The sequence below is a fragment of the Accipiter gentilis genome, chromosome 23 (assembly GCF_929443795.1).
Source record: "Accipiter gentilis chromosome 23, bAccGen1.1, whole genome shotgun sequence".
In the NCBI taxonomy this organism is placed as follows: Eukaryota; Metazoa; Chordata; class Aves; order Accipitriformes; family Accipitridae; genus Astur; species Astur gentilis.
Genome location: NC_064902.1, coordinates 7696759 through 7768386, shown reverse-complemented (window position 1 = coordinate 7768386; position 71628 = coordinate 7696759).

The following is a 71628-nucleotide window of genomic DNA, read 5'->3' as shown; positions in this document are numbered from 1 at the left end:
GCAAGTTTGGCTGTGCTTTTCATTAGCTTCTGGGATGGGGTTTAGTTAAAGGTAGTGCCTCCGGGGTGGGGTTAGGGTTTCCTCTGCTGTTTTCAAGGCTTTCCTTGTAGCTTCCTCTCTGTCTGTGTGTGCACACTCTGTGGGTTTTGTTTCTTAAAGGGAGAGTCATATGACAGCCCCAGCATCTCTGATCTTTCTGGCAGACTGATCCCTCTTCCTTCCTGAGCTTGATAAACAGTCCAAGAAGCTGCGCCTGTGTGTGAGTGCATGTAAGCCTTGGAGACCCGCAGCTAGCTTCTTTGGTTCTTGGTGTGGTTTATCTATCGTTCTGTCATAGTTTCTGGTACTTCTCTGCTTTGCCTTCCCATCTCCCCTCCTGCTGTGGTTTACCTGCTGCTGCTTGACATGAAGATGTAGGTGATACTGTGATCAACCCATTTCTGAGAACTTTGACCTGTGCTCTCTGGCCTCAAAGCCTGATGGCACAGGACTTCCGAGGTGGTTAGGGTTTCAGGTGCCCCTGACAAGACTTTGCAGTGGTCTCTGAAATCAGTCTGCTCTTTGAGTGTTGGCAGTTTCTCTCTGCAACGTGGATGCTGTCGCTTGCAGGTTACCCAGATGCCCAGTGCAGGCAGATGCTGTTAGAAGAGGAAAGCCTTCTCTGTGTGTCTGTGCAAAGCACTGTAGCACAGCAGAGGTCTGGTTCGGAGCAGGACTCTGACGTGGTAGTACAATGTGAATCGTTCCCAGACTCTAGCTGTCTTTGGCCTAATGTGGCTAAAATACATAGAGGCACTAAACCAGCCTCTTTTGCTTCCAACCCCAGCAGCCTGTGATTTTGTGGCCAAAGATCTGACTCCGGCTATGTTACTGCTGTTGGAAAGTGGAAATGCCCCATATGGAGAGACCCATCAAGGCCCAGGGCAGGTCCTGGAGGCTTGATCTTTGCACCTCTGCTCTGAGAGGGTCTTGTGGGCTGGAACTTCCCGAAGCCTCTTGGAGCTGTGTAATCTCTTGGGCTGAAAGAGGTGCATTTTCCTCAGTTCCTGAAATAGTGCACATGTTTGAGTCTCATTCTCCTCTCTAGATTATTGCCAGATCTGAGTTCCCAGAACCAGGCTGGACTAGCCTTCTACTGTGTCTTCAGCTCTTCCAGCTGAGTCTGCCCCTTTCCTTGAGTGCAGCTGATGCTTGAGAAGTGGCATGTGTCTGTCCCCATCCTCCAGAGTAGGAGGAAGGTTCCCATTTCTGTATTCTCTTCCTCTGTCTCTCTGCCTTGGAGAGATCCAGCAGCTCAGCATTCATCAGCAGCATTTAAACAGGTCACTTCAGTACCAAGGCACCTTCTCTCCCCCTCTCCCTTCCTTTTTGCCACTTTGGCAGATTGCCTTGCCTGATTGACTGCATTTTGATTCATGTCTGATATTTAATCTCCTCCCTGAAGAAAGATGGGCAGGAGAGATGCTGTTGCTGCCCGGAGGTAAGAATCAAGAGCTGTAGAGTGTTATTTCATTCAGTCCGAAAAAGCCCTCTAATAACACAGAGGACGTGTTGTGCTGTAGTGAAAGGCGGCTTTGAGAGATCATGTAATCTGCCCTCGCCTGGCCTTGTGCTGTCTCTTGCTGTAGGACTGGAATCAAAATACCGTCTCAGATACTGCAGCCTAATTGATTGGACCTGCTTCAACCAATTCCATCTCCGTGTTCTGGAGGAAGACCTTTCTCTCTTCCTTCCCAGTCCTGGTCAGATGACATCCAGGAAACTTGGTGTCCAGATGAGAGGTTCTTTCTTTTGCAAGGAGGTGACCCTGTGAAGGAAGCATTCAGCTTTATAGCAAGTGGGGGTGGGTGGACTAAGGATGTTGGAACAGGAGAGTGATAGGAGGGAGCAGATGAAATGATGGCCCCCATCTCTGTCAGCCAGAAGGGTTGTCAGGGACAAAGGGTTGGAATACAGATGAGCAGCTGTGAGGCAGAGGCTGGAAAGACCTTTTTTTGTTCATGCTGAATAACGCTTGGTCCATTGGCTGCCTGTGCCTAGCTGTATGCTGTCCTACAGGGATGAGCTGTGCCCTCTTGTCCTTCTTCTTCCTCTATCCCTGGGACCTTCCACTGAGTTGATGCCTCTTAAGGCTGAGCTGCCTCTGGGGTCCCTCTCTTAAGGGACTGAGGACTCTGATGATGTGCTCTGAGCTTTAAGGCAGTGGGTTTTGGCCTCTTCTCTCACCTTGAGAGAGGTGTTTCTCTTTCTGGTTTGCTGCCACAAGAGAGGGGTGGCGGTACCAAGACTTGCTTAGGCCAGCCTTGAGTAAAACAGGAAGGATCAGAGCCCTGATACAGGTTGAGTTCTGCCAGATTAGACTTTCTGTGCTCCTCCATGTTGCCTGTGTCCCTTGGCAGAGAGGGAATAGGATGAGAGCTCCCACTGGATGTCTTAATTTCTCCTGGGCCATATCTCTTCAAGGTCATTTGTTTGCAATTGCATCCATATGGGTGGTGCCTCTGCCTAGCTGAGCTCTTGGAAGCCCACCAGGAGACAGACCTCGTGATTATGAAATACAGAGATTTTATATGGCCATCTAAAATGCTACTCTTTACCAGGACAGAGCCTCCTGGGGCAGATCTGTGAATGGAGCCAAGTCCTACATCCTACTTAATTTCTTCTGACCACTGCTGTCCTAGTCCAGCTCACATATCAAAGGCTTTTTGAGAGCAGGGTCCTGTGATCCTTTTTCACTCAAAGTGCTTGTTCCCGATTGTTATGAGTGCCCCGACTCTTCAGGGAGTGGTGGAAGGAGGTAGTGCCCTCGCCTTGGCTGTGGCTGTGCTCCCTCCTGAAGCTTAGTCCAATCTTCACTGCTGCAGTGCTTCGAAGGAAGCTAACTACAGCTTTATTTACATGACATGGGTGGAGATATAATAAAAGGAAATGAAGAAGCCCACACTAACAGCAATGGTTTTGTTTGTCACCAACAGTACTGCGAGACTGGCCTCACTAAACAGCAAATGCTGAATGGCCAGCTGCCATCCCATCTTGGTCTTTAGCTGTATGCTCTTGTCTGGAGAATGGAGCAGTTTCAGGCCCATTTGCTCATTGCAGGTCCTGCTGCATAAGACTGTGGGAATGATGTGATGCTCTTCCCTGGGAATTAACATTGGATGAGGCACGTGTTTAACTGCGGTAGGTTGGGCTTTCCAAGCGTTCTCAGAGTAAGACCCCCTCCTCTTTCCAGATGGTGAAATGTCTCTTCAGAGTTCTCACTCTGGATAGACTTTTTTATTTAACTGCTTGGCCTCTGCCCAAGGGAGTCTGTGTGGCTTTATGGGAAAGGACTTTGAGTTGTGCAGTAATGGTGTTGTGCACATTTGAACATGTGTACTCAGTGGATTGTTCAGCTAGGGATGAAATTGCACTGTTGACCACAATTGTTTGTGCATATGCATTGATTGCACTTATCTGTAAAGTTATAATCTTACTCAGTTAAAGCTTCTGGTATTATATGTCTGCTTATTATTCTCTGTCCATGCTCTGTAAGGCTCTGTTAAGCCCGTTACCACCTCCTTCCCTGCTGCTTACTTGTCTTCATCATCTTGTGCCTTGCACCCAGTTGGAAAGCAGCTGCATCACTGGGTCTTGCTGCCCAGCTGTGCTTGTGGGAAATCAGTGATTTCCTAAGGTTCTGGTGGCTGATGGTGGTGGAACAGCAGGGCCGAGGACCCAGACCCTCCCCTTGGAGTCCAGAAAGGATCACAATTTTTCTATGGCTCCCTGAAAGGATGTATATGCTCTGTATCTGCAGAGAGATAGACTAGATCTGGCTTCTAGGAGAATAACCTTTTTTACTCCTTTTTCTTCTAAAGGGATGGGAGGAAGATCAGATGAGGAGAAAGGAAGAGCTCTGAGAATTAAAAGGTGTGTGTGGTATAAGACTGGTGAGGACCAGATATTAATCTAGGTTTGAAATGAAAGGTGTTTTCCATTTACTGCAGTGCTAAGACATGGAACATCTTCCTGCAGGAGCAGAATGAGATCAAGTTGCTAGCTGGAGAGAGTTTTATCAGTTTTTGAAGAGGGTTGGTTTTGAAATTATGCTGTCTGTGCTCACAGGGCTTTGACCTAGTGTCCTGGAAAGTCCTCCCTGGTGTGTGCATCTGCCTGTACACTGTGATTTTCAAGGTCTGTTTGGTGTCTTGAAAGCCTTTTGGCTCTGCAGGTAGAGGAAATGCTGTGTCAATACAAAAGTATTGCCTCACATGCCATGGGACTGATGGGTGGAAAGGTGTCCTCTTATCTGGGGAACAACTTTTTGGAGGTGCCTGTGTCTTTTAAAGGGACGTGTCACAGGTAGCTGATGTGACAAGTTGTTAATCAGCTGCAGAGTAATTATGTTGGGGGACAGCATTAGAATTAGCATTAGTACTTGTGTCCTGCAGATGAATTTGGCTAATGCTGAAGCATGACTTACCAAAAGTTAGTATCTCTGACAGCTGCATCTCTAACTAGCTGAAAGAAGACAGGGGTACAGGGTTTGCATGCTTCAGGGGTGAAGAGGGGAGGGGAGAACAGCAGGCTTGGAAATGCCAGAGTGGGGACAAGCTTTCCTTTCTTTTGGTGAGGAGGACAGAGGAAATCAGACCTTTTGGTACATGTATAAGAGGTGGTAAAGGGACCACTGGTGTATCTCTCTCTCTCCACCCGCCCCCCCCCACTTACTGGGATGGGTTCAGTTGTAACTGAACACACTACCTAAAGCCATGAAGCCTGCCAGAGGCTCCTGTCTGGAGACAGTTTGAGAGACACTGTGTCTGCCTTTTCTTTGCATAGCCTAGGCTTAGAAGTGCTTCCCATAACACCAAATAGGCTTTTTCCTGAGTACCCGTGGGTATTGAGGTTGGCAAGTCAAAAGGAAGGTTATCTAAAGACTGTGTGCGTTCACAAGAGTTACCATAGTTGCCGCTCCTGCACTAGCTGTAACAAATCCATGTGGTGTTACTTGTCACGTGGTGGGTACTCATAGCATCATGGAAGGGCCCGTGCAAACCATGCCTTCAAAGCTCTGGTGTGCAAGTATCTTCCTCCCCCAGGCATCTGTCATGAAAGCTTATGCTTTGGCACTGTGGTAGGGCTGTTTCAGTCACACAGGGGAAGAGGCATGTAGGAACAGCATGGATCTGGTTGATGGGTTGTGCATGGCCCCTGCTCTGAGAAAGGTGGCATAGGTTCAATATTTGATATGCTGGAAAAGCATCCTTGTGGTGTGGGATTATCAGAGTTTCAGGTCATTTTCCAGTCCTACCCTAAAACCTGCTGTGTGACCTTCAGGAAACTCACTGTTACCTGTGTGTGCCTTGGGTCTTTCCCCACCTCTCCTTCGCTGGATCAGTTCTCTCCATGGCAGCATCCTCTCTTGCTCAGTGTCAGTGCTGTGGCCCTCAGCCTGAGGCTGAGCACAACCCTGTTTTTGAGGTGATAATAATTCAAAGCCTTTGTGGAAGTTAAAGCTTCCAAAGGGTATGAGCTTCACCTCATCTGCTCCAGGGAGGCATACCTGGGAGGGAAGGGGAGGATGTAAGGGAAAGTTTTGGCTGCAAGATGGAGCAGCATGATTTTTTTTATTCAGCACTTTGCTGGCCAAGCAAGGTCCTGAGTGCTGCTGTTGCTTCTCTGTCAGCTTCTTCCACTGGAAACTCCATCCCCCTTCTCTCCTCTACCTTGGATGAATAACTGCTGTCTCAAGACCTGCAGGAATGCCGGATGGAAAGTGTTCCCTTCCTTTCAGACTCGCTGTGCATATGGGGCTCATTTACAGCTTACTGGCATGTGCTAGTTGTTCAGACAGCTGATCGGGCACTGCCTCGGCATGAGCAGAGGGAAGCCAGGTTCCAGGACACAAAGGTAAAGGAGAAGGAATTTGTGTGGCAGATGAATGCAGCCGGCATGCCTGTGCTGGCAATGCAAAGGTGTTCAGTGGATCCCAAACTGCAGGAAGACAATCTGCTCAGCCTCGTAACTATGCTGCTTTTGTCCAGGCCTCTTCAAACACTCATCAGACACCCCTACCTCAGAGCAACCCTCGGAAGCAAATAGCTCAGGGAGGAAAATTTAACCTGCCACAAGTATGAAGCCACAAAGCAATTTAGTGGCATAGTTTGTGATACCACCAGAAGATATAATTTCTCCATCCATGCTTGGGCACTGCTAGGTACCACTAATTTTCCAGGGACAGACATACTTTAAAGGGGAAAAAAAAATATTCTTACATCCCATTCAGCATCAGCCTTCTCTCCTTGATAGAACCACTTACAGTAGGAGAGCTTTCAGAAGTAATGAAGGGCTGGCAGTGGTGGGAATGCCTACAGGAGAAAAGGCAAGGTGTGGTGACATGTTGGTACACAGGGAGAGCAATATGGATGACAGCAAGGTGCCCAGGAGTGCATCTGTGTGCTCAAACCTCTCGCTGGGACACCAGCAGCCATTGGCAGAACTTTGGTTGAACTGGAGAAACAAAGTGCAGAGCGGTCCTAATCTACAACCCTTGTGGAAGCTGCACCATTGAACTATTTTCAAGCGGCACAGCTCTTACATAAGTGTTTCTGGAAACTTGATAGGTTTTTCTCTTGCTCTGCAGGATTCCCTTGCCTTGATGAGGTAAATGAGTTAAGTGCTAAATGGCATTGTGGTTGGTGCCACTGTCAGCTTGGCTTCCTGCAGGGCAAGAGCCCCCTCAGTCTTCCAAGTGATAGAGAGATGCCTTGGGACACGGTGGGGAGGGCTTTGCAAGAAGACCTGAGCTTTTTCTCAGCACTCCCTGACTCGCTGCATTTGAGAGGTGTGTGCACATCCTATGGCGGTGATCGAGGCCACATGGATGCTCAGACCTGGCTCTCTTTCACCTGTCCTGCCCTCAGGTGGTGTTGGGTTGTGGGCTTTGGGCAAGTCTCTGTGGGTTGGTGAGTTTAGCTCAGGTTTAAACATGGGGGAAAACAGGCTCACCCGTTTCTGCCTCTTTGCAAGGCCTTGCTCTGACAGGCAGTGCTGTGCTGCCCAAATCCTGGTGCTGCTCCAAGGGCTCCAGCCTTGCAGAGGAGAAGATGGTTTTGTTTAGTTTGCTTATACGAAGAAAAAAGTCTGTCAAAATAGGGATTTGGAAAGAGGAGAGGGGAGCAGGAAGTCTTCCTGTTGGCATTTATGAGAAGGGAAATGAGTGTTTTATGTTCAGGGGCCCTGCTGGATGTGCAGTGCTCAGGGACAGTGGTGTGGTGAAAGCCTCCTGACTTCTTGAGTGCGGGGTACAAATGTGATCTGGAATAAGCACGAAGGGGCTAAATATAGAAGCCGCTGGCTCCCATCCTGCAATGGCAGCTCTGCCCTCGCTGCAGTCCTGGAGGCAGCAAGTTTTGCCTATTGTTCCGGTCACATTCTTGAGTCCCACGATGGGGCCTCTGTGATGGAATAAAATGAAGAGAAACAGATGGGAAAACAATAACCCAAGGAACAGGCCCTGAGCTTTGCTGGAAGCTTCCAAAACCCCATAAATCCCCAAACACATTTGTGCTGGATTAGGGAACTGAAGCAAAGCAAGGGCCAAGTACTTGCCTTCCTGTATCGCATGTGCTCTTGTTGCACAGAGACAGCTCTCTACGGGGCTGGACCTTGCAACCAGCGATTGTAGTGGCAACTCTGTTTCCGTTATCTTTTAATTCTGGCAACTTCCCCAGCTGTCCTTTCTTTGCACTCCCTGACCTTTTTGTCTTGCAGGCCCCCAGATAAAATAACTGTACAACAAGCCAGGCCACCTTTCCATCCTTCTAATGTACAACAGAACTGGCTGCAAGCAAAACATGGTGGGACCCTTGCAAGGCAGTGGTGCAGTCTCTCCAAGTTGCTGGTAAGTGCTCTATAGAAAGGAATAACCATTAGTGACTGTGAGCCTCTTGGAAGGAGAGAGGGGCTGACCTGAGCACTGAGCAGGGAATATGACCTGCCTGAAATACCATGTTTGGTGACCATGAAGGTGTTAAAGTAATTGGAATTCCTGACCCAGCCACAATTCACTTTTTTTGTTCATGTTTGAAGTCAGTGCATGATGTTTTCCTCAGCAGATTGTTGTTATCTATAGTTCCCCTTCCTTGCTTGTATGTGTGTGCAAACCCCTTGGTGAACAGCAAGGAGGATGGATGACTCTGGAGGTGAATGAAGTTTAGTGGTTTCTGTAGAATTTTACCTTGCAAAAAGCAAACAACTTTCTCACCTATCTGTGTGTGAATTGGCTTTGCTCACAGTCAAAAGCTACTACTATTTATTTCCGTAATAGCTTATCTGCTGCTGACTTTTTGAGATGCAGCACTTCCCCAGGGGATCAGACCAATGTTGCAGCTGGCCCAGGGGAAGAGTGAGGCTGTGCTGTGGGGACCAGGGGACAGGATGGGCGGTGAAATGAAATGAGGTCTTAGTTTGAACCAACCATCTTGTGAAACCTCATCTTTAGGATCTGAGGCAGGAAGAGCTGCACACACTGAAGCTGTGCTGCTGCAGCTGTGCTGTTACAGCATGGGAGCTAAGTTGTTTAAAGCCAGATAGGGATCTGTACACCAGCGATCTTCATCCTTGTTAAAATTCCCCTTTTCTTCCCCTGTTCCTTTCCGCAAGCATATATACTTTCAGTCACTGTCCTCCCCAATATGTTCGCTCTTTCCAACCACTGCTCCATGTTAAATAGCTGTCACTGCTCTGAATTGACAGATATATCCCTATGCAAGGAAAGAAATGGTGAAACTTCATGCGCTGAAGTGGCTTGGTCCAAAGCTACTGAAACTAACAGCCAGGCTCACATTCTGTTTAATGGCCTTTGAATTAGGCTTGATGTTACTCAGGCAGTTGCATTTGCAGGATACAGGTTTTCTGTGTGGCTGGTCACTCTACTAGGGGGCATTTTGTACAGACAGATGTGTACTCTGGGACTGTAATTACATAGTTTATTAACTTTATTGTTCCTTGCATTTGAGTGGGAGACTTTTTTTTCTTTGAAATTATAGAGCATTTATGCCCTTCTGTTCTTTGTGTACATGAAACCGCATAGGAACCACCAAGTTACTGGTAAAAAGTGAACTTGAAATTGACACAAAACACTGTGTTGTGCGCAGGAAAGTGCATTGCTTCCTTTGAGTGTTATGCTGCCAAACTCATCTCATATCCTGCATCCCCTGCTGTGCTGCAGCACTGTGATGCAGCGGATGTGCTGTTGTCTCACTGCTTCTAGAGCTGGGTATAAGGAGCGAGCACACCTAACAAGGTGTATTTCAAAGGCAAGGCCAGTCAAGCGTAAGTGGCCCCTGTTCCAGTTCATGTGTTTGCTTGTGCCACCTTGGAGGACTGTCCTCGGAAAGCACACCGAGGACAGGGAACTGCTCCTGCCAGCCCTGTGGTGCTACAGGAAATGAATCTTCCTGTTTTGTTACCCACCTCGGTTCTATTTAGGGCGAGCCCTGCTTCCTGCTGAGAGCTGAACAAGGGACCGATGGAGGTAGATTTCATAAGGGACATGAAATATGTCCTTCTTTCTTTGGACTTGGAGCCACTGAGAGCCTTTTTATGCCATCTGAATGGGCTGTGGGAGGAAGCAGGGGAGGAGGAAAAAGACTCCAGGCTGATTTTCTCTTTTAGGATCTGACTCCCATTCCTGTTGTCTTGGGGGAGAGAGGTTTACACCACCAGTCAATGACCTTTTTCTCAAATGCAAAGTAAATATTTTCTCAGCAGACTAGCCATTGTGAAAGAAGCAGTAGAAGGCAGGGAGATGGCAGGTAACTTTAGATATCTTAGATCCAGTACTGTAGAGCTAGGGTGGATAACACCAGTGAAACCAGCAGGAAGAGACCTCTACCTTTTAGGGGCAACTGTGCAGTCTGCACAGAGGTGGGGAGAGCAGAGTATGGCTCACAAAATGAAGAACAAGGAAGGAAAAGTCAGGGTCTTGAGTAGGTGTGAGCTTGTCTAGCTCAGAGGTGAAGGAAGGAGAAAATCCTCCTGTCTGCCTTGTCTCACTTCTGAGGTACCAGCTAAAGCCTTTTTCATGTGTGTAGGCAAGGGTCACTTTGGTCAAATGCACTTACTGTTAAGAGGGAAAAGAAACCCAACCCCAAACTGGCACATAGTAGGGCATAAACAGTTGAATCCTCACTTTATCAGTTGAACACATGGAAGAAAAATGTTTGGGCTTGAATGAAGTATTGAATTCCATTTGGGTGGGATGGCATTCAGTAATGCCACACTGCAGTGTTTTGTTTTGGAAACAAACCAGAATCATTTAATCCTTTCTTAACATTGAAGCTATTCTGTAATTTGCAATTTGAAAGTGCAGCTTGGGGGAGCTGATTGCATTTCTCAGTGCCTGTTCCTTGTGCTCCACACAACCCTGTTTGGTTTTTTTTTGTGTTCATGCTGTGAGAGCTGGTGGGAAGGTCTGCCTTTTGGAGGCAAGTGAACTGATTGATTTCACAAGCAAAACTGAATGTGAGCAGAACTGTCTTCATGTTCAGAGCCCTACAGACCCCTTAGCCCTCAGGAATATAGCGGCTGGAGGGAGCTGTTAGGTTTCATTGCTGTTACAGACATGGGCTCTTGGCTAAGAGATACTAGGAGTGGTTGTGTGAAAGCAGGAGCCCACCTAAATATGCTTGTGTTGAATTGTGTATGTGGTCTGACTGGCAGGAAGAAGGAAAATTTCCTTCTTTCATGATTTTTAGATAGTAGTAATGTAGATAGTATTATTTTAGAAGTATTAAAACTTGATATAGCTCAGCCCCTGGATGTCCACCCCATTTTTGAAATCACAGTGGTATCCTCTTCCATGCAGTTTTGAAGTAGATTCTCTAACAGCGCTTTTGCCCTTGATGTGGGTAGTTTGGTTTGCTTTAGCGCTCCACACCATCTCAGAACTAGCTGAACTTCAAGCAAGAAGGACTCTTGCTGCAGTCCTTCAAGGCGTCATTGTGTTTGTCCCCGTACAATTACGGTGCTTAGCTGGAGGCATTCACTTTTTGGAAGGAATAGTCAAAGGAGTGACTTGCCCAAGGGTGCAGAGGTGTTTGGGGAGGCAGAGTGAGAGCAGACTGTAGCTCTCCTGTTGCTGGAGCCAAAGGCTCCACTATTGGCCAGCTTCCTCCCTGCTTCCTCAGGAAGCCTAAGCCTGACCGAGCACTTGTGGTGTTGATGCCACTGTGATTTCTACTTACAGCCTGGGAATGGCCAAGTTTGTTGTTCCTTTAGCAGCATTTTAGCTTCTGCAGTGGAGAACAGATAGAAACAAGTTGAGGCTTGACTTGTTCTATAAGTCTAAGCACCTAAAGTGCATGTGGCTGTAATGCTGTAGCAGGTACAGCATTGTTTCAACTTTGAGAGATAGGGACTTCACCTTCCCATTATCAAACCACACCATAAATCAGTGCAGTGCTGCAAGCAGATTCTCAACTGGAGAATCCTTTTTTTTTTTTTTTTTTTTTTTTCCCCCCCCAAGTGTGTGATGCTTAATGTTACCTTCGGTATCATATTGATGCATGTATAGTTTTTAAAAAAATAGTAGCTACTGTCCAGTCCATTCTGCCCCTTCTCATGTAGCAAACTAATCTCTTGTATGCGTGGCCAGAAAAGCACCATGAATGACTTCACCAGATACAGAGCAATGGCAAATCCAGCTCATGATGCATGTTAGCAATATGGATAGCTAGCCCCTTTCTCCTGCTCCTTGTCTCTCCTGACAAGAGTAATGGAAAGTTAAAAGAATTATTTAATATATAATAGATATTTAAAGAAATACTTCTTCCTGTAAAGTGTATGCATGGTTATCAACATTGTAAGGAAGAGCATTTTATCTTTAGTTCCTGAATGATGGGGAACACGTAACGCAATAAATTACACCAATATAAAAGTTAATGTACTCGGCTTTAACACGGATATTTTACTGTTATTATCCCTATCGAAAGTGACATCCATCACAGTGACATGCACCCAAAAAGGAAAAAAAATGCCTAATGTAGTTGTGTCTAATAACCCCAATTACAGAGCTCTTCTAATGCCTTTTTTATAACAGTTTTGCAGCTCTGTATTATCTCCTATTAATGCAATTTCTCTCCTATCTATAAATTTCTCAGGATTGCCTCTTCCCCTCCACTTTCCATAATCACCATTTATTATCCACACGCTTGCCATAAAACAAGGCTATAGGTGACATAGAGAGATTGATGCTGACCTAGATAGAGGCCCACCTCCAGCTTTTTTCTTTCTTTCTTTCCCCTCAGCAATAATGTGCTCGTTACAGTGTTGAGGAGGCTTTGTTAAAAGGTTCAGCTTCTCCTAGCAATTGGTACCAAAAATAGTCTTGTTAGCTGAAACTTTGCTTGATGAGCAAAGGAGCTCTTGTGGAAGATGTACTGGGATGGACTCAAGATGGAAATAAACAGGAGGAACTTCCATCCTGCTGCCCTGTCATCTCTGGGGCTAACTTGGACCTGCAAGGCAACACACCAGCAATGCTTTCTGTCTGCAACTCTCTGCAAAAGGAGGCTTCTCCATCCTTGCTGGCTAGAGTAACTGTGTACCCGATGATGATTTTGCTCACATAGTTTTGGGGGGTTATTTTAATGTTCCCACGCTGAGCGTTTTCTATGGGCAGCTGAATACTCTGCAGGCTTTGCAAGGCTGCAGCACTTTTAAGTGCTCCTGGGGGCTTGAGTACTGAAAAGCAGCCCTCTCTTGGAGGGGACAGGTATGGAGCAGTCCCTGCCTTACTGAAGCCAAGTGATTTAGGACAATCTGCGCTGGGCTGCAGGCTGCTTTGCTGTGTCTCTTTCCAAACAGCTTTGTACAATTCTGTGCATTTCCCTGGAGTCTGCTGGGGCTTCCCAGCATGAGCAGCTTGTTTCTGCCTGTCCAGGCTTCAAGAAGTGCAGCAGAATGCACTTGTCCCCTCTGCATCACTCCCTGGGCCAAGCAGGACACATCTGTGCAAACCTGGGGCAGCTGCACAGGTCAGGGATCCTGAGGAGTGGCCAGATAGTGCCCAAGGAGAAGGGAAAACGACTTTCTTTCCTGGGAGTCTGTTGGTTTTGTTTTCTGTCCTATTGCTAGGAAAGCCTGGCCCTGTTGGCCAACACTGGTAAGGGGGCCGTGGCTTTCTGCAGCTCCAGCTTGCTCTCCCTTTGCCAGCCTTTGCCTTTGCTCTGCTAGAAGACTTTTTCTGCATAGCAAAGAATATCTCATTATCTCCTGTCCAAAAGGGAAGTGCGGCTCATAGAGTAATTATCTCTGCCATCCTCGCTGCCTTATTTCTTACCATGTTAGCATACTCATAATTAACCACAAAGCCTTTTTTTTCTCCTTCCACCCAGTTCTTGCACTGCACTGAGTAACTAAGGCATGTTTGAAAGAAAGCTCTGCCTGTTTCTACCTACCTTGAGCTAAGTTTAGCTCCGTCCTTTGGTGAAAACTGAAGGGAAAGGTCCAACTCCCCAAAACAGGAGGAGACATCGGAGGGAGTGGGTTGCAGGCCCTTTGCCTCTCCTCTCCAAGTCAGACTGTGACATGAGCCCTGTACAAAGACCTGTTTTTGGGGAATACCTTTGCAAGCCATACATGATGAGGCTGTCCAGGCAGCTGGCATGGACTACGCTCGTGGTGCTGATGGAGGAAGTGTGTGGCCCCTGAATTATAGCTCTACTTATCCTACCAGATTTTGGTGGAGTATGATTTGTGGTTCCTTTAGGGAATTTTTTTAGTTTACATGTGTTGGTTTCTTAGTAATGTCACTTTGTTTTTGTTGTCATTAATGATGAAAAAAAGATCAATAAAGAATAACTCTGAGCCTGCTTTGGTAATAGGATGGGCTTTGGTTAGTGAGGGAAAAGCTTACACTGAACGCCATGTTATTAATGAACCATTGGTTTGATTGTCTCATTACTGCCCTGAAATGTTCTTTGGATGACCAATACATAAAGCTTTGTATGTGTGGGTATATCCAGCAACACAAGGGATGCAGTAGCATCTCTGAAGGCCTATCAGTGGCCACCCTTCTGAACACCCTCCAAAACTTGTTGCTGATCCAATTTAGGTGGGGCATTCCCAGGAAGGGCTTGTTTCTTCCACTGTTTTTCCTGCCTCTGCCCATAGCAGTGGTGGCAGAGCAAGGAGCAGCTGGAGTGATTACTGGTAATTATCTGTCATTCTTGTGAACCTGATCCTAGGGCTGCAACTTGGTTTGGGAATTGTATGTGACTTTGGCTGTGCAGGGGCAGAGCCAAGGACTTGTGATGGCCTTCCCAGGGCTGTGAAGGCTGCAGATGCTTCTGTCAAATTGTGGCTCTGCAAAGCAGGAAAATCCCTCTTCCTCTTCCCCAAGAGGCCAGGAAACCAGCAGAGGAAAAGTCAGTGTTCACAGACCAAGGATCAGCATGAGTAGGCAGGCTGGGAGGTAGCTGGGCTGCCCCTGTTCACCTTGGTGCTGTGAGCCCTGCTCTTTTTGACCAGAGCTGCATAAGCTTGCTGGCCCTCAGGCTGCTGCCAGAGGGGTGTGCTGGAAAGACCCTTCTTTGGCCTCCTTGCCAGAAAACCCCCAGTCTGGCTTAGACTACCATGGCTGTGAGGCCCTTTGCTGCCAGCTGCATGTTTGGCTGAGGGAGGATCTCTCCATGCAGCAGGACACTGAGCAAAGGAAGGAAATGTCTGCAGGCTGGGGGGGTGCCTGGGCTTCCCAAGCAGTTTCTTGGGCTGTACGACAGCAGCAAAGAGTATGTCGTTACCATACTTGCTCATTTGATATGGCCTCTCCACGATCTGCCATGTGGGCTTCTGAGCTCAGGCAGGAAGAGTAGTTACTGTGCAGCCAGATGGTTTTGTTTTTTTTACAGGGAGATTAATTAGCTATCATTGACTGGCCCAGCCCCGGCATCTGAGAAACAAGTACTTATGGCAACAAATGAGCTGTCAGTTGTCCCCTCCAGAGCCCGCTGAAGGAGTTCAATGGACTTTTCTTCAGGCCCTTGGCACATAGATGTTGTGTGCTGCCATATATTACCTGTCTCAGTTCTTGAGGTGTCTGCTGAAGCTTGTGTGATGGGCATGTAGGTGTGTTAAGGGAAGACTGACCAGAGTTTGGGTATATTTTCAGGATCCCCTGCATCTGTGAGGAACAGCTGTGCTGCCAACTTCACAATACCCCCTCTTCCTCTGCAGAGGAAAGACTTGTGAGCCTGCAGAGAGTCACATAGTTGTGTGGGATGGTGGCAGGGATGTGTCTACAGAGAAGTGCATATGCTTGTCTCCTGGGAGCCCCCGCAGCTCTGCAGAAGTGCTCTCAATAGCTACCAGTAAGTAAGTATGAATTTCTTGGATCAGATGCCATACAGCTCATGCTTTGTTGGGCCTTAATGAATGGGAAATGGTATCTGGAAAGGCTGTAGACTTGGCTGTACTAAGCAGATGACTCTGAGAGTAAAAAATGGATTTAAAGACTATGGCTTGATTTGGAGATGTTGAAGCTTTTATGGTGGGCATGTAAGTGTGTTAAGGGAGGATTGACCAGAGTTTGGGTACAATTTTAGGATCCCCTGTCTCCATAAGGAACAGCTCTGCTGCCAACTTCATGATGCCCCCTCTTCCTGCCATGGAGGAAAGACTTTTGTCAGGAGCACTAAATTAGGTGCTTCTGCCAAGCTGAAGATTTTACGGCAATTGCTGTATTGGGAAGAAAGACTAAATAATGCCCTTGGAGCTTCAGAAATAAAAGGTTCAGTGATGCCACAGCTTCCCATGTGTTTGTTCTGAAATCTGTGCCCAGTGCAGGAACACATGGACCTGTCTGTTCAGTTCCTCACTCATGGGCAGTGAGGTTTAGCTCCTTCCCTTTGTGCAAGTCTCCTCTTGTTTCCTGTACCCATTTGTGACCTTCTTGGGAGGGCTGGAAGCCCTAGAGTTTTCCCTTGAGGGACGATTGCTCATCCTTGAATAAGATGTTTACTCTTGCCTTTAATTGCATGGGGTTTGAGCAGCGCCAAACCCTAACTGTGCTTCCTTCCCATCTTGTTGCTTTCATGTAGAGACATGGGTGTGTGAATTGCTTGGGGAGGTTCAAGTTGTGGCATGATAAGCTCCATCTCCAGGCACTTTCCCAATCTAGTTTGTCAGGAGCAGGTTCTGCTTCTTGTTGTCCATTCATTGCAATCCCCAGTGTACATCAGGGTCTCCTGGCCTTCCTCTGCTGCCCTACCCCACCTCTGGCTCACGGTACATTCAGGAACCAGTTACTGGTTTTAAAATTGGAGGACAGGCATCCTTTATTCAACTTTGAAAAATGGAGAGGTTTGGAGCAATGGAAGGGAAAGGACCATGGGTCCGTTCCAGTATTTATTTTGCTTTTTGGAAAACAAAAATATTTACCAGGCTGCTTTCAGAAAACAGCAATCCCTAAGCTTGGTTTTCATTAAAAGGGCACTCATTGTTTTTCCCCTGAGGATTTAGTGACATTTTTTCAAAATTTTCTGTGCATAATAATCACATTTTTTTAATTCAGATTTTGTTCTGACTTTGTGACCGAAATAAAGTTTAGGAAACTATTATTTATTATGGGTTAAAAACTATTCTGTGAATCTGACTGCTTTCCTTGATTACTGGATCATACTCTGATTCTTCTCCCAGTTGCAAAACAGCATTGTAAATGCTGCTTTCACACTCTGTGGGATATTCCCAAAATGGTTTAGAGAGCTACTGTCTCTATCATCTATTGCTCAGCTCTGCTGCTGGGACCCTGATACAAGAACTTATGGATAGATGCCACAGGGAGAGAGAAAAGGTTGTATCCGAGCCCTCTCCTCCTTCAGGGTCTGTCTCTTTCCTCTCTCTTCCCCAGACTCTAGAAATGGAAGTGTTTCTTTCTGGTGTTCTAGCTTTACCTTCCTTGGAGCTCAGTGTTGATCAGAAGTTAGGGACTAAACTTCTCTCTAGCCCTTCTTTTTTTTTTTTTTTTTTTTTTTTTTAAGACCATCTATTCTTGTAGCACTTCAGAACTGAAAAATAAGGTGTCCTGGTGGCAATGTTAAAAGTCCTCCTGCAAAGCAAGCCCTGATACATCCATATTAGCAGACTCCAGAGGCTGTTTAGCATTGCTTCAGGGATGGGGGTAGGGGCGAGAGAAGAAGGTTTCTACTTGAAAGAGGATTCTCAGAAAATCTGTGCTTGCTTTGGAGATGGGGAGTTGACCTTTGGGGCCACCAGAGAAGATGTGGAGATGGGGAGGTGACCTACAGAAACACTAGACATCTGGTGTTTGCTGTAGCCTCATCTCCAACTCCCTAAATGCATGTGAGCAGAAGGTCAGGGGAATACCTAGAGGTCAGGCATCCTAAGGGTCCCATATCCCCTGAGTACAGACCCAGCAAAGCTACCCACATATTGTGTCAATGTAGATCATATAGGTTCATATTGAGGGGAAGTACCTCTTGGATGGAGGGGGCTGCTTAGCTTCCAGGCTTGATTTGCTGCTGAGATGGGGAAAGTATGGCTGACTTCTAGGAGCTGAACCATGGCTGTCAGGTCACTGATCAGCCTTCAGGTAATGGTGGCTGTAGGCCACTATTTACCTCAACTAAATCTGAGCTCTGGACTGTGAGTGGACAGTACCCATCTTGTTACGAGTCAGCTGAGCCCTACAGCATGGCCCTGTCTTTTGCTAGAGACACCCTCAGGTATTCTCTAAGGCAATTGAGAGATGGTCAGGTTAGGTTACCAAAATAACCTCTGCATGGATTTTTTTCTTCATCCTTTTCCAGAGGGACTGTTGCCTTTCCCTTCTCCTAGGACACACAGTGGCATTTCGCTCCTCTGAGGTCAACTGATTGTGGCCTTAACCTACCAGACAACATAGATTCCTCACCACTTTACAGTGAGACTGGAGGGGTTTTAAAGAACATGCCATAGTTCCTCCGTGGTTATGGATCATAAGGCAGAAATTACCAAGTAAAATCTATGATGCATCATACAGGAGGGAACTGTGAGCTGCTGTTAATGCTAGCAGAGGAGCAAATGACCGTGTGAGATGGAAGGCCATAGAGAAAAGAGCCTACATGTATTTATCTGTTTCCCATTTGTCCCTGAAACGAACATCTTAAGGCATGAAATTATTTTAAAAATTCAGCTTCCTTTTCAGTTTATGGCCTGAACTTTCATAACTAGGTATGTAAATAACGCACAAAGTATCTTGACTATTCTCCTGCGTGTTAAACTGCCAGAGCCAATGTAATTGCTTGCAAGTACTGTGTGCAACAGCAAGGGAAAAATCAGGTTTGCTCTGTATTTATTGCATTTCACTCAGCTTAGCCACTGGAAGCAGCCTGAGTCAGCTTTGCTTCATCTCTCTCACACCCTTAACCCAAAGCTGCGTTATTTAGGTTCCTAGTAGAACTGGTTGGGAATCTTTTGAGATTATTAGTTGATAGTAAATGCTGCGTTATGTAGATGATGACTTTTAATACAGAAATGTAAATTTTGGTTAAAATTCTTGTGGCTACGTTTTGTATGCAGAGACACCTGCTCACTCTAATACAGCCAAGGATCAGACACTCAAGCTAAGATATGAAAGCTCCTACCTCCAGATCCAGCCCACAGATTTTCAGCCTCTTTCCCTCTCAGCTTTGGACTGTTGGCTCTTCTCAGATAGACATGTGGTGTTGGGTATGGTCTAAGCTGTGGGATCCTCTTTCTTTTTCCTTCTTTTTTTTTTTTAAAGGGTTTGAATTTATGCCATGCCATATACTAATAATCAGTCCCTGAAATACACTGCAAAAGGGCAAATATTTTTCTCTGGATGACTTTTAATTCACAACTGAGAGACAGGGAATCCTTCCAAGAGATTAAGCAGGAAAAATGGTATCTGCACTTGGATTGTGAAAGTTTCTGCCTCTGAGGGGGCTCTTTGAGACTCTTCTCAAGACCTGCCCACTGTTGCAACTTGCAGTGAGCCAAAATGCTTCTCACCATGATTGTGTGGCTGCTCAAGGGAGCCAGGCCTGGACAACCACATAAGGTTTTAGATCTGATTTAGCATTTGGTAATCAGTGTCCAAAATCATGGTGCAACTTGAAGCACCTAAGAAATCTGGGATTGGGACTAATAGAGCATGGTTCTGCTTGAAAGTTCGCTAACATATGAGCAACTGGAAGCAGCAGTTTGCCTCAATTCCTCTATCTACATTTGGGCAAGGCTTCTGGTTGACAGAAATGAACCCAGCTGGTCTCAAGACTGACATCTTGCCTGTTTTATCTGTAGGAGGTAAGAGCTGTACTATTTTTACTTTTTTTTGTTGTTGAGAAATAAGTCTTTCACCTCCAAAATAGAAAAGCTCTCTTGTGTTTGTGTGTGAACACTCACAAACTGAAAGGCCAAATCTCTCGCTTTTTCTATCCCCAGTGCAATTTGTAGGGAGGTGCCTTTGCTTGCCCACGTCCCCAGCTTCACTGAAGGGCTGTGTTTGCAAAGCTCTTCGTGTCTGACCAGCCGAGCTCTGATTTGGATTTATGCACAGATTGTTTGAAGTTCAGGCATAAAACCTAGGAGGGTTGATTTTATTTTGGCTCTCCTTCTTAAGGGGGGCTGGGAGTCCAGGCTGCCAGAATTGATTGGACTGACTTGTATATCTTCTCTCCTGAAGCCAGCTGACAGTTTTAAACCATCTTTAAATCAAACCTTTGTGGTTAAGATTTACTGGGAGCTTTTTACAAATGAAATGCAAATCTGGTGCTCTCCACGTGGAAGACAAATTCTTGAATCTGGCTTCCTGTGCATTGACAGAAATGTGGGGCTTTCAGGTATATATTTATGTGTACATGCTGCTGAGCCCTGCAGTGGTGATAGACACTTCCAAATGGCCCTGCTCAGAAAGGAGGTATCTTAGTGTTTGAAGGCAGATCCTGCAAGCTTCGTAGATTTATGGGAACGAGGGCTCTAAAGTGGGTGAATGGGACAGGTACCTATAAATATAATGAGCCAGTCTTGCACGCAGAATAGCTACGTCTAGCTTTATAAATAACAGCAGCCTTTTAGGTTTCCTAGGAGGTCTGGCAGTCTTACAAATGAATGTGCTGCTAGTTGTCTGAGACCAGACATCAGAAAGCTGTCCATGAGTGCTGTTGGCCCACTGTCTCTTTTTCCCTGCCCCCATTCTCTCTCTCTTGGTGGGGTGTGGGGTTTTTTGCTGCTTTTGGTTACTGAAACACAGACCCTGCCTGGCCTGCAATCTCTCACTGTTGCTTGCTGAAGATGAATGATTCATCAGGCCCAACCTGATAAAATTGTGCAAGCCACTCACCAAAGTTAATCAGACCAAAAGGAAAGAGAGGAGGGAAGGGAAAAACAAAACCAAAAGGCCCCAGAGCTAGTTCTAATTTTTGAACCTCCCCTGGGAATTTAAAAATGCATATATAATGTTCTCAGCCTGGGTTCTCCATCCTCCTCCAGCCTTCATTGGGAAATCTGAACGCAACCCAGGCGATCGGTTTTAAAGTGCAACTTCCGATGTTGCAATGCAGAAGAGCATGATTCAACAGGCCTCTGACTACTGTCCGAAGGCTCATTCATGGCGCCTTATTTGTTAATAGCGCTGGGGAGCAGGCGGCTGCGGTTGCAACCTGCTAATCACTTCCACTCGGATTTGTTGTGTCACACCAGCAAAGATTGAGGTGAGGGGGCCAAGGAGCTGCTGACATGAATCATGCGGTGCTCTGCTGTGTAATTAGGAAGGAGCCCTGTGGTTCTCGGTGCACTGGTGAGATTTCACAGGTCTGAAACATAATCAGGACTGCCACCCACTTTAGCAGTGAATTAGCATCGTCCTTGCTGATCCTGAAGGAGGCTGAGCACTTGCTCGAGGCCTGGTTGCTTGGGATCGAGAGGAATTGGGGTTTGGCCAGACAGGGCAAGGCTGATAGCTAGGTCACTGCCATAGCGGTGGAGGATGGATCTAGGAGGAGGGAGAGTGACAACTGGGAGGAGAGTGCCTGGGGGTGCTCTGTGTGAAGGCCATTGCTCCCTACTTGGTGTGTGGCTGCAATAGTCCTGCTCACATCCAACATGTGACTAAATGAGACAGAGTTGCACAAGCAGTTGCAGTGGGGTGTGCCTCTCCCCTGCCTGTTTGCCATGATGCTCAAGGGGTTCCCAGGGTGCTGCTTCCATGTCTGCAGCTGAAGAATATCCTTTAGTTTCTCTCAGCTGGTTGCAGCAGTTAGTTGGCAGTGGTGTGCTGTGCAGGACTTGCTGGCTTCAAGCCCAGCATGGCCACAGGCCCCTCTTGGCCACCTGTGCTGTTGGGGGCTCGCGAGAGAGAAGCACTGTTACAGTCACCTTTCATGCCAGTTCGTCTAGCTGTTCTTTGCATCCTTGGTGCTTTTGGCTTCAGGAATTACCCCGAGCTCTTAGTGAGCATGAGGAAATGTGTTAAACTCTGAAACCTTCACACCACCAATGGCCTCATTCCAGGATGAAGACACTAATTAGGCAGTGGGAATGCTTCAAAGGATTTTATTAAATTGTCCTGTGATTCTTTCTAGCCTCTGAGTCCACAGAGAGGCATTCCTTTTACTCTCTCTCATTTTAGGATAATTTTAGTTTAGTTCAGTTTTGGTATATTTGGTATTTAACAATACTGTGTCAAAAGAACATCTCCACGATTTTAATTTAGAATTACATTACTGTGATACTGTCAGGAGAAAACCACGTGCCAGATCCTCAGCTGCTATGAATCAGCAGCAATCCATTGATTTCAGCAGGGCAGCACTGATTTATTCCAGCCAAGGATCTGGCCCACCCTTGCTTAAAAGGAAAACCCATTTCCTCACTCTGGTTACTGAAACACTGCATATCAAGATGGGATGTGTCTAAACCACCTCCTTTTACTTTTCACCACTTGTGTCATTTTGTTTGTGTTTTCCACTACTCATTTTTTGCTGGGGCAATGAAATTTTCTGTCGGAGATAATTTCACTCTAAGCTCACAGGCCTTGGCACAGCTGAGTTTTGGGAGGATGGGTTTATTGTTATACTGAATATGAAAAACGAGATTATCTTCTGCAGAATAAGGCTCTGGCTGTAATATTTTAGTTCTTGTACGTAATCTTTATGCTATACAAGATGGGGCGGGAGGGAGGAGGGGGATGTTTCCTACTGTTTTCTATTCTTTATATGATGCTTGAAGAAGCCAAGGGTTGGTGTGTGATTGCACTCTTCAAGTCACAGAGCACCTGAAGAGCCGGGTACCTCTTGAGACAAATTAGAGGGTTTCAGACTGACTCTTGTGTAGCTTCTCTGCAAGAAATACCTTTCACAGGCTAAATGAGAATCACTTCATTTTTGTGAAAAAGCATCTGCTTTCCACAGCGCAGTTGTATTTTTCTGTTAGTGATGTCAAACTGCTTTGTTTGAACGCTACAGATGGCAGCTGTATTATCCACTGCATCCTTTCCTTATGGGGGGAGACACGATGGCATGTGAGAGAGGGAGCCCAGCTCTGATTTCTGATCCAAACAGTCCCAGGAGCTCTTATGCCTGGCTCAAGGCAGGGCGACCCTGTCTGTGCATCTATATGGTCCACATGTTGACAGAAATCCTGTTAAAGTTAGTGGCTTCTGCCTAGGTGACATTGCAACCTCAGCCACCTTCCCACGGCAAAAGGAAAAAAACCCCTTTTTTGACAGGTAACAGGAAAAACAATGATGTATAATGTTATAGGTTGGGTGTAACTGCCACCCTTCATTTACTGCAGTTGTAAGAAATTATTAACGCTCCTTTGTGGAATCAGGGAGCTGAAACAATGGTGGCCTCCACCCCAAGCATACGTCACTGCCCCAAACAAAGGCACAGCCTCAGCCTGCATAGGTGTGGACAGGTTTCCTTGGCTATCCGCTTGGGAGGAAAGGCAGGGGAGGCAGCTGGGGAGAGCCCCAGGCAGAGAAGCAGTCAGTGCTTTGTGGGCTGACTGATGGTAAAAAGGGAGCGGAAACAGGAGCAAATAAACTGGGTCCGGCATGGTGAGGAGAGATTTTGTACCTGCTTCCCACATGAGCAGGATTTCTGCAAAGAAATAACTGGCACTCCTGCGAGGCAGAATCCACATGGAGTCAACCCAAGGCTCTGGTTATCCACTTGTCTAAAAGAAAGTCACTAAAGAAAATGAAATGAGTTGGAAAACAGAAGGCATTGGCAGGAGAACAGCCTGTTACTGGAATATATTTGTTGTATAGCAGTAAATGGAGGAGCCTGATTTGCCTGGCCCTGTGCAAATCCCTCTAAGCGTTTACAAACCAAGAAGTGATGACTGACGGAGAGCAGAGGGGCAGCAGGGGGAGAGTGGAGTGCTTTAAATCTCTCATTTTCACTTGACTCAGTTCCAGGATGATATGGTCCACCCTAGATTAAAAATAACTACACAAAAGAGTTGAGTGGTTTTTTTGTGTTTTTTTTTTTTTTTTTTTTTTTTTTTTTAATCGAGCCTCAGGATATCTTTTGGGAGCATCACAGGTTTGATTCAGCCTCCATATTTAGCTTTTATGCTAGCCTGTCATTGGAATTGTACCATCATAACTGAAGTAATACTGTGGTGACTTGCAGCTGTGACAAGGACCTTGGGCTGCCTTCCTCATTTTAACATAAAAGTGTAAGGAAGACTTAGCAGTATCATTGTTTTTACCCGGAAATGCTTTTCATCCAGAAGTCAGGGGCAGTAGGACCTAATGGATCAATACTGATTTGGGAGCCAAGAGGTGTGACTTCTATCTCTCAGTGTAAGTCTTTGGGAGGACTGTTGGACTAGTGCCTGCCATGGCTTTCCATCACTTCTTTCAGTTACCTTCGCAGGCGCGTCAGTAGAAACACCTACCCACTGGCATTTTGAGTCTGGTTTGTGAAAAAATACATCCTGTATCATTGCTTCCCATGTGCAGATTTCAGCCAGGTTTGGCAAAGTGGAAGAGAACTCAAAGATACTAACTGTCAGATTTTTTTATTTTATTTTTTTTTAATTGTGGAAATAAGCAGCAGCTAGGAAATGAGTTCTAATTACTTCTTCACACCAAGTTGCAGCAGAAGTGCAGATCTTGTTAGAAAATCCCCCCCTGCAAGCTCCTCCCCCCAGAGGAGACAAAGTTCTGAGTGACTGCGGTGGGGTCATTACTGTCAGGGTGCAGAGCTGCTTGACCTTGGGGAGCAGTGATAGAGAAATCCCTGGGACACCTGGTTACTGCAGAGGACATCTGGATAGGTTTTCTGACTCCCTTATCTCCTGTCTGCTTGGAATGGGACTGTAACAAACTGCCTTGCTCTGCACTGGTAAATGTGATCTCCTACTGAGTCGTCAGCTATGGGTGGTGTGAACTGGTGTAACCACAGGATGAACAAACCTTTGCCTGTTACTGCCCAGTTCAGCAGGGGGAAAGTTGGCTTTGACACCTCCCCAGTAAGGTTAGAAGGCAGCTAATAACTCCTTTCCCCAGTGGTGCAGAGCTGATAAAAACTAGAACTGGCCCAGCCCCTGTGAAAGCTGTGCCCTGATCTTCCTGGGCTCCTCAGCCTCCTGGCTGAGACAGGGAGGACAGATGTGCAGTTTGGTGGACAAACTGAAAAATAAGGCAGAAAGGGCAGGACCCCCTCCCCCACTTTAAGGGATGGCAAATGAGGAAGAAGAAATTTAGCACCAAATTTTGCCTTTATTCAACAGGCAATATATTATCTGTCAGTAATCTCATCAACTAAAAACATCGTTAAGTTTAAAATGGCTGTTTTGAAAGAGTTGGGGGTTTGTAACCCTCAGACTTTTTATTGCCAGTATTAGCTGGGGATCTGAATATCTTCAAACATGTTTCTGTGAATTTACTGTTTTCTGTAAAACCAAATTAATTACCCAGCTCTCTTATGGTCAGATGGGACCGGCGGTGCAGCAGCTGCAGGGTGAGAGGTGCCTCACAGAAGCGAGTGGCTGGAAGCAGACAGGAACTCACTCTGACAATTCTCTTCAAGTACCATGAATGGCGCCATAGGGTATTAGAAATGCTGCGGTCATCTGAAGGATGTTTCATGATGCTGCAGACCAGAAAAAAAATCTTTTCTAGGAACACAAGCCTGAATAACATAATGAATTCACGTATTTCTTAGTTTTCTCCGTTACCTCCTTGTGCTGCCTCACAGTACTGTCTCTCCCCCACTCTTTAGGGTGCTGTGGTTGTTTGTAGTCCGTGAGCAAGGGAGGGTTTAGACACTTCCTTGTAAGGAGCGTACACTAGCCTTACCTGCTGCTGCTTTGCCTTGCAGGAAGCGTGACTCTCGCAGATCCTGCTGCTTATCTCATGTGGGAGGAAGAAAATGTCTTCATCCAGCAGTGAGGTAGAAGCGACCACTTTTACGTAGAGATGGGGCTTTTTGGTGGAGAGTAGGGCTTTTGCTGCTGCTGTTTGTCATAATGTGCAAAGCCCTCCCATCAGAGATAGGATCCTCTTGTGGTAGGCATGCACAGATAGAAAGAGATTGTTCTAAATCACAAAAAATGTTAAAATAGATAAGGGGAAAGCTGGGAAAAGCTGCAGAGAATCATTGACTGTCCCACGTCCTTTTGGTGGGCTAGTAGCACACAGGCCCAGCAAAGTCAGTTCAGTGTGCACAAAATTAGTTTCTCAAGAGACGAAGTGTCTAGTGCTCCTTCAGGTCAAAATATCTGGTTTTGGCACATCATTGCAGTAGTCTCACATGCACTCAGCAGATGCAGCCAGAGAAGGTGGCTGAACTCCTCATTGCCACAGTGGTTTTTTATTCTGTTAGTTTTTCTGCCAGTTCAGTGAACTGAATTGGTTCATGGAAGCATCTCTAGTGCCAGGAACATCAGTTTACAGAGTAACAGTGGAATCAAGACTGGCCCTTCTGACAGCTGTTAGACTAAGGCAGCCACTCTGGTTTACTCACTCCTGGTGCCTCCTCTTCCCTTCACAAGTGGGTCCCTGGGATCCCTGAATTTCTGCAATTTGCAACAGTCCTTCCTGGTGAGCGAAGGGGTGGGGACCATGCTTTCCAGTGGAATCCATGTGGCAGCGTTTGCCACTGCTGAAATTGTCTTCATGAAAGCACACAAGCAGGTGGGTAGCTCAGAGCTGGAGGGGGACTCCTGAAGTGAAAGAGAAGAAAACAAGGAGTGTCTAGAGTGTGTTTATGATGATTGTTCACAGAAGCTGGCCCTACAGTGAGAATCGATTAAGACTTAAGTTACAGTCCTTCATGGGTTTATTTTCAATCATGGACAAAGAATGGGCTTCAGCCTGGATTTTTTAATCCAGTTTGTGCTCTCTCCATTCTGGAGTTGAGATTGTAGCACCTCCTCAGCAGGGTACCTGAGGAAGCTCTTAAATTGGTTGCCAGACTCCTGCAGTTCTCCCTACAGCTAGGGTTTCACCTTCTGTTCTTCAGGCTAACTGCATGAGGTGGATTGAAATTGCAGGATTTCCTTGCACGCTTTTTTTTCTTTCTGACATTTCATCACATGTCCTTGCTTTCAGGCAGGTGGTTACAGCTGACACAGCATGAACCTTTGGAGGGGGAAGGCTTTGTAAAGTAGTTAAGGATTAGGAAGTGATAGGTAGATTGCCTGGGGAGCTTGTGGTGTCTGTCCCTGGAAGCTTTTAGGAAGAGGCTGGCTATATGCTTCAGCCATGCTACACAACAGTGTGGCCTGTTTTAAGATGGGATGTGAACTGCTTGTCTTTGCACCATTCCTTCACATCTGCTTTGCAAACAGTGCTTGCTAAGATAATCAGCAATGACAAATGCTCATGGAATATTGCAAGTGTGTGAATAACCACCTAAGTAGTATTTGGAAATAGCTGTTCTTGGTATTCTGGGTTCGAGCTTCCCAACAAGAGCTCCAAATAAGTAAGCAAGAAGACGACACACTAAGAAGTTCTCTTAGCTGTGGGTACCCTTTGCTGAATGGGCGTGCACAGCAAACCCGTGCAGAAGCTGTTAATAATCCTCATGGGCTCTGATGTGGTCACACTGAACCAGAGGCTTTGTGTTACATGTGAATGCAATGACTTTACTTTCTAATATTTGGCTGGCTTTAGAAACCATCTTCCTTTTTTCCTCTCTTGTTTTCTTTCATGAAGCCAACACTTCTTGTTGGTTTGGGGTGTTTTAGTGACTAGAGAGGAATGCAGGCTTCTCAGAAGCACACAAGCTGTTTTGCTCTTCAGTAGTATCCCTCCTCTGCATATGGACAGAGGAGACCTGGGTGGAGAGTATCAGAGTCATGAGGCTGAGGAGAGCCACAAGCATGAATGAAAGCCTCTGAAACAGGATGGAGTGGCAGAAAGGCCGCATTTTCTGAAGGGATCTGTGCATTGCATGAAATGAGATGATCCTGCTGCCTTTTCTGCAGCAGGTAATTGCATGTTTTGTGTGTGCTTTGCTTGTTCTTTGTGACCCAGAATGTTTCTCTTCCCAGCACTTAGCTCTTTCTTTGCTCTGAGTCTTTTGATTTGTTCTTTCTTGTTCTTTTCTACTCTTTGTGCATGAAGTGCAGGCCAGAGCTGCCTGCTGCCCCTTTGATGACATCTCAGCACAACTGATGCTAGCCAGGCTTTGAAACAGAAGCAGCTGCAACATGGGGCCTCCCCAGCAGGTCTCCCATCCTGCTTCCGTTCCGTCTCCGTGCACACATCCGGAGGAGCCAGTCTGCTTGCAATGCCATGACTGCAACTCCAGCCAGCCCGAAGTCATCTGCAACTTACCTCCTGTGACACTGAGTCACAGGAGAGAGGAAGGTCTTGATTCACTGTCTTATGGGAAATACTCTGGCTCCAGGCTTCCCTTAGCATTTCCCCACTTAGACACCAGTTCAGCAAAGCATTTCAATAGAGTTCGTTGAGCTGCTGTCTACAGCCCACTGCCCCCCACCCCAACATGACAGAAAACATCCTTGTGGCACTGACGGTTTTTTCCTGAAGAAGTGTCAACTGTATGAAGTGGAGTTGGTTGCTTTGATATTACCTATTTGTGGCAAATACTAAAAATACTGGTTAAAAATCATGATTCGTTTTTTGCAAACTCTGTCACTTCAGTGGTGAGGAAATACGCACGTATGATGGAGAGAGGGTTCTTTTTTCCCACCCTGCCAAATGAAATGCAACATTTTAGGGAGAGAGGAAACCTCCCCATTGCTTTCATCAGTAATTAAGACTTCAGAAAAAGTGTCTATCTTTTATTTTTTCTACCATTTAGGAGAAGATTTTCCACTTAGCCACCTTTTTGGAAGTGCTGGCCAGCTCTGCCTTGGCTTTGGTCCAAAAGTGTGTCTGATCTGCAAAACTATCCTGGAAACATCACTAGAATAGCCTTTCCTGTGAGATGTATGCTTCCTGCTGGGCTGACAATGCAGCTGGATTCAGTGGGATTTCCCCTATAGTGAGGGGGACATGGTATGGCTGCACACTAACTGAAGTCTCAGGCTTCTCGGGAAACAGAGGAGGAATGTCTGAAGACCATGTTCTACTTACTTGAAGTTTTCATACTTGAGGGTTTTACTAGCAGGTATTATTTTAAATCCTTCACACATAGAAAGCAACATTCCGATTTGTCAATCTTATGAAAGAAGTTTAGTGTTTGGAGTATTGCGCTGGGACCCCAGAGAACTATTTTGGGAAAATTAAGAATGTAACATTGGCTTTCTGGCCATGGCTAGGCAATATTGCTTCACTCCTTTATTTCTTCTGGGTCACGTGTGGCAGTTAGCTGGAGGTACACTGATAGTGTCACTCAGACATTGGGTGCTCTGATGGTGTTAGGGGCCTGTCTCAGATACAGAGGGAGAGGATGGTTCAGAAGGGTTTTTTTCATTTTCTCCCTTCCCAACCAAAAAGCTGCAGCCCTGTAGCTTGTGCAAAACTGGGTTGGGACTGAGAGAACCCATTCATTTTACATTGATACACCAACCGCCATTTGAAGGTAGTGGTTCTGTGTCGTTCAAGGTGAGGTGATGTGGAATCCCTAAAGCCTCTTCCTAAATCCCTGATGCGTCCTGTCTCTCTTCCTGAGATCTGCTGTGTTGCAGACCTTGCTTTTAAGAAATCTGCCAGGCTGGGAGGTGCAGCCTGCTGTTCGGATCACATTTACAGAGGGCTCATGCTAGACTTAAGCCCATATTAAGTTTGCTCCTCTGTGATGCTTATATTTGTCTTGTACTTTGTCTGGGAATTCAGATTGTGTGTCTTGGCCAGGCTCTGTCATATATGTTTAATCCCAGCTTCTTTGCTCTCCTGCAGGGACTTGCTAGGGAACAGGAAGTAAATGGAGTGTCTTGCAGAGACAACTTGTAGGGAGAGCTGACTGCCAGCCAAAACACCCATCCAGCTACAAAAGCAGCTGTTTCAGCCCAAAGAATTTGTAAGCAGAATTATTTTCTTTGCACCTCATCATGCTTCCTGCAGGAGCTTGGGCTGTCAGACAGGTTTTCCGTCCTGATAGGCTAGGAAACACGGGGTGCTTATTTAGATAAATTGGTGAGTACTGCTTGGTGATCCCATGGCTGAGGGGCTGCATGCAGGTGAGGGGGGAGAAGTCTCGAGGCATGAAAAGGGGAACACTTGGGCCAAATCAATACTGGAACTTTGGAGTCAGGTTTCAGCCTTTTTCCTGTGCCTACTAATTCCAAGCCCCAAATAGAGCAGATTTGCTAACTTTTGCAGCTGGACCTGGAAGATATGTGTGTGTGCATATGCCTCAGGCACAGTAGAAAGCAGGAATTTTCCTAGGCTGTGACGCACAGTCTACCTGGAGGACTGGCTTTGTCCTGGCTCTGGGGCCAGGGTAGGGGGAGTCCCAGATGTCAAAGCATTGGTCCTGTCTGGAACCTCTTCTACGCTGAGAAATACCTGGCTTTAAAAAGAGAGAGGGTCATTTGGGAGAGACTAATTGGCACAGGAAAGGAAAGAGAACTGCTCCCTATATTTGACATACAAGTCCCACTGTCAGTTCTCTTATGAAAAAAAATCCTCCAGATCTTGACAACAGACATAAGAAAACCAGATTTGTTTGATCTAACAACACAGTTAAATGTAGTGGGCTGGTTCCCCTTTGCTCTTCGTTTCCCCACTGGCCCGGAGTGGGGAAATTCCTAATCTCAACACTCAGACATGCCCTCTTTGCCAAGCCTCATCTTGCCAACATGGCTTGTGTTGAGGCTGTGACCGGGAGAGCAAAGCCTGGCAGCTATTTTTCTAAGACTGTAGCAATCCTTTGCTGGTGTCCAAGGGTCTACTGCAGAGCTACTACTTCAGGGTGCTGGTATGGAGCTACAGGGGCCTTCTGGGCAGGTCCTGGCCAGGGCTGTCTGCCCTCCCCTGCCCCAGGCACTCATGCCCTCATGGAAGGAATGACTGAACCATGCAGAAAGCAGCTCTGACACAGTTTACAGCCCAGCGTGTTAAGATAGCTCCAACTGGTGCTGCTTGGCTGTACCAGCTGCTTCCTTCATTGTGTTGTTACTGTGTGGGATGACAGCCTGTTCATGATGCTGCTGTTACAAATATGGTGTCCCACTGTGATTGTGAACGGCCTTGCTGTCCTGGAGACAGACCGTTGTACTGCAGTTCACAGAGATCTGGGTTCTCCTTTTCTGCCTCTTTCTCCCTTGCAAGGCCCATGGGACTCTAACTTACATTTTCAAAATTCTCAATTTATAGTTTGATCCCAGATGGCTCTGTCGTGCCCTGCCTCAGCCCCCAGAAAGCCTGTATCATCGGACAAGAGACCTTTCAGCTGGAGAAGTCAGTAACCATTCAAGCTTGGCACCAGATCCTTAGGCAAGGGGTAAATCCGCCTTTGTTTCTCAAACAGCAGAAAGCAGCAAGTTCAGGGTCACGGATGGCAGCACAACCATGTAGTTGGCTACTGGGGGTAGGTGTCCTCACCCCTGCCCAGGTATTGTCTCCCCTTAGGGAATGGTTACAAAATTGTTTCTCTGCAACTTTGATGGCACTTGCAGTCTTTTATAGCACTCCCTTATATTCATAACTTTGGTTGATGATGGCAGTAATTCAAGAGCAATTTTAAAAGCAGTCAACTGCTACCAGCCTTGCTGGCTGGCTGCTTCAGGCCACCATTTTAGAAAGCTCCAGAAACAGATTGCTGGAGGGATGTTGCTTGTCCTGAGCTGAGGCTTTATTACTAAAAGCCAGCCTTAATTACAAAGCAAATGTTACTTCTAGACTTGATTGTCTGAATTCTGTAGCACACTTACACATGCAGTAGGATGCAGTATACTTTTCTTCCTGGCTGAAAGTGTTGACTATCATTTGCTGTGTCAGCCTAAATGCAGGGGTGAATTTCATTGGGTAAAGTGATGCCTCTGTATGGATGAAAAAAACAGAAGAAAGCATAATGCAAGCCAGCAGATAGAAATTAGATAAATGTACACTAGAAATAAGGTATATGGTTTTAACAGTGACTATTTAACTGTTGGCACCAGTTACCAAGGGATACAGTGGTGGTTCTGTCACTTGAAGCCTCTGAAGGACCCAAATCTTGGTATCTCAGCCAGAAGAAATTTGGGACATCAGATGAAATTCAAGAACATTTTTATGCAGGAGACCAATATGAACATTCCTGTTGCCCTCTTAAAATCTAGAAATCTAAAAATAGTAATTTTAAAGGTACTCAGTACTCTTTAGAATAAATATTGCTATTCTGCAACAATACCTCTTTCCCTCTTCGTAATGCTGTTTTCCTAACACGTTACTCTGAACTGATGGATGGCAAGCAAAACTGGTTGTAAGCTGTGTTCCTTAAATGCCTTGGTATGTCTGTATAACGTGGAGTGGTAGTTTATACCCAGATGTGAAACAAAATTTGGTCGATGAAGAGGCTTCATGCTGAGGTCATGGTTTGCTGAGTGTTTCTTTGGTGGCACTATGGCCAGAAGCTTCTCCTTCTACTCCTGCTCCTTTTCTGCTTTCTTGTGCATTTTTTTATTTTATCTTTTTTTTTTTTAAATAAAGCTCTCAACACAATCATATCTCAGAATGTGATTTTCTTCCTAGCTGCAAAGGCTTTCATGTTGAGAGCTTTCTCACTGACTTTCACCCTTGGCTGTCGTCTTAGGGCTATGTGAATTTGTGTCTCCAGACCAGTCTGGGAACGTAAAAGCTGGGGGATAAGCTGGCTGTTGCTGAAAGAGGCACCCATTGGGAGCTGCTTTATCAGGTGGGAGAGAATGGTCATGGCCAGAGATTAACTAGGACCACAGCCAAGGCCCTGGGCAGTGGTAACTTCACTGCACTTACTGCCTAGGCCAGGGATAACTGTGCAAGGGGCGCTGATGTTTCTGAAGGAGGTAGGACAGAGAGTGATCTAGTGACTGGAAGGTCCAAACTCTTTCTTGATTTGACCTGAGATTTGGGAAATTAGTGGTTTTGAATCCTTGTGATCCTTGAATGCCTTTAGGCTATGAAAGGAAGTCTGGGCCTCCTGAAACACCCCCTGCCACAAATACAGACTTACTGTGAAGGACTGTATTAAAACTGGTTTCCTAATTGAGTTTTTGTTTGCTGGTGTGAGAAACCTTCAAGGTTACTCTGAATGAGCATTTGTAGTTCTTTAAAATTTGATTTTAGGTGTCTCTAATCTTATTACCTGTTTTGGGTTTAGTAAATAAAACGACCTCCAACTACTTCCTTTTACTTGTTGAACTTAAGGGTGATGTTCAGTGTTGTAATCTAATATCAAAGCATCACAGCACTATGGATGGGTTGATCCTCTCAACAACCAGTGAACTGCTCCAGGCTAACCAGGGGGTGATAAAATAGGTCTCCACTTAACTGCATGCATCTGTGTAGGAGAAGTATCTTCCCTTACCTGACATTAGCCAGGAAACCTCTCTGGCCTGCCCTGAAGGGGTGGGGTCCCTGAAGTCTGTGGATTGCTGGGGAGGTTATGATGGATGCTTCTGTCAAGCTTTATTCTGTAAACACAACACCTTCTTCTCCACCCAGTCACTGCCCTGCCATCTCCTCCCCGCTCTCCCAAATCTCTTCTGCGTAAATGAAAGTCACAATTGCAAAGTCAAACTTTCAACTTCCTAGGTGCTGCTTATGCATGCTGTTGAGTTGACCAAATGGTATTTGAAAAGTGCTAAGGATCTCTGAGATGAACACAACAGATTGTGAGATCAGCTAGACCTATGACATCCTCACAGAGAAATGGAGAAATGTTGGAGGTTAAAGGTTTGAGTAATAGGATGAGGAAGTTACAGACCCATGTCTGAGTCACAATTTTTCGTTTTTCTCTGAGAAGGGGATCTTTGTGCTTTTAGAAGAGCATTAGTTTTGCTTTCTAAGTGTTCCCTTTGATTTCAAAAGGCAGAAAAGTGATTGTAAAAGAGGAATGTTTGTCTGTGTTTTCTTTCTCTCTTTTCTGTAAAAGCTTTGTGAAAGCATAAGTCATACTAACTTCTGGAGAAACAGGGCTAAGTTATAGGGGAGGGATATGGTGCTTTCCCACCCCAACAGTGAATTTTGGCCTGATGCTGGCAAGTGACCTCTGGCTCACGTCCTGCTGTGGGTGACCTTCTGAGTCCAGACTTGGAAGCTTCCATACAAGGAGCAATGAAGTAGTCTGGGATACTTCAGCCTGGAAAAGAGATGATTTGGGGGGGAATGTGATAAAGACCTACAAAATCTGGTGTTTCATGAAGAGTGGATAGGGACTGACTGTTCCTACCTTTTCCCATGCAAGAACTGGAGGCCAACAAATGTGGGCAGTGGGGTCAGATTTCAAACAAATGAAGGGTGGTGGTTCTGGATATACGAGGTAATAGACCTGGAGAACTTCTTGTCAAAGGGTGTTGCAGGTACAAGGTGTATACTTGTGTTCAAAGGAAGACAATAGTGTTTGAAAGCAAGATTTGTTAGGGATTACTAAATAGACAAAGCATCTAAGGCCAAAAAGCTGAAAATAATTGAAGGCTAAGTAAATAATTTGGGTTTGGGGAGGGAAGTATATATTTTTGGCCTGTTTTTACTCTTTCCTAGGTGTCAACTCATAGTTTATGTTGGAGACAGTAGTGGGCTAGGTGGACCCTTGGCGTGGACTTGTATGGCTGATGTAGGAGTTCTGAGGCAGTTAAGCCTAGAGACAATAATGTTAATTTTTTTAGTCCCCCAAAAGAAGCATTAGCACAACTAAAGCTTGCTAGAACATCTGAAGGATGGCAGATCTCCTTAGAAATGGTTTCCAGGCTATTTCTAAATTGTCTGCAGTGTCAGTGATTATTTCTTTGATGCCTTCCCTGACTACGTAAGCAGTAAATGAGAAGGACTCAGCTTGCACAGGGAGGTATCCCCTGAAGTATGAGGACTTCTCAGGAGGAGAAAGGCTGCCATGCACAAAAGGGGACAGAAGACAAAGGGAAGGTCTAGGTGAAGGTGCTACAGTGGGACTTTGGAAACATAATGTTTGGCAAGCTGTATTTTCTTGGAAAGTTTCACCTGGTGACAAACTGGTAGGTGGTTGGGAGAGCTGGGCAAGAGTCCACACAAGCTGGGCTGGGGTAGGAACTGGTGGTGAAAAAGAAGCTCTGAGCTGAAAGGTGTGGGAATGTCTCATTGCTCCATTTGTTCTTAAGCACAACCAACCCAAAGGAGCGATGCTGGCTGTTGGTTTTCTCAGAATGGGAAGTCAGGCTCTTCCTTTCCAGATATTGGTATCTGCAGGTCTGACAACTCCTCAGAGGGATTTTTGAGGGACTGCTTGATGTCATGTCTACATAGACCTTGTGTCAGGGAAATGCGTATTCCCAGAACTGTTTTTCTGAAAGCAAAATGGCAGGACTTTTTCCTTTATTTTTCACTTTTAAAAGACTAACTTCATAAATTTTGTACCTGGTAGAACCTGCCTCTCCCTTTGCGATGGCTGAGTATGCTTTTGCAGCCAGTTCTGCCTACATAGGGAATCAGGGAGCAGGTGACTTCAACTTAACCTTCCCTCTGAGCTTGAAGAACAAGCCAAGGCAATACAAAAGGGACCTTCTAAGAGACTTGTGCAGCTGCACAGCCCTTACACTGGCCTCATGATCTGTTTATCTTTTGCCTTCAAGGAAGTGTCAGAGTTAGGGAAGCTCCCCCACATGGGATGGCTTAAAAGACTGTATCCTCTGCTGGGAAGTGCACATGCTTCTTTCTTTATAAGCCATTTGATATATTTTTCCTCTCTTTCTCTCTCTTCCCCTGGCAGCAGGATCTCTGGCCATTGCATGCTTTTCATTAAATCTTCCTGACTGTAAGATTGTATGTTCTGACACAAGGTCAAAGAGTACCGTGGCAGGGATAAAACTCAGCAACAGAATGGAAAGCTTTTGCTGGTTTTGATTACTGGACATCTCCAGTTATTGCAGAGTGTGTCCTTGGCTGGGGTCTGAAGACTGAGTTAAATATCACCCAGAAAGGAGCGTTCATGATACTCCTGAAACACTGAACTTCTCCTGAAATATGAGGGTGGGGATGTGTGTGGAGGGGGTTGTGTCTTGGCCAATTTCCAACCTCTCTCATGCTACTGTCACTCTTATCCCACATGTTCTGCTTTTGCACTATCCATTGAGGGAGATTATTTAACTTCCCTTGCTGATATGAACAACTGCCACTGTTGTGTTGTTGGGTTTAGGTTGTTTGTCTCTAATGAAAGCCCCACGCTCAGTGATGAACTCAAATAACCAATTGCTTACTCAGCTTTGCAGCTCTGTTTTCTGAAGGTATAATCACTTCCTGCATCTTTGTTTGTCTTTGCCTCTGTGCTGCTGTACTGATGGCCTGGGAGGTACTGTGCTGCTCCTGCAGCTGCTTTTCTCTGCCCCAAGGCACATCAGCATGTGGGGAGGAAAAGCAGTTCCTGGTCATTGCTGCATCTTCTTTTGATGCCTTAGACACAGGCTGCTCTGTAACATGGAATATCGTCCCTCTTATTTCTGAGGGGGGAGGACAAGGAGCCTTTACGTCTATTGTGAAGACTGTGGAGTTTGCACCTAAGGGGGACAGTGTCAAAATCCATCTGTAACTTCGGGGCAAGTGCAGAGAGGCAGAGGAGGTGTAAGTCAGAGGGGGCTGGTCCCCAGTTACCTGGTATGAGGATTTTTAGTCAGATGGCATGGAATCTGCCGACATCTGTCCTGGTGGCTGGCTGCGATACTGGCCAAGGCTGCAGAGGTGAAGTGGTAGGGCCCTGAGTGTACCTAATAGGACTTAATTGCCCTGAGTCTGCTATGGGGCTTCCACCCACTCCCCTGCCCATGGGCTCAGGGGCTCCATTTAAGCTCAGTCGATGACTTTCAGTTGCTCCCTGAGCTACGGTGTAGGCGTACCTGTCTCCCACTCCATCCAGCCATGCCTGTGACTGGCCATGGACCTCAGACTGGGACCCTGACCCATGACTTCCCGGTTTGACGTCGGACCTGCCTGATAACGACTGGACCGCGTCTGACCCTGGTTACTGTCATTGGAGCTGACTCTGACACACAGTCTCACTTCCTGGCTTGACCCACCTTTTTGTTGTCCCAAAAACTTGGGTCCGTTACCCAATGTGTGTTGCACAATTCACACACAGAGTCAAGGTATTTTCTTTTATTACATAAATGTGCAGATATGGGTGCATGGCACAAACCAGCACACCGTCGGTACAAACTGACAGTTATTTATACACAAAATTTAATCGGCTAATACATATTCATTGTTATTCTATTAAATGATTGGTTAAAATTCTTCACCTATCATGTAAATAACTACGCCTGTCCGCTACAGTTTTTTGAGACTTTTACTTCCTTAACCTTTTGGGTCAGTGGGTTTCCTGAGTGGGTGGTCCTTGAGTCGGTGGTCATGCTCTCCCCCTCCTGGAATTACCTTTCGTCTAGTTTCACTCAAATTTGACAACACTAAGCAGTCCTTCACAGACCTTTAACAAAGCAGACTATCATTCGGTTTGGGGTTTTGTTCTTAGCAATATGCTGGTTAATAATCCCAAAGTATTGTTGGGGTAAAATGAACTACATTAATTTTTATTGATATCATTATCACCGTGAATGATCTGGACTCTTGGTTGACCCTGGCTGCCATCCCCAGGCTTGGCTGCTGGTCTCACTTTTGTCCTGTGGGATGGGGCCCCGGCTGGTGAGCCCTGCCCTGCTGGCTGAGTTATCCTCCTCAACTCCTCATCCCATAGGGAACTGCTGGCCCTTGCTGCTCCCTGACCCTTACGAGGTCTCTGTGAAGGGGTGATTCTTTGGAGAGACACATCTTGGTGTGAAACACTTCCTCAACTAGTAGCACAGCAAAACAAGAGCATGTGGCTTGGGGGATGTCCTGTCTGCCCACTGGGGAAGGTGACACCGTGCATCAAAACTCTGCCTTCCTTCAAATCTCCAATGTGGTAAATAGGTTCTCACCAGCTCATTAGTTGCAAAATTAATTAGCATTCCAGCCGTGGGATGTGATGTAGTTCTTAACCAAGCAGGCTGGCCTGGCAAGAGCTTCTCTCCAGCCTCAGGAAAGGATGTTTGGGGATTTGGGAGTTTGTTTCTTATTTGCTTTTTAAGCTGCTAATACTTCTAGTGTTTTCTGCTGGGATCAGCAATCTGCCCATGCTGTGGGGCTTGCAACCTCTCAGGACAAGAAGAGAAACCACTCTTTTGCAGAATCCTTGCTAAACAGGTTTCCTGAAAAATATGAGGAACTCATGATTGCTCGCTCCTTGGAAGCAAAGATTATGACGGATGCGTTTACAGAGAAGAAACAATAACAATCAACAATAGACAGGAGGAAATGTCTCCTCCGAGAATAAGAGCCAGGCTAAGGGAAGAAAATGCTTGGGTTAGATAACTAAGTTTTATGCGAAGGGGGGAGAAACCAGGGATGGTAAAGGAGGGACAGAGGGTGGGGAGCAGCCCCTGGGGAAGGGGGTGTCAAGAGGCCACCTGTGAAGCGAACCCTCCTCACTGATGAGACTGCAGTGTAAACTGAATCGCTGCAGCATTGTCCCATGAGAGACAAGGCCCAGTTAAGCAAAGGGTTGTGTTTTGGCCTAGGGCAGCTGTCTCAAGGGAGGGAGCAGAGGTTTCCTCGCGAGAGGCACTGCCAGGTCACCCTACTTGCTTGGTGTTCCTGATGGCAGCTGCACGTCTCCTCCCAAGGGGTAGGTAAATACGCAGAGGCAAGCATGTGGCAGCTTCTGCTGGCTGTTGCTGTCTCAGGGGGATGGAGACAGCTGTACAGAGGGGGCTAGCCCTCCCAAAGAGGTCTGCATGGGGCTTCTAGTGCAAGAAAGCTGTTCTCACCTATGATGTGTACTCTTAATTCAGCACTGTTTTGTACTAAATCCCTCCTGTTCCCCTCTCTTTCCTTGCTAAGCTTGTCTCAAGCTGGTGCAAATAAAACATATTTTTCCCCTTTTCTGTGAGGCTACTAACTTCACGTGTGATTGCAGACACTGGAAGTTGCAAGCTTTTTCTAATGTTCAGAGAGTTACAGGAAAATCTTCCCGCATGTGCTATGCACCCGAGAGAGCAGAGTATAAGGGGGGTTCTGGGGTTGGCTGGGAGATACCTGTGACCTTTTGGAGATCCCCATTTGTCAGTGAAGGGTAAGTTGGGCTGTATTGTCCCTGGGAGCCTCTGCTTTCTTGTTTCTTCCCAAATGAAGGGATTCAGGTGACCCAGCAGCCCCTGTTGTGTTTGTGTGCTGTAGCCCCAGAGGAGCTTTATTGAATATACTATATGCAGCTTACATGCAGCTCACAAGTCACAGGTCCTTGTCAAAGTAATAGTTCACACCATGTTCCTCAGAAGATTTTCTGACTACTGGGGGGGGGGGGCAAATCAAGGCTAAAGAATCTTGGAGACAATTGTGGTTTTCCCACACAAAGTCACAGAAGAGTGCTGTTGTGTTGCTTGAGGTTTGGGACTGGATTAAACTAGAAGTCTGGAACTGGGGAGATGTGAACAACTTGAATCAAAGCTGAAGAAAATTTTCCTGTGATCCCTTGTGAAACAGAATTCACTTACCTAGATAATGGGTGTTGCATGACTCTTAATTATTGTAAAACCAGAATGTATTCCTGTTCCTAAACTTAGTTTGCTTTTTTCTTGCACTTTATCAAGCAATTTCTTCCTTTGGAGATCTTAAATCTTATCTATATTATTACTGTCAGTATTCTGCCCAAGTAAAATGTGAAGTAACACAACCCTGATCTGATTATAAGTAAGATCTTAAAATTATCCCTAGCTTACCTAAGTTAGGGCTTCTAACATGGGGACTGTGTTGGAGCTGACCTGGTGTTGGGAAAGTATTTCCAGCTGTTCAAGCGCAGCAGAGATTCTCTGTCAAGGCTTGTTCCTACAGCGTGGACTGTCCACAGTGTTATCACAGGGGGAAAGGATGGGTTCTTAGTATGTGTTTATTAACTTGCATGTGTATTACCAGGTCAAGGTGGATCCTAAGCTCCCTGTCACCTCTAAATTGATGTGCTAACATTGTATACAGAGCTCTTGCTTGTACAAGATGTCACCTCTTACCTGCTACCTGAAATAAAGAATATGCGTTTCTTTTCAGATAGTTAACAACCATTCAGATGTGATGTTCTCCTTTGCTAGGCTGTCCTGAGCCACTATAGCAGGTGTTGACCTTTTGAGGAAGCTCTGCTCTGAAGTGGATGTTGCTATAGGTGAACCCATTTCTCCTTGTTCCTCTTTACCATATGGGTGGGGATGTGGTTCCCTCTGAAAATCATGAATCACCTAAAGATACACAGTGCTTCTTGGGGGAGAGTTGACTAGTAAACAATCTCTTGGTTCCATTCACATTTTTAATTCTATTTTGAGGCAAATCTACATTAGAACCCAGGAGTTGCATATATTATCATGACTCAAAAATGTCTTTAGGGTACATTTTCTTATGTAATGCTATTTCCCAAATTTACCTGCACACCAGTTCACAGATCTTTCCATCCAAGACTGAGATGATTTGCTTTCAGATTGACCAAAGAGAGTATCAGCTGCTGAACTCTTCTATGCTGGGATCTCACAATGAGACAGATAATACCCCTAGCTCCAGGGAAGAGCCTGAGTTTACAGATGTTGATCTAGAGTGATGGTAACCTCAGGCTGCCTATCACCTGCAACAGCTAAGAGGGATTCCCACATAATCCTACCTCCTACCTCACTGGAATATCTGTGGGATGAGAATGCTTTCCCTCAAACACTCATTCTGGCTTCTGTAAAAGGCAGGATTCAGATGCAGAAAGGTTTAATGGCAAATCTTATCTTAATTCCCAGTGGGTCTGATGTTGAAGGACTGCTACTTTCCTCGAAAAGTGGTGTTTACCCTTCAGTATATCCGCCCATTTCATAAATTAAGGGTAGCTACATGTTCAACTAATTGTTTCTTCAATACACTTCTTACGGTGGATGCTTCCTTCCATGCATCGTGGATACATGATAATAATGTGTTCATTGGGAGGGGAGCTGGGAATTAGCAGCTCTGTAGTGGCCGTAAGCAGTTATTTTCTTCCTTACTTGATTCTGCATGATGCTATTAACCCTGATATCTGTTCTCTTCCTGGGATAAACTATAATCAGAATATGAGGATTAGGAATCTCTCTTGTACTGATTTTGTGTGAGCCTCAGCAAAGTCTTCTGTCTCCTTTCTTGTAGTTGTGAAGTAGGCAATTAGTAGAAGTAACTTGCTTCTTGAGTCAGCATGCATGGCTTGACCTGGAGACTTCCGTGTCCTGAACTTCAGACAGCAATCCTTCGCTACAAGCCTGGATCTGTTACGGAAAAAAGGAACAGGTAGCTGTCCTCCAAAATGAGCTGCAGAAAGTTATGTGTAGCTATCCTTTGCAGCTCTTTCTTTTTGAAAAAAATTGTCATCACTGATTAAGGGTTGCTCTGAATTGAAGGATTTGCTTTAAGATGTCAACCACATTTCTGAATACTGTGAAATGTTGGAGATTTGAGAGAAAGGTGAATAAGGAAAAGCAATTTTACACCGCTAGGAAGCTTGACAGCAAAAAATATAGCAGATACTGCAAAATGCTGCAGCTGAGAAGTGACAATCAGGCTTTTCCAAAGCGTGCTCCAGGTAAGTTTGCTCTCTAGCTGGAAGGTGTAACTGGCAGAATGATTCCAGTCTCTTAACTGAATGAATACATTCTTTATTCTAACATTGCTGACACTCATGCTTTGCTGCTCCCCCTTCCCTGTTCAGTGCTAGAGGAAGGATGGGGCCAGTGGCTGGTTCTCTTTGCTGTCTGAGAGAAGGTAAATTCTGGCAGTACTGCAGAGTGAAATACAGAAGTTAGCTCAGCATGCGCCTGGTTGCTTTACAGGATCCTTGTGTTGTATAGGAGTGATCAGCACTCACATGGTGTATCTGGCTGCAGCCCAGAATATGTGAGGGTGGTGGCTCCCTCAGAACAGCAGCAGGAATAGGCTGTGAGGCAAGTACCTTGGAGTATGGAAAAAATTCATCAGGAATAACATTAAGATTGATAATGGGAATGAAACTTTAGCCTTCATCATGATGAGATATGAACTCTGCGTTGCAAACCTGCTGCTTCACAGAAACAGAGTGGCTGTTCTTATCTGTGAGATATGGTGTCGGCTTTTCCACTGACCTTCTCACGGCTTCTTCAGGCAGCTGGATCAGCTTGTCTTCCCTGGAGTGACCTATTATTTATCAGCTCATTATCAAAGGATTTACTAAAAGCTTATGCCAGAGGCCAAAAGGTCAATATCCAGAAACATCTGCACTTCTTCCATTATCCCTAGGAGGTGAATTGTATGTGGCATTTGGCTCTTGAAGTAACCTGAGCATGTGAGAGGCAAGCGCATCTCATCCGTGAACTCAAGACATAAGGGAAGACTGTAAATGGCTGTCTGCCATCATTTGGTTGATCCTGAGTAGGAAGTTAAGTGTTCGCTTGCTCACAGCTCCCATTTCTTCTGCTATCCAACCCCTCTAGTGAGCATAAAGCTTGCAGTGGTATTGAGGTGGGAGAAGCAGGTAGCTGAGAGGCAGTGAGAAGAACCTGCTCACTGTGGTCTGCGTACTCAACTTTCTTACCTCATCACCAAGAAATACTTGAGGAAAAAACTCAATGGCTCAGCTTTTCAAGGTGATTTCTGAAGCTCTTGCTTAGTTATACGTAAAGGACCCACGGCGTGAATACATTCGGAAACAGTCCTGACAAACTAGAAGGCTCAGGCCTGTCAAATACGCAGCAAATGCAACAACTGAACAGCCCAGGTGATTGCTGGACAGAAGGAGCTATGACTTGTTCTCTAAAAGAAGGCAAATATTGGCTAAGGGCTGCTGCTTTGAGACGTTCATCTTCAACCAGAACCAGACATGTGATCAGAAAATGCTATTTGTTTCTGTCTTCCTCATCAGTCATTTAATGAAAAATAATTACAAGGGATTGATCCTCTTGAATGTTTTGAACTTATCAGCCCAAAGTCAAAACCCATCAGGCACACTGCTGCTGCTTTTCTCTTGTAAAATGCCACTTCTGAGCAGACAGTCAGTCCTTCAGAGTTGAGTGTTAGCAGAAATAGTCACTCACATCCCAACCAGGGCCGCCTCCTGTGTGGGACAGTCTCATTAATGTTAAGAAGCTTCCATATTTTTGGACACTTGGAAGCTGAGCAAAATCTTCAGTTGATACCTCAAGACGTACTGATTGGTAAGAGACTGTTAAAAAAAGGGGATGATATATTATGAATTTGACAATCCTGTTGGTGTAAAAAATTGCATTTTTGAAAACCTACGAACTTTGCAAAAAAGAACTTGATTCTGAAAAATTCCATTTTTTTTCCTGAGAAAGCTGATCTTTTCTAAAATAGAAACGATTTCATAGTAACTGATTTCTCTGGTTCCTTCTGGGTGGGGAGGAAATACAGTATCCTGAACAAGATGTGCTAATAGAGCTACTAATCCTTTATTTCCTTCTGTCCCACAAAAAATTTTTACCTGTTGAAGGGCTGAATAGACTGTTGAAATATTCCCTTTTGGCATTGCATAAGTCCACGGGAGCTATTGAAATGGAAATCAGGTTCCCAAACCATCACTGACAGGAGGAAGAGAGTGATCTTGATTGATTGTTTTTCGTTAAACAAGGAGAGAGAAATGGGCTGAAGTTTTGGTGCAGGGGAAAATGGGCAAAATTACTTGAGGATTACACTTGGTGCTTTTGGTCGTGGAGGGGCATCCTCTGTTCTTTAGGAGCCTATAGAGTATTTTCTCAATGAAACACCATTGCGGGGACATGGAAAACAGGGTCAAAAAAACCACAAATAGGGATGAGAGTTATCATTGGCAAGAAACCATGTTTCCAAGGGTTTATGGGGAAAGAGTGTCATTTGGTTATTGTGAAAGAGCAAAGCAGCCTTATCTATGCACCAACCAGCCTTTGAAAAAATGATGCCATGTCAAAATCCCCCTGCATTCTTTTTCAGTGCATTTGTTTTCTTTTCATCAAGAGTTTTGGGAAGTAAGATGATGTGGGTTTCGTCTCTTAAAGCTGTACTGCCTGTTTGGATGTTTGCCCCATATGGATAAAAATCATGAGTGGGGAGACTAATGTTCTTTGTCCGTCGTCACATAGTAATTTGTTGTGCAGGACTTACCTCTGAAGACAACTGGAGAGGTCTTTGTCCCTTTCCAGAATCCTGGAGATCTCTGAGCTCTGAGCTTTCCCTCTAGAAAGGACAGTTTGGAATGCAAATTGCTCAAGTCAGGTTTTTTTTCCTTTGTAGCTTTTATCAGAATGGCATTACTTTTGCATATCACTTCTTATATTTACTTTTCCCTCTGTTCTGAGATGTTCAATTGCCATCGTGCCCTCAGAAGCACCTGAGGGCTCTGTTTCTCTACCCAGTCCTGAGATAAACCAGCCTAGGACTATGTCCACTGAAACTGTCATTACTTGATCCTTGCCGCAGCGTAATGTCTTTGCCAAAGAGATACTTGCTCTGAGAACCAAATATATTTTCACCTTTGAAGTCCAAGCAGCTTTGTCAGAATTAATTAGAAACACACAAGTGCACGTGTTCTGGAGTGGCTTTTTGCTGGTTTTTATTCAATGAATGTGCTAGAAAGTAATTTTTATTGTAATGCTGTCTGTTCAAATTGAAAATTACAATTGTGTTTTTGCCAGAGCTGGGCTTTTAGATGATGGGAGGTGTTAAATACATAAGGTGTCACTGCATGGCATGTCACTCTACCTCTAGCTCCAAACCCAGAGAAGCTAGTTGCTAGATTTTTCTTTGTCATAAGACAACTGCCTAGCCCTAAAACTGTACAAGAGCTTGAAATTTATAAATATATGCCAAATAACCCAAAAGCATCGTGAGTGCATCACTGATGATGACACACTCAGAGCTAACTGTAGTGTTGAATTATGTTAACAGCATTTCAGAGGAGACTTAGATTAAACTACAACTCCCATGGCTACGGACAGTGGCTCTGGAAAACATGCACCATGTGGAGCCTGCTTGTCTCCAGAGCTGTTTTTCTGTCTCTGGATCATCAGTAAGTGAATAACATTCTCCCCCCCCCCGGCCCTGATTCAAGTGGGGAAAACCATTAGAACTTGTAAATCTTGGTTTCCAAAATGTATTTTGCCAACTCTGCTGAGCAGGGGCTTGCAGCGCGACACTTTGATAGACTTGTGCTCTTAGTGAAACCAGTGGTTGTGTTGTAAGGGAAAAGTGAGCATGGAAGGGGGAGAAAATACTTCATTTTGAGCTGCTCTTCCACAGGGCACTTCAGTTACCTTAAAACCTTTAGATCAAAAAGTCTGAAAGAACCATCTGCAAGAGAAAAGAGAGCAGGAGAAATGCAGAGCACCAGTGGCTGGGAGTGCTGGAGGAGAAGTTCTTCCCACCGTCCTGGGAAGCTCAGCACTTTCACACTGCAGAGGAAAGGGTGAAGTGCAGCTGTCCTGGACAATGTCTTCTAGGGAAAATTCCTTCTTGGCCTGAAGTTTGACACCCGGAGACAGGTGAGACATTCCTCAATCAGACCTTGAAGGAGGAAACTGAAAGCAGAGATAGGAATAAGCTGTGGGCAATTTGAATTGCTTGAATTATTCAATTAACTTTGCACCAGTGTGGGTGATGAGAAGATGAAGAATTCTGATAATGCAGTGAACTATTACTAGGGAATCTTCAGGACTTTCAGGACTTTTTGATGATTTGCCTGATAAAAGGACTGTACTGAAATGAAGACCAGTCATTGTAGGAGCCCTTCAAGTGCTGGGTTCGAGAATGATGGTAATTAATGCTTGGGAAATAGGTTTCTCTAAGCTTCTAGGCTAACCTCAACTGGGCTTTTCTGCTTGTCAGTAACATCTCTTTTAAAGGATTTCAGTCCCCAGCTGAGTGGGGTCAACCTGGAGTTCCTTACAGGCTGCATCTGCACTCTAGTTTTCAAAGCCATTGCACAGAATGCTGCTATCCTTTCAGAATAGTGAGTGGGGAGAAGCAGTGGCAGCAGATGGCTTAGGAAATATGAGCCTGAGTAGTGACTGTGCCTGGCTTTGCCAGCCCAGCAGCCAGGAAGAAGGGGACAAGATGAGCCTAGGCACGGGTGAGTGAGCTGAGCTGCTTTGCAAAAGCTTGGGCAGAGACCTTCACCTCTTGCACTGCCAGGGATTGCCTACCAGTGTCTAGCTTTTGGTCTTGGCTGTAGGTGCCAGGAGAGGTCTGCATGCTTTCGGTAACGGTAGGGAGGGTCAGATTTCCCCTGCTCTGGTCTTGGTGACCCTAGACCCAGGTACATCTAAATAGGGTTGTCTAAAATGCATATGAATAAGGTACTTGGAGCCCTTAGCTTTGTAAATAACTATTTATAAAGGCTTTTGAAATGCAGTGATTCTGTCAGCACTACTGTATTCAGACTTTCCACCCTCCTCTTTGTTTCTGCTGTGTTGCAGAACTACATAGAAGTAGCCATAAAGCTGTGCTTGAAATAAAGCCTGGCATACCAGATAGATGATTTTGTGGCCTCAGCCACCTGGTGTAAGGCAGGGTTGCCAGGGTCACAGTGGGTTGACTCATCTCTGCCAGCGGTGGGATCCACTAATTGCAGTGGCAGGTGGTAACCGTTACCTTTGATTTGGTGGCTTGCAGAGCAGGGGAAGAACTTGGATCTGAGTCAGACTGGGGAAGAAGGGCTCTCTGAAATTAAGTTAGAGCTGCACTGGTTGAACAAGTTTTGAGTTTCTTTGCTTTGGGAAGCTTGGTCACTTTGCAAGTGTGAAAAGGGAGAATATGCCTGACTTCTCATACATGTGGTAGGTTTACTATTTTTATTTTCTTTCAGTCTCAGAGACTGATGGACCCTAAACAGTGTGAATCTGTGGGTCTGTGTGTGTGTGTTTAAAAGCTGGGGCCAAGCTGTGAAGACATCTCTCAAGGAAGAGTGGTTTTACTGAGAACTCGGTGAGTAATGAGTTGAGATCTGCCTCGGGGCATGTGATGTGCTGGCTGCTGTCTGGAAGCAGCATCACCCTGAGAGCTCCTGAGTTAAAGGTGACTGTGAGTAAACAAGTGATCTGGGTTTTATAGACTGGTTATCTTATGTGTATCTGAGGAAAGAGCTCTGCCTTCCCATCCAGTTCTCTGCCCTTCCTCACATGCAGTTCTCTCTCTTTGGTGCTTGCCTTGGGACTTCTTGCTCTGGTTGTTCAAGTAATAGGTCTGTTGTTCCTGGCTTTCTGTTCCTGAGTGCTTCCCCAGGTTAATGGAAGATTAGAGCTTCTCCAACTATGCTTTTGTCTGAAGTGCTTCAGGAAACTACAATTTCAGCTTGTGTACGTAGGCTTGAAGAGAGCAGTGTTGGATGTTGCTGGTGGAGAGGCAGGCCACATACTAGTAGGGAGTACAGTGCAAGCCCCTACCCAAACACATCACTAGTGGCTGGATCTTAACCTGTGAGTTATTTGGGTAGCTGTTTGCTCACAGGATGCACAGGTCTGTAGGACTGTGAAAAAATCTGGAGACACAGGGGTCAGCTGGATAAGCAGTAAGGGAGCTGGAGTTCTCAAAATGCAGGAATTGAGAGCTGAGAAAACTGTTGCCCTTGTGGGGAAGTTCTGAGAAAGGGGAATGAGTTGTTTCTGCAGGTGGTTGCTGGTCCCCTCCCCTTGTAAAGTGCTGTTTACAAAGAAACCAGGCTGGTAGAGGATGATAAGAGGTGGCTGCCCAGGTCAGCAGGGGAACTGCAAACTCAGGAGTCCCAGTCTCACAGTATAAAATCCAGGAGCACTAGGACAGGGCCAAGTAGGAGAGAAGCACAGGCTGTTACTGGGATCTGCTTATAGTACTGAGACCTGCTAAACCTGTGTGAAAACCCTGCGGCCAAAGGTGGTGTTGATCAGGAAGCTCAGCAGCATGAGGGGAGTTCATAAGTCCCCTTATTTCCTTGTTTGGAAGCTATCTCCGACACAAGTTGATTCAGCTGACAGAAGACTGACTCTGTGCCCATGGGCAGGAGGTGGGATCAGACTGCTTTTAATGGAAGTTCCTGGGTCTGTTTGACTTGCTCAGCTGGCTTGTTTCAGTGATAAGTTACAGTCTGTTCTGGTAATATTGTATAGGCTTGAATGCTGGTGGATCAGTTATGATAAAACATCCCCAAAGTACCGGTGGCATGATGATTAAGCAGTAGCTTGTAACTAAGCTAAGATGCATATACTGTAAGTAATGGATCAACAACAAAAAGAAGCAGCAGGAGAAGGGCAGGACAGGAAGAGAAATGTTTCTGGTGAAGAATGTAAAATGGTATTTTGTTTTTTGCAGAGCATGTGGAGAACGTGGGTGGTTTGACTGGAACATATTTGGAGTTCTGTCCCTATCGTGGCTGAGGGAGTGAGCGATGGGTGTACCATACTGCTAGGCGGCTTGTTTCTTACAGGCATCGCTGCATAACAGACACATGTACAAGCCACCCTTAACATGTCCGTTGCTCTTAAAATGGTAAATCTCATGTATTGCATAAGGTTCCAGTGCATTGCAGTTCATGCAACAAAAGCAGGAGAGAAAACAAAGATGCAGAGCAGGGCTATGACGAGCCCTAGGGAGACACAAGGTCTCCCTGCTTCTCAGCCACTTCTGTGTGGTGCTAGGACCACCCTACTTGGCCCACCCCACCCCTCAGGGGGTTTGTTGGTGTCTTACAAGCTCCTCAGGAGCAGCCTTCTAGACTTGAGCAGCCCAGCGTGAGCTATTTCCATCCTTCTCTGTGATGTAGCAGATATCTCTGGCATGACTCTGAGTCAAACTGTGTCAGTCAGCTGTCTTGGGAGCACATGCAAATCTCATTTAGGCCTTTACAGAAAAGATGCATAATTCCCTTAGTGCTTGTATAGATTTTCCACAGTGTGGTATTTGGCTGCTTAGTCACGGAGTTATCTTTGTGTTTTAAGAATAGATTTGACTAGAGTCTCCTTGGCTGTACTGCAAAAGAAAGACTTTATTTGTCTTAGCACAAACACCTTGGTATGAGTGTCAGATGTGCCAGCAAGTATGTGCTTAATTAAACAGGCTCCTTAGTAGGTTTTTATCATTTTAGTGCTCTGCGATTGAATTGTGTCTCTTAAAGGACTATTTAATGAATTTCTGAGGCTATCTGACAAGTAATGTTCTTTGCTTGCTTGTTATGTAGAATTCATTAATGTGTCCCTTTGCATACATTGTTGAATTACAAATATTAGGACTTAATTAGCTTATTGCAATTTATGGGATGGTGGAGGTAGCTTTTTTTCCTTACCGATCTTATGTGGAACCAACCTGTTTAAAACAAGCAAACAAATAGGAACGTGACTTGTTTTGGTGTGCCTGCTGAGAAATACCTCCCCTTGACCCTCACCACCTGGGGACTTTTCCATAGCTTGCTAACCTTTATTGTTCTCATAAAAAAGGGGGGAAATCTGCTAGCAGTAAGCAAAGCTTTTGTTTTAAGGGATTGGCAGGACTCAGCCATCCTCATTGCTTTGAGCACAGAACTTTGAATATGTATTTTCTTCTTAAAAGCAGGTCTCTCTAGTACTTCTTTCCTTTGAGTCTAACATAAATATTTGGAGGTAATTCTTTAGCTAGTAGAAATTGAAGTACTTCCATCAGCAGCTCTAAGAAAGGGTCAGAAAGTGCCCCAGTTGTTTTTCCTATGCTTCCTTGAAAGTTCAAATTATTCACACTAGTAGAAAGAATTGCCTCTCATGGGCAGGCACAAATCTGCAAGGCTATTGATATCTGAAATGCCCATGCTAATGGGGTGAAGGCGGCTCGGTATATGACAGCTATGAGCCAGAAATGACACAATGTCCCTTGAAGGTCCTACCTAGTGGAGGTAGCTCTAGATAATAATCAGACTGAAGTATCATGTTCCAGTTGTACCTTCTGTTGACATGTTTAATTTCCTGTATCTTTACAACAGCCTGGTGTTTTGCTGGATGGGAAAAACATGCAATGGGTGAGAAATCAGAGTCAAGTGGTTTCTGCAGGGTGAGACACTAACTGCAATGGATCCTGGATGTGTTGGGTGTCTTGGTACAAAGTCCCTTGCAGTGCCACAGCCTCTCTGGTTTGTAGTGGGATGGAGATTGAGTGGTCTCAGCCCAGCAAGACAGGGGCATAACTAGATTATTTGTGGAGGAGGCAGAGGTGAAAGTAATAATAATGGCTTGCCCAGAGCATATAGGGAATCTGTGGCAGATCTAGATCTGCCCTAGATCTTAATGGTGGAAGCATCCTTTCTTTCATCTGTATTGATTTTCAGGTTCCTTCATGCTCCATTTTGGAGTTTTACCCTCATTATAACTTGGGAAAAGTTGAGCTGCCTCAGTGGTCTCTCTCTTTCCCTTCTGATCGTCTTCTCTTTCTACAGCTACCTCTTTTGCTCCTTGTTCTTATTTCCTGCTGTGCACTGCACTGAACTCCTTTGGACATCAGCTGCTGCTGGTGAAGACTGGACCTGTTTGGAAATTGCAGCCACAAAAGCCAGATTGTCCAGTATAACACGGCCATTAAACTTCCTGTGGGAATTTTTAAAGCTGGCTTTATCTGCCCTGCAGAGAGAAGTGCAGGGAGAGGCTGTTGCACTGTTGTTCCTCCTGCTGATGACGCAGACTAGAATTGCTTCTCCTTGAACGCTGGCTGTGTTGGGTTGAAGCTCAGCTTTGTGTTGTCCTAATCCCTCAGTCAAGACCACAGCAACCAGTTAGAGCAGCCCCGAGGCTGTTCCCTTATTCTAACACGTGCCACCAGCAAATTGCTCAAAGAGATCAAGTCTTTGACTAGACACTCACCCAGCCTCTGGGCTTCAACCCAAAATGTAACCACTTGGTCTGGGAGCAGCCAAGTTAGATTTGGACTTAAACAACATAAGCAACTGCTTAGAAATTCAAAGCCTTATTTCCCTACTTTGATACCCTTCTTCCTCTCCACTGTCATTTCATGTTTCAGCACGTGACTGTAGGTACTTCTGAAACTTCTGGTTTTGCTGGAAAGATTCAGTCTCTCTGGGAATTACAAATGTTCATGCAGTCTCATCTTCATTTTTGGATCAGAGGGATAGATTTGAAGGGAAAAGGAAGTTTTCTCATGCTGTAAGATTTTTCAAAAATTTTTTTTTCCAGTATTTTCCTCCCAAACTGGAATGAGTTTTACTGTAGTTTTGTGTTTCCTGCTAACTCACAAAACCCCCAAACTAGTTGGCACCAGCAGAAAAGGCACATAAGGTACCCAAACTTTCTAAAACAAGAATGTTTCTGGCCTGTTCCAAAATGTTTCCCCCTCCCAAAATGTGAAACTGGGAGATTGCTGAAACTGGTTTGTTCCCATAGCTGGATTAGACCTCAGTGAATCAGCGCTGTGAGAAACCTCCTCGGGAAATTCCTGCCAGGCTGTACCCCGGCATCGCTTGCTGACTAAGTCAGGAGCTTCCTCAAGTAGTGTGGCTGCACAGGACAATAGGTCAAAGCCTTGGTGGTGCAATCCTGGAGCCCAGCTGTGGCTCACAACTCCAAGGATGGGGAAAAGCCCTGTCCTATCCTAAATCCCTTTTATCCTCCAAATTCCCCAGAATGTGAATGAGCCTACCCCTCCAATGCTTGAGGGGTGTTCCTACTTAGGGAGAGGTGACATGAGCGTGGTGCAGAGCGAGCTCAGGGCAGCAGCGGTAAAGCAGAAGGAAAGGTATGATGCATGCTGGTGCACCCAGGTCTAGACCTGTCTGCTGCCCAGTCCTGCCTTGTGTTGTTTCTAGCTTGTAATAAAATGTTCCAGTACTGATGTAGACAGTGGGTCTGGGATGAGAGCGTGCTCATTTACGTGCTCCTGACTGCACTGAGCCCTAGACTGCTGCTCTCCCAGGAATATCAGTGGATGCTGAGCTGCCTGAGAGTGCGGGGCACCATGCCAGAGTGTAGGAGCCAAAATATGTACCTGAAGCCTTCTGAACACTGAAGACCCTCTTGGCTGTGGGGTGTAGACAGGCCACCGAGCTACAGTGAGGACAGATGAAAGCCTTTCCTAGAAAAGGCTGTGGGGTAGCTCAGGAGCTTGCTGAAAGTTCCTGGAATAAACTGGAGAGCAGCATTCATGCCAGGAGGGATTAGACAGTGGGAGAGAGATTTACTTTTTGAGCTTTTGATTTAATTTGTCTCACGTGGCATGCCTGCCTTTTCTCTATTAGAGTTATCTTGTCCTGTTTGTACCTTTTTAGTACTCTAATAAAACCCAGCCATGGGGCCAGAAGCCTTTGACTTCTGGCTTGGCTGCCTCCAAGACCAGATGTGGCAATTCCACCTCCCCAATCTGTCTGATTTGGCCGAGTCCAGAATAGCTTTTGATGAAGAAACAGAGACCAAAGACTTGTCAAAGTTGCTCTGCTTGCAAAGAGCAGAGCTGGACAAGCATTTTGGTCATCAGAGTTCCAGCTGCCTGCCCGGCAGGGGTGTTTGCTGCCTGCAGCGCTCAATAACGTATGCTTGTATGGAGACTGTTCTGTACATACTGATTTTGAGCTATAGATTTTCTTCCAGGAAATCTGTATTTGGCTTTATAACTTCCAGAGAATAGTTTGTGTGTTGGAAAACCTCCTCCTACCATATGGGAAGAAGCGTTCTCTTTTGTACCCTGGAAAATACACGTAAAGATTTTTTTTTTTTTTAAAATGAACTTCTGAGGAGTACACAAGCTTGGAGTTTTCAGGGGCCTTGATGCAGTGCTGCATCTTGGTGTGGGTGTGACATTTGTGACATGGGCTCCGAGATGAACCTGGCAAAGGAGCAGAGCTGTGTGGGTCTGTCCCTTGTTTGGTCCAGGATCCAAGGCACAGAAACCACCAGTCTGGTTTGGTATCAGAGCAGCCGGTGCAATAAAGTGGCACAAGGTCAATGCATTAGATGAGCCATAGATGTCTCGAACCAGTAGATGCTACTTTAGAGTAGGTGGCTCAGATCATCTTCCTATGTCCAGAGGCCCCAGCTGGCCCTGAGCCACAGCCTTCATCCTTTCACTGCTTCCTGGTTTCCAAGGCCAGTTGTGCTTAGTTGAGCAATGCATAACAAGGGAATGTCCAAGACGATGAATCTGTTCTTAACATTCATCTAATTGGCTCCCAGTTGCCCTCCACCCAAAGCTGTCTTTGCCCTTCAGCCTGAGCACTCCTCACCCTGATTGCTGGGTGTCTTTTTAGTGCAGCAGAGCTAAATCTATCTGCATGGAACAAGTATTAGAGGAGAAGCAAGACTTCAACAGATGTCACTTTTTTTCAGCTTCCCAGCAGTAACACTGCCTGGAATGGTGACTCTTACCTCCTCAGCAAACAATTTATACTGGCATACCTTGATGTTTGCAAGGAATGAGACTTGATAGAGGTCCCAAGGGTAAAGCAGGCTTGAGGAAAATGTTGTCAGTGTCACAAAATCCCTGCCCCTTCTGAGGCTCTGTTGTTTTTACAAAACTGTTTGAATGTTGGTTGTGCAGTATTCTGGTGTCCCTTGTGGGTATGAGGGTCAAAGCAAAGCGGTTAAATGATGTTTTGCATCTCAGAGCTGGAAATCTCCCCTTTTTTTTGCAGGAGGCTTCAGATGTGAATTTGCAAAAAAACCAAACAACCCAACAACTTGCCCAAAATTCCTCCCAGGAAGGTAAGTTTGGCCAGGGAGAGGGGAAGACTGGATAATTCTTTTGTAGAATTCGTAAAAAATTCATTTTGCCACAGACTTAAGTCTTTTCTTGCATTCAGTTTCCTTTTACCTTCCTTACCTGAGCAGGTGGTAGGAAAACATGGCACAGCAGTAGCAAAAGGGGTAAGTCTGAAAAGAAATAAATCATTTCTATCTGCAGTTGCTATGTACCAGGCAAATGGCCAGTACCACCTATACAAACACTGGTGTCCATCTGGTGTAGGAACAGCTGAGTGTCAGCCCAGCCTAGCAGCTCTCCAGGTGCCAGGTACTTTTTGGGTGGCATCACATATTAAATATTTCCCAGAGAGCATCTCTGTGTAAACATGCTGAATAGACAGTCATTCTCTCTGTTCAGCCCCATCCTGTCAAGCGTAAGGTGCAGATGCAGGATCCAGGAACTGTTCCAAATTAATTCTTTCCCCTCTTTTCTTGCTGCCCCTCCTTTTCACCTGTGGTTTGTGAGCAAACCAAGGCAAATAGCCTTGGCCAGAGCCAGGCAGTGTCAGGCTGGCCCAGTTCTGCCTGCTGTGCTGCCAGCATCCCTGTGTTGCAGGCCTGCACCCAGCTCTGCCTCCTCATGGACTTGCTGAACTCAGAAAAAAGGTTGCTGTTACCTTTGCTGAGGCAGAAACATGATCCAGAACAGCTAGTTTGGTCATAGGGGAAGAGGGGTGCTAAGTAACCAGCTCTTGTTCATAGCTGTGCTCCATAGATCTTGTGCAAATAAGAACGTAAGGAAGAATTGGAACTGGGTAACTCCTGTGCCCCTTTTCAAGGTGGCTAGTAAAGACTCAGGTAGACCACCAGCATGTGACAGGTCAGGTGTACAGGAGGGCCAGCCTCTACTGGTTGCTACTGGTAGAAACACAGGTTTTGGAAACGAAGCTCTGGCCTTCCTTCATATTGGAAAAACAATCCTCCCCGCCCAATCCAACCTGCAGTTTAGATTTGGAGCATTGTTCTGTGCTGCTTAAAAACCTTGATTGTTGGAAGCATTCAAGAAACTGAAACTGAGGCTATAGATAAATGTTTGTGATGTGGTTTTAGTTGAAAAACTCTTAAGCAGCTCTTGCTTCAGTGGAAAACACACAAAACTGATTGCTTCTGCTGTGTATCTATTACAAGAAAGCCTTGACTCTTTCCCCCTTGACTGCTGGGGAGCTTCCTGAAGACTCAGGTGGGAAGATGGGAAATATTATTTCTGCAGGGAGTATGTGAGCAGAAAACAACCAGTCTCTAAAGTGGGATTATGGTTCGATGTCCCTTTTGGGCCCTTGCATGGTTTGGACCCAGATTTGAGAAATGGGTCTCTCCTGAAAGAGGACTTGGAAACTTGAAAGAGCCCTAAGATGGGTTTTTCAAGTCATAGAATTGTGATTCTCCTGCAACAGCATAAGACACCCATCCCCTACTAGATCCAGCAGTTGTATGCTCAGTAACATGAACCATCCAGCTGAAGCACAGAGCGGTGATGATATAACCTGTGTAGTCAGTTCTGCACCTGGTTTTTGGGGAGCTTGAGGGGTTTGTTTGGGTTTTTGCTGAAGGAAACAGAGGGGACCTTAGTTTTGTCCAGATTCTCCAGCTCCATCTGCTGCACTGGCTCCCATCATGCTGGATTTCTGCAACACTGGCTTTTATCATCTTTCCAGGTTGAAAGAAAAACATGTATGCTTGATTGCCTCTCCCTCGGAGCTGAGGCCACCATGGTGGTACTATAAGGGAGGGCACTGTGCCATGGCCTGTTTCAGCTCGCTGGCTGGAGCGCTGCGAGGAGTCCAGCAGCATTTTGTTTGTGAGAGAAATCCCTCTGGCATTCTGTGTTAGAGCTGGATTTACTGGAAACAGGTCCTTGATGAAAACCTTCCTTGCACAACACTTTTCCCACCTACAGGCAATGGTGACTGGCACAGTCTAAAAGCCTTCAACAACCAGCTCTTTTGTAGATGTCTGGCAAGAACGCTCCAGAGCTGGAAAACAAGACTTAACTCAATGCTTCTTTAATTGGGGACAGTGCTGTGGGTCTGTGTATCAGTGAGCAGGTGATGACCCTACAAGTTCCCAGTCCTGCTCACTTGTAATAGCTCCTTGGGGCTGTGTTTGTAAGAGTATTTTTGGAAGAAGCTTGTATTATAGAGTGACAGGTGTAGAGAGCTGAATTTGCAGACCCAGATCTTGATAGTTTTGGGGAGTGGGGGTGTTGTTTAGGGAGAGACAGTGTATATAGAGAGGAGAATATAGGATTTTTGTGTTTTCTTTTTAACAATCCTGTATAATTTGGGGGAAGTCTGTGGCTGTTGTTCGGTGCTATTCCTACTTCTCATGCCAGCCAACACTGGCAGCACAGGTGTATGTCTGCATTCCTGTTGACTCAGACCCCTGTAAGTTCCTGGTGAAGGCTTCAGCCTCTTCTCCTTTAATTGATGTGGTTTGCTCTGCTGGAGACTCTGTTTACAGACTAGACTGTGACTTTAGCCCCAACATGTTACTCATGTCTACACAGATGTGCATAGACAAACCTGAGCTTGTCTGCCTGTGCAAAGATGAAGTTGAATGTGAGCCAGACACCTCTTAGCATAGAGTCAGAGCAGAAGCAACTGCATGCCAAGTTCTATACAGCTCTGCTCACAACCCATGGAAGTACCTTCTGTAGCAGAGAAGATGGTTGCATCCCTGTTGCACATCATGCCTACCTCCTGGGAAGCCCTAGCTGCGCAGCTTCCCTGTGTACAGTCATTTGTCATTAAATCCCATCCAAGACTAAGCAGGTGTTTGGGATTTACAGGTTTCTGGGATCGTGACATGCTCATGGGCAGCAGAAAGAGGTGCCGCGTGAACTCTTTTCCTCAGGATAGCTTTCAGGGCTCAGGTGCAAAATGAGCATGCTCTCTTGGAGCATATCCTCAGTCCACAGTAAAACATGGTATCTCAAGAGGGATAACCTTTTGTAGGCGAGCAGAGGACAGCCTTTGGATTCAAGATCTTCCAAAGAAGGTGGAAAAGCCAGCTGTAGTTTTAGGTCAGAATGATTGTTTCAGACGGGTAATTCTGTACAGGGGCTATTAGTGCGTGCATCAGCTTCACCCAGGTAGGTACAGATTTGGATCCTAGCTAAAGAAAAACTAGCTTTATGCTGTACTAAGCGCAAGAGTGTCTCAAAGCTAAGGAGAGACCTCTCCTTACTCCTCTGCCCAGTAACTGGTTTTTGGGTGAGGAAACTGAGCTACAAAATGCACAAATATAACATTGAGATGGGAGGTCTGTAATGAACCTTTTAGAAGTGCATACCCTGGCCTAGCGTGTGACTTTGATTGACTTCATCTTCTGAACTGGGGCCTGGGTGACTTGCCAAGGTCCAAAAGCATAGCCTGCCGAAGAGGCTAGCTGCTGACAAAAGGGAAGGACCAGGCCCTTGGGCTGGCAAGGAGATCCCCTGGGAAGCATTGTGCCTCAGAAAATGCCAGTTGTCTGAGAGAGAACAATTTCATGGGAAAATGTTGGTTTTGATGAATTTCAGTTGCTGAAAAAATATTGGACGAAAATGTTTTGAAAACTGTTTGACCTTTTCTAAATGGCAAAGTTTCAATGTTTTTAGGTCCAAATGCTGCTTCATTTTGATAGCTAGCATTAATTGAAGGTTAAAAAAAAATAATGTTGGAGCTGAAATGAAATTCCTGAAAATGAATAGATACAAAATGTTCTCTTCCTCTTTTCCTCCCCCAGTGTTCTTATTTCTGGGGAAATTGTGAGATTTTTTTGACTTTTTAATTTTTCTGAACTGGGATATTTAAAACCTCACAAATTGTTGTGGGAGGGCATCCCATCCGGCTCACTATCCACCTTCTCCAATGCAATTGCTAGTATTAAAGTGATTTTTATTTTATTTTGTGATAGAACTACAAGCATTTTTTCAGACATTCCAAAGGGAGAGTCTCCGATGCTGCAGAGGGACTTGGGTGCATCCTGTCCCTGCAGCTTTTGCCTGCCCAGCACTGTCTGTTGGGTTCCTGGCAAGTCTTGTATCTCCCCATCTGAAAGGAAAGAGTGTGAGCAGTGTGCTGTGATTTGTGCTGCGGCTAAGTGACAAACACACTGTGTTTGCTAAACTAACACATTGAGAAAGCATGAAATGATCACTTTAAATGCACCACAGCTAAAAGGAGCCAGTTGTGTGTACAAGTCAGGAGCCAGGGCTCCTGTCTAAATATACGGAATATAAGGTAAATAGGACTATGCAGCAGGGAATGTCTTAAAAGCCTCACCGAGCAAATACTGCTCACTGGTCCAGAACTACAGACAACAGGAATGTCATCTGCCTAAAGTGACTGGAGCAAAAACCTGTGCATATGTGACATTTGCACTTACCAGCCATCTTACAGTCAGGTGGAGGAACTGGGGTGGAGAGAGCAGGAGGGCCTGAAGCTGCAATCTTCATCCTCTTTTACTATGCATTGGGGTGAAAATGCACCTTTCTGTCTCCTTTCTTAAATGGAAAGGATTAATGTAAGATCTGTTGCATGTGGTGTGATTGCATGTGCTGTCTCCCGCAGCATCCCAAGTCTGTTGCCATGTTTCTGGCTGATGCAAAGAGCATTCATTGCTCCTCTTTTAGCTTTGCTGTCTTTGCCTTTTCCATGAGGTAACAATTCACTTCACTGTACGCAAATGGTGATTTCTGACTTCTATGCGTTACTGTACTGGCTCGTTGGTTGGGGTATATTGTTTCTCCTTTTGAGGTGATGTGGGACGGTTTTATTGCACCTCTTGGAACCTCCTCAGTAGGAACAAGAGTTTGCACTTCAACCATCTTCATATCACGTAGGTGCCAGTTTGGATTTTGGCCTTGGCAAAGGTTGTAGAGTTCAGCTTTGTGTTCTAGGGATGTTCGTGAAGTGAAAAAGTGAAAGTTTATCCCCTCTGAGTCCATGTAAGCTTGCAGAAAGACTCTAGTATCAGAAAGTGCGATGGGTTTACAAGGTTCAAAGTTATAAACTTCAGGGAAATTGCTGCAGATTAATGTATAGCAATGGTAAAATTATCATCTTGGTGCCAAGGGTGCTCCTAGATGTCCCCACAAGAAGGCAGTGTGGGTAGGATGCAGTCTGCAAGCAGAGTTTGGGGACTGATGTATGGTAAGGTGTAATGTTCCTATAAACAAAAAATACTGATTTCAGGTTGCTGGCAAATAAGTTTTACCTTGGTCATTGATCTATTTCTGAAATGTGGAGCATTTTTAAATTCCCTGTCAAGCTGATTTGCCCCAAAAAAGGCTTCTGTAGGATAGCCAGTAATTGGACCTGCTTCCTTTCACTGTTGTCTAATAGCAAAGCCCTTTCTTCTTCGTTTCCCTGTTGGTGTCAGCAGAAGTGCCAAATATGAAAAAGTTGCTACGTAAGCAAACAATTTTAAGCAGGATATTTAAAAACAAAACAGTGGCAAACCACAGCAAAAAACTCCCCCCACAGGGAAATCTGAAGGATTTTTTAAGATGTTTTACCTTGCTCAGATGGGTGCAATTATGCTGGGAGAATGAATGGATACAAATAAAGAGGACCTGAGGTGGAAAAATCAAAATACATAATTTCTAGGAGACATACAGAGCTAAATTCTCTGTACTATATATATTGACTATATTCAATGCGATAGTTGTGATGATTAATTGTGAACCCACTTTCTTTTAATTTGCCTAATGCTTCTAACAGATTGCTCTGGTAAACTGCTGTTGTTGAAATACTTCTTGCATCTTAATGTGTTTCTCAATACCAGGTCTGCCTTCTAAAATGCATCTTGCAGGTATTCTTATTTTGGGTACACATGTAACTTGTGCCTTGGCAGCCATTCAGTTTGTTTGAAAGCTCCTCTTGCTGAACATTTGCTCCTTGAAGCAGAATATAGGCAATGCTGTGTTCCACTGGTGCATTTTTTTGTGCTTCAAAATCACCTTGAGCTGAGACGGTGAAACTGTCTTTTATATGAGCAGCCTGTGCTCCTCTGAGCAGTTCCTTCAATGAATAGGATGCAAGGCTTGCACCAAGAACTTATAACCCTTTCCCTTCTCTGCTAGTTTTCCCTAATAGTTGACATTGCTTTCATTTCTGTTTTTTTTTGTTAAAAATATGTAAAATGGACTTTTAAAAATTATTGTAGTGGGCACTTACCACAAGAACGTGGGGTTGGGCTATGTCTGAACAGAAAGATGGACTTCCCTCTTTCTTCAGTGTGCCAGTCTCCCTTTCAGCCTTGCAAGCCTCATGTCCAGGCCCTACATATTTAAAAAAGAAAGAAAGAAACAAACAAGACTGATTTTTGCCAGAAATTGGACATCTGGATTCCAGCCTACACCACTGGAGTCAGCAGGCTGCACAATCCATGTTGCAGGGTGCTGCTCTCTGCTGCCATTAAGCATGACCAGCTCACAGCGGTGCCACTAAGCACATGGTGGCTGCAATGGGCAGCCTGTGGTGTGCCATGCGATGCTTTTGAAAGGTGAGCAGTGTGGGTGGTTGTGGGGAATGCTTAGAAAACATCCTAAGGAGGAGATGGTGGTGTGGCTCTGAATCTTCTGCTCTTGGCTTCTCCAGTGCTTTAGTGTGTCTGTTGATTTGCGGCATGTTTTTCTGCTCTGGGCATGAAGAACTGGAATCCACTTCTCCTCCGTTATTGTGCCCAGGACCTGACAGTTACCATCAGAAAGGGTTAGAAGCTTGGCTTCTGAGAAGATCAAAGTCTTTGGCTTATAAGGGCCCCTTCAAATAACTTCAAAATATCTTATGGGATTTTTACAACTGTAGCATTTTTGCTTTCATTTTGGATTCGAAGAAACCCTCAGACTTAAAAGATTAAAAACCCACTCACCAGTCTATTATTGTATCAGCTCGCCAAGTTCCATCAAAACTACTCACTTGGTAGCATCCGTGTTAATTTTGAGCTGCTGTGCTAACTGGTCAGAAAATCTTGTGAAGGGTTTCAATTGGGTACAAGAGTGAAAGCAAGGAGTTTTTCAGACTTGGAAGTTTCACAGGTTTTTTTGAGAGTACTGCAGAATTTGAGCTGTTACTTGAAAGGCTGGTGTGTGTGTGTGTGTGAAATAAGCTGGGCAATCACAGATCTGTAATGTAACCTGATTCTTTGCATTTTCATGTTCCTTAAATATGTTTACACTGAAGAAAAATAATAGTTTTTTCATGAACATGCAACTCTTAAAGCTATTTCTTGGGTTTTGTATCATCAATGCTCTCTTTATTATTTTCTGCAGATGTAACTGCATATGAAATTTCCATAGACAAATAATATCCTCTCTTTTCTGGGACTTAGGAAAGCAACAAGGAAAGCCAAACCAATCCCGTCCCCCTGTCGAGGTTTGCTTTGAAGAATGATTGCTTTGTCGTTTCTTTAGGGCACAGCTTCAAGTTTGGAAGCAAATGCAAAGTGAGCAGATTCTGGCCAGCAGTTTCACCTGCCAGCAGGGTGCATTTCTTAGGTTTTACTGCTCGAGTGCCCAGAACTCTCCCTGCAAGACACTAATGAAGCAATTAATGGAAAGAGCTTGTAGGTATCCCCATAGAGAATAGTTGGTCTCCTTTTTATGTAAAACTCAGCCTCCAGAGTTACCTTACGCAGCTGGCTTTCTAAGGTGGCTCCCTGTAAGTCCCAAAGTACATGGGCTTTGGGCAGTTATCCTTCTCTGCCTATTGTTGTAAAATGCATCAAAAGTGTGACCTGTCTAATAATGTTACTAATTACCAGTAGCTTAGTACTGGCAATGCTGCAAACGGGAGCTTGCCAGGAGTATGGCAGCAGTATCTGGTAGAGCAGCATTTCCTTCTTAATGAGGGGAGCTTGCTAGTTCGGTTGCTTTAAGCAGCTTTCTTTGAAATACTGTCTCCAAAATTCAGGAAGAGAAAGCTGCCTCCTGTAGCTGTGATCAGAGGTCCTCCTGACTGTCTTGCATTGGGGGACATGGGCTTTCAGAAGCCCTTGAGGAAAGATTCACTCTGGCAAGAAATGAGAAGTAAGAACCATCCAGGACCATGGACTTTAACAGGTCCTCTCCGTGTTTGGAAGTTGATTTTGGGGACTCCCACATGTTTGTGTGAAACAGTTGTGTGGTCGTTTGTGTCTCTGACTGTTTCAAGGCTTGGTGAGCTACAGCTTTGCTACCTGAGCAGTGAAGGTAGCATAAGAACAAATACCAGAGTCCGAATGGCCTCTTGTTCTTCCTAAGTGTCAAGGGAATATTGCATTCTGGCTGCTTAAAGCTGCCTCTGGCAGGGCAGGCTTTGCTGGTTAAGGAGAGCTGATGTTTCAATCTGACCAAAGTCCCAATGCTGCGTAGCAGGCAGATCTGTGGCAGGCACGCTCCTTGCCATCTAAGCCTCTGCGTGTGGTGCTTCAGACCAGGAGTTGAAATGTAGTACATAGGGTAAACAAGCATCACCAATTCTGAACAACTGAACCTGTTAGCCTTGAGGTTTACCTGCCCCTGTGCACTTCAGAACGGGGAACTGCCCCAAGTCTGTCGGCAGCTCTGGCTTGGGTAGGACAGCAGAGGTTACAAGCAATATGGTCCCATGGGTCATCGGAGCATCGGCAGCCCCTGTCACAGGCTTTAAGTAACTTGAGTTTTCACAAAGCTGCTCCCTGCAAGGAAAGGAAGTCACCAGCCACAGATGAGAACACAGCCTGAGGTTGCTGAAGTGCGATGTCACCTGGGTGTTGGAGTTGGGGACCGGGTCGGGAATGTGCCCTATCTGCCTGTGGCTTTGCCAGAGCCCAAAAGTGGTACCTGTGTGTTGTCTGCCAGCAGTGTTGGAGTCTTCTGTGACACCTCTGTGTGTGCCTGAGAGAAGTGCACCCTGGTGAGAGGATGATTAGGAAGGGGTGACCTGACGCAAACATCGTAGCGTGCCTCCTTTGTAATCTGCCCTGTGCTGATGCAAGCTTAAGTTCAAAACTTGCCACCTAGGATTTTGTTCATGTGTGTCCTTTCTAAGCTGGGCTGCAAAGGCTCCAGCAATAGAAAACAGTGGGTTTCCTGAGGAAAAACTGCAAGATGAAGGTGGTGGTTACTTTCTCATCTCTTAATGTATTGTCTCTTTGCTATCCTGTCCCCATTCCAGGCCAACTCACACATCTAAGAATTCTTTGGTCATGGTATTGATAAAGAGAAATTGCTAAATTATTTTAAAATCCTGGTGCTTTTAAATAAAGGGAAGGTTATCTGAGACATGAGTTAAGGTGCTTGAAAACATGGCAGTGATAATTGTGCAATGGGAAGCAATGGAAGTTGTCTCCCAGATGAATTACAGTGTGAGTAAGAGCGGCCTTCCTGCCAAGTCCTCCCCAGGGCCCTGGTGGGGTCTGGTACATCTCCCTCCTTCCTGATGGAATTTGCAGCATGACTCCTGTGTATTATTTCACAGCCCTCAGCCTGAAGCTGGCTATCTGCCCTGGGGAAGCCTGTGCCTTCCCTACAAGCTGTGGTCATTGGGTTTGCATGTCCTGGGTGAAACCAAGGCTAAGACTGGCACAGTGGTGCTTTCTGAAGGGTTTCCAAGGCCTGGAAGCTGCTGTGCTTTGGTGCAGCCTCCATACCTGGGGGCTGTAGTGATGGTGGAAGACATGCCTGAAAAGAAAAAACAAAGGATGGGAAGCAAGAAAGGTCATGTGCTGGTGCAACAGGCAGGCACAGGGAGGAGGAGTGGAGGGAAAGGGTTTGCAGATGCAGCTCTTTCTTCTGTGCTCTTATCTACCACCCTGGCAGCAGTCTTAGTGCTGAGACAGGGCTCTTTGGGAAGTGGCCCAAAGCTTTAATGAAGGCATGTGGGGAGGCGCAGCGTGTTCCTGGCCCTCAGGGGGCCCTTTGTCTCTCAAGGCTATCGGCTTTCTCTGAGGAGACACATCATCACCCAGCCCTGTGCTGGATAACAGCTTTTGAAGTCTTCTGTTTGATATGCGTCACTGCCTCCGTCACACAACACAAGACCTTCTCTGGTTTTTTCCTTTCCCTGCTGCAGTTTCACCCACCTGGTATCACAACCAGACATGAAACAGCCGAACCATGTGTCTTGAAATAACTGGAGTTTGGGGAATGCAGTTTCCTAGAGAGAGCAATTAGCACCTTCAGAAGGTCTTAGCAGGAGTGAAGATGAGTCTCTCCCTCACAAACTGCGCTTGATTTCATCTAACCAACTCGCTGATGGTCACAGCTCTTCTGCTGTGATGGGGCTGTCAGGCTGGGCCTCTGCTTCTCGCCTGCAGCGGGGAGCTCTCCCCTGGCAGGCAAATATTCGGGCTCGGCCCTCTGAGCTCAAGCACTCCTCCGAGGTCAGGGCACGCTGCCTGCATGTCTCCGGAGGCCACGCAGCCCCCACGAAGACAATGCTGCCGACTGTAGTAAGGTATTTGTTTTGTAAGTTCAGGCTTTTGTCACTAATGCCTAGTAAAGACATGCAAACAGAAACGAATTTGGGCTTTCTGGGGCGTTGTTAAATGCTTGGGGAGGGGGATTCTCTGTTCCTCTACCAGCAGCAGGAGGCTGCTGAGAGCTCTTAGCTAATAGTTCATCTTTTTTTCAAAAAGGCACATGTCTCCAGCTAATGGAGTAGTAAGAGCAGTTAGCGGCATAGTGCATCAATGTGCTAGGTGGGGTGACCTAGCCTGGCGACTTGTGAGTCGGGATGTATGGGCAGCTGGTGTCCTGGTGAAAGCAGGGTGCTTGCAGAGTTAATGTTTGACAGTGCTGTCTGTCAGGTGACCTCTTGCCCTTTAGAAGTCAAGTCATGCATGGAGTTAACCAAAGGAAGAAGTCATATGAAGGGGTGGGGTGAGGTACCTAGCCAACACGCAGAGCAAACAAATGATGAATGAGAGTTAAAACAACACTTAAGGTTATAACTAGAAGGGAAACTCTTCTGAGAAGCTATTTTCAATCTCTGATTGTCATGCTATTTCTAAGTGAGGGAATTGTGAGCACAATGAACTGTGCAAGATCAGTAATAAAACACGTTCACCTTGGATCTTGCTATTTCTGCTGTGCGAGCAAACAGTATTTCACATGATTGCTGAGAAGGAAAAGCTAATTAAAGAACTGTTATTTAATTGGCTTAGATTCATCATTATTAAATAGTCAACAGCAGACAAGCGAGTCTGGAAAGAAAAGCTCTAGCTCTGGAGGGATGAAGTGACTTGTCCAAGATTGAAAGAAACCAAGGCTTGAAATCAGCCCTTGTAATTCCCAGCAGACGGAGCCTACCTAGCTGACCAAAAAAATCTCTTGCTTGTGTTGCTGGCAGAGATCCTCAGCTCAGCGCACAATACAAATGCCTAGTTTTAAAGAAATTACCTCTGTAAAGCTTGGCTTGGTGCTTATATACCTACACGAGCAGTGGTGGATTGGAGGGGACTGAAGCAAACCAAACTGAGGGGAGATGAAAGTGGTGCATAGGCAAAGAGTCTGGACAGTCAAATTCCAGCAAGAGGATTGCATTGAGCTGCTGGGATGTGCCCAGCAGCATTTTCATTCGTTGTGAGGGTGGGGGGTGAACCTGTCCTTGGAGAGAATTCAGCTGCTGTAGTCACAGTGCATTCATAGGCATTGAGGGCAGTCTTCTGTATTTGTTGGTACCTCTGCTCAACACACCACATTTCTGCAGGTTTCTCCCCTAGCTTTCCTCTTTTGGGAAGCTCACCCTCAGAAAGGTACAGTCCCTGCATGCCATGGTTTTCGGATCAGGCCTTATAGATGCTTAAAGTGCAACAGGGATGTCATTTCTGAGCAGCATCTGAATGCTGTAGGATAGAAGCAAGGTAAAAACATATGGTTCGTGCTTTAATGGCAACTGTGTATGTGTGTGAATGAAGTGAGGAACCTAACTCATCCCTGTTACCCCTTTTTAAGGGATGGTACTGGCAAGATAAGCTCATGTCAGGAATGCCACTGGCAATTCCTCCTGCCCCTTGGAAGCTGCCTCCTACTCAAAACTAGGGAAGCTCAAGAGGCACAACTTGGGGAGAAACCAGGCTTCAGCTGCTGGAGAAGAACACAGTTCAGTGTTGTGTCCTGGGATCTTCTGGTTTGCTTAGAAAGAAAAGTGATGTCTCGGGGGACACCAGCATGTTGAACAGCCTGGGGCTCGTTCTTGACTTCTGGTCTTTCTTGTGGCTTTGCGGTTGATATCCATGTCTCCTGAAGGCTGGCATGGTGTAAATCATACCAGCCAGGCACTGATCTGTGTTGTCTACAGCTTAGCTTAAATGTGCCCTTGTAGCTAGCTGTCTAGGCAACTAGAGCAGTGTGTGTTGGCAAAGGTGTTCTTTGGGCTGAGGCGAGATTGGCTCCTTGTCCATGTCCTACAAGGACACGTGTGATTCACTGATACCTGACATAGTCTCCTGGGATACCCACTTATCACCCGAAACCCTCTTGCACATGGTTGTGGTACCTCCAGAGCAGGCATTGCTTTCCTGTGGAGGAAGCTTCTGGGTCAGTAGATCTTGGCTGTTCGTGGGGGCGTGTTTACCGCACGCTTCCTGGGCTGACAGCTTAGCTCCTCTGACAAACTTTTACCTGAGATTTAAGAGACAAAAGTACAGTGTTTGTTACAAATGATTGCCCCTGTCCTCTTCAGTCCATATCATTTCCCAGTCTGACATGGTCAAGTTATCAAATCAGTGCTTTTAGAGGCTGGATTCATTTTATTTGTGACCAGGCAGTCCTGGAGACGCAAGCTGCCAAGTATCTGTCAATAATCAACCAGAGGATATCTTATCTTTTTTTCCTTGGCTAAACACATTGTAAGGGCTTACACACCATGAATAATAGATAGTCATAAAAAAAAATACATCCCCTGTAAATCTGTCCCAGCTGTTACTAGGCTGAATTTATGACAGCAATATATAATCAACTGTTTTCAAGAAGAGGGTTACAAAAACACTGTGCTAAAAGTTGTGGGTCTACGAAGAGATCTCTGCTTTCTGGCCTATAAGAGTCTATATGGAAATGGAGAAATGTGGGAGGTGATGTGGACAGAGACTTAGGGGCTTTGTTTTTGGTTTAATCCACAGCCATGCTGTTGTGCTAGCTGTCTAACCTGAGACAACCACCAGGAAGGGGATTTGCAGTCTCCCTGTTTTGTGCAGCGTCTGTCTGGTAAAAGCAATGCTTGAGAAGTCTGATTCTGCTCACGCTAACCTCCATCTGTTGCTCTTCATTTTTTTGGGTTTTTTTTCCCCCTCTATATTATGAGATGTGGATAACTAATTCGCTATGTTGGTTGAGATGTTAACTGTTGTACCTCTTTCTGGGTATCTACCTATGCATTAAGGGAACCTGAATTCCCATTAATTTCCACTTGAATTTGGACTTGAGTTCAGCTTTCTGGTCATCTTTGTGGTGTCAGGCCTCATTCTGTTGGCTGCTGGAGCTCTTGTTCTCCAGACTTTTCACGTGCTGCCTGTTTCAGGGGTCTGGTAAATCATAGGTCAGCACTTTTCTGTCCTCAGAATGTCTTTTGTAAAAATAATAGTTTGAATAAATCAATAGAGACTGTCTTTCATTTGCATTCTGGTGTTTGAGACTTTAGGATCCATTTTTTAAGTGATAATCTGTATAGCAGTGGTAGCTGCTATTTTTATCTAACAACATGGCTCCATTAGCTACGGCTCCGAGAAAAAGTTCATACTGCAAGGGTCCTGGTGAAAGACTGAGAATCAGAAATTGTCTCATTCAAAAAAGTTTGCATGGAAAAGTGATCATGTCATGTTATAGTAGGACTATATGTAAGTATTTAGGCTGACAAATGTTTCTTCACATTGCTAGTGAACTTGGAGCAAGTGTCTGAAATGCCTCTTCAGAGTCTTGAGCTTAGTGGAATCCAGCGTTATGGGAAGTCATTGAGGTGATTTCTGGATCCAAGCAACTCTATTGATACAAATAACATGCAAGTTCAGATAAGGGTAATCAAATCATATGCCTTAGGTTGTAAGATGATATCTACAGGGGTTGGGAAAGCGCTCCCCAGTGCTCACCATTGGTGTTGGCGGGTGGCCAGGCTTCGCCATTGATTCGCCTGCCAAACTATTAGGGAAGAAAAGTTCCATTCAGCATTAATAACAATAATTAAATCCATTGCTCAGCTGTTTTCTTTTGCTTTCTTAAAAACATTGTGTCTTGGAGGTGGCTGAGAGCAGCAGGTTATAGAATGCAATCTATTCTTCTGAGCTTTCTACTCTTAGTCCTTCAGCGTTTTTTTGAAGTCTCTTAAAACGGGATAGGCGTCGCAAAAGTGCAATTTCTATGGGCACACAAGCCTTTTCGATCTTTGAGTCAGGCTTGTGGTTTTACAGGCAAGGATTTTTCCTGCCAGAGTGCTCCGGCCAGTGTGGTATTTGACTAACAATGACGATATATTAATACCATGCCCTGGAGAAATGACTGCTGAAACAAACTGTCAGGCCAGTGTAAGACTTCCTGTCATCTGAGGGGATCTGGGCAAAATCTACAGCCACCAAACAGATTTATATGAAGTGCTGTTGCAGCTGCAGTAAATCTAATGTCAGCTGTAACATGCCAAAGGCAAAGATTTTCAGGCATGTTGCAAGAATGGCTTTCAGTGTGGGAGGGCAGCCTTCTCTGATCCCAGGAAAACATTAGGAACTGTAGGAATACTCAGAAATTAAAAAGAATTTGGTGAGGGCAGGTAGCACCAAAATCCTTTATTGGGCTGGGATGCAGGAGAGAGGTGGGTTTGTTACCAGATTTGCTGCTGGTTTCCTCGGTGTTCTGGTTGGGGTAGTTTTTGTTGGTTTGGTCCCGTCCCCCACGCCCCCAAATGCGTTGTGTAGTAAGTATGCTTTCTGAATATTGCGATTGGGTTTTTTGAACAGGGGTAAAGGTTCGAATACTGCTTCAGTTTCAGAATGTAGGTAAAAAATGGCCATTCCTCCGTCTTCCATGTCTAAAAGCTTGCTTACAACATAGCTAGAATATGTTGCAGTGTTGTAGGCCTCTGCACCTTGGAATTCCAGGTGTATTTTATTTGGTACCTCGAATATGCAGATCCCACTCCCCTCCAGCACAGGCTGTTAGAAGCAATTTCGTTTCAAGACCCATATCTCCTTTCATGCAGGAAAGCTACAAGTGCTGTGAGATTTGAGACTCTCGGCTTCATGACTTTTTTATTGCTGCCTTCATGATTCACTGGTTCTGATCAAACCAATTTCCAGCAATAAACAGCAGGAAGAAAAAGAAATAAAAAAAATGTGTGTCGTGTTGATAATATGATAAGTGAAGGGACCAATGACCCTCATCTGAGAGGAGGGTGAGCCAATCCTGTTGCAAAAGAGATGCCTCATCCTGTTATGTAGCATCACACTGCCAGGAACTCAGGGCAGAAGAGAGATGAGAGAAAGCATAGAGGGAAGGTAAAATATGAGTGGCTGTAGGCTCTGATTCAGGCAAGCATGTATAGCACTCCACTGCAGGCCACCTGACACAGGCACATCTGAAAGCAGGAGGATGGACATGGCCCACACCCAGCCTAGTACATGTGGGCAGCAGATCTGAGCATGTGTGCCTGCCACAGCTGGGGCTCTAGCCTGGGCTCTTTGGTTTTCATCAGTGGCCTGGGCTACTAAACACACCCCCAACCAGCTATCTGGCTCCCTAATAAGAAAGGGCAGTAGATTAGCACTGAGGCTGGGTGTGATGACAGGGCTATTTCTGCGCATCTTCAGCCCTTCCGTAGGAGAGAAGATTTTGGTCTGTACTCAAGTAAAAGGTGTTTTGGGTTGTAGCCTGTGAGGTGCCTGCCACTTTCTCAGTGCCTCTACCTTGCAATTTTGGGACCAAGGTAGCTGTGCAGCAGCAGTGCAGCTGTCGCCTGCTCATTCGCCTAATGAGCCTAAGCCTTCAGAAAGCAGCCAGTGAAAGTAAATGTGAAACTGAACTTTGACTTCATGGGTTCAGCAGAATAGGGCTGAGCTGTAGATGTGAAAGAGCAGCACAAGCTTGGTAAAGCAGTACGGCTGCTTGGATTTATGGTGTTGGGTGGATGTTCATGTTGTTGTTGTAGGCTCTATCTCCAGTTGGGTTGTTCTTGCCCTCTGTTTTTCTTTATGGTGCCTGTTTTGTCTCCCTGCTGGAAGATGGCCTCAGCTGAAAAGATGAAATGGCCAGCCTGGATGGTGCCTTCACCTCCAAGTGGCTCACGTAAGCTGGTTTCCCCAGGTAAAGCCTTTGCCGACAGTTCATAGGTCCAGGGCAGCTCTTGGAGCTGAGCCCTGCTCCCTTTTACACCCAAGGTTCCACGTAGTCACTTGCTTTTCTCGTCCCTCTGCATGACATGCTATCACCAGACATCTTATCAACTTTAGCACTGCCTTGAAGAGAGCTAATTTATGTGATAAGGTCTTATGGCTCATTTCTCAATCTGTACCAGCACTTCTTGCTCAAAAATAAGATTACGGTGATCAAAAACCTGCAGGACAGTCACCTTGGATAGTGTTGTACTCTTGAAGGTGGTGTACGTGACATAAATCTTTATCAGGACGTCATTTAACAGGGAAGGAAGCTATTGTACTTCTACCAGCATATACTGAGTATTTAACATTTTTATTATGTGGAGTTTATTATTTTAATGAATCACCATGATTATACAGCTGTACTGTTCAGCAATAAAGAGAGGGCATTGCCTGGTTAAGTCCGTTGGCCCTGGGTGAAGTCTCAGTGGTGGTTGAAACCAAGCTGCTAAAGCAACCCTGCTGTTGCTATCTGCTATATAAGGGACTGAGCTCAATGGGAAAAGCTGGCAGATTGTCCTGACAGTAGTGAGTCTCAGAACTTTAATTGTAGCTGGTTTATTTTTATGAACACGGCAAATCTCTCTAGTTCCCCCTTAAAAACAAGTGGTTTAATTAGGCAGTCTATTTATGGTGAGATGTGTATCTAAAGTGAAGGGCATTTCTTCATCATCTTCCACTTTGCTAATGAAAAGCACAGCTACAATAAATTGCCTGGCTTGGGAGAAGTGTTGTATCTCCATAGATTTTTTTTTTTTTTTTTTTTTTTGGTTTGATATGGAGGATGCCCTTAAACCTGACTTAACTTGACCTTGTGTTGTTAATTTTCCCACCTGCAAAATATCTTGGATAAGGCTGACACAAACAAAAGGAGAGGAAAAAAGTATAACGTTAATTTCTCAGTTGCTGTGAAATGCCATAAACCTTAAAAATACAATACATCTAACGTCTGTTTGGTTCATAGTAGTGAACAATTTATTTGGGGGCATATTAACCTGGCACAGATACATTTGTCAACTGCTCTACTCTTTGCTGTGGATTTGGGGTTTTCGGCAGTGGAGCAAATGACCTGGCAAGGGGTAATGTTGGTATTGCTGGAGGTTCTCAAGGAACAGATTAAGCAGACAACTGCGTGGAAAGATGCAGCTGTAACTGATGTAGTCTGAGTCTGAGAGCCCTTCCAGGAATCTGCCTTGCCATGTGCTGTTGACCAGGTCAGGGAAGGGCAAACAGTGACATGACTATTTGGGAAGTACCATCAGCTGGTTTTATACATGGGGATCCTGAAAGAAGATGGGAATGCTGACAGGCTGACTGCATCCACGAAGGCACATTGTGGAGCTTCCTTCTCCTTACCCCTTCATCTGTGTATGAAGCTTCTGAAGGAGCTTTCCACCTGCTGTTGGATGGTGTCAGCAGTGCACCGTACTATTGCAGACTGTACTCTGGGTCTTGTTGCCTCTGCTTCCCTCTTGTTCTCTTCCTAAAAAGGGAAGCGTGGTTATACCAAGCCAGGTGAGATACCCATCTAGTCCTGTCTTGGCTCTTGACAGTGCCTAGAGTGTATAAACCAAGCGTGCAGTGATACTTCCTTCTGGGATGTGCTTTCCTGCTCTCCAGTGGAGATGTGTCCTGTGCTTAATAGCTTCCAATGGGCTTTTCTGTGAATTTGTCAAATTGTTTTCTGAACCCTTGGTAAGCTCTTGATATCCTTGGCATCTGCTGGCAATTAGCAGTTTTATAGGTTGTGGTTGAAGCCATCTGTGATACTTTCTTGTCCTGGTGCTGGGTCCTGTTCTGAAAGCTTTAATCATCCTTGTGTTCTAGCAAAGCCTGTGCTTTTGAATCTCCTCATAAGCAGGTCTCTTTCCTTTTCCTTTTGTCTTAGAAAAAGGTGAAGTCCACAATGTCAGCTAAGAGAGTGTTGTGTTTGAAAGCAGGGGTATGACTTAGCAGCACAGGAACATTCAGATAAGGTTTTTCCATGCGCAAGTGTATTGCAGGGGTTTTGTAAGTCACTGCTGT